At 39.4% G+C, this 72,089-nt stretch overlaps 3 protein-coding genes across 15 annotated transcripts; 1 reads left to right on the forward strand and 2 right to left on the reverse strand.

The window, feature by feature from the left end:
• Positions 1-1,088: 1,088 nt before the first annotated feature.
• Positions 1,089-8,242, forward strand: zbtb25 (zinc finger and BTB domain containing 25). 2 transcript variants are annotated; one of them, XM_046836247.1, is made up of 3 exons: positions 1,089-1,170; positions 2,250-2,438; positions 3,202-8,242. In XM_046836247.1, exons 2-3 carry the CDS (start codon positions 2,266-2,268, stop codon positions 4,202-4,204), a joined length of 1,176 nt encoding a protein of 391 aa, XP_046692203.1. In that variant the 5' UTR covers positions 1,089-1,170; positions 2,250-2,265; the 3' UTR covers positions 4,205-8,242. The 2 variants fall into 2 exon arrangements, with proteins under 2 accessions (XP_046692203.1, XP_046692204.1); XM_046836248.1 differs by lacking the exon at positions 1,089-1,170 and adding an exon at positions 1,846-1,891.
• Positions 8,243-10,995: 2,753 nt separating this feature from the next.
• si:dkey-1h6.8 (golgin subfamily A member 6-like protein 22) lies at positions 10,996-18,864 on the reverse strand. Its single transcript, XM_046836238.1, has 2 exons — positions 18,733-18,864; positions 10,996-14,698 (listed from the first exon to the last, which is right to left on the reverse strand). Exon 2 carries the CDS (start codon positions 14,598-14,600, stop codon positions 12,561-12,563), a length of 2,040 nt encoding a protein of 679 aa, XP_046692194.1. The 5' UTR covers positions 14,601-14,698; positions 18,733-18,864; the 3' UTR covers positions 10,996-12,560.
• mthfd1a (methylenetetrahydrofolate dehydrogenase (NADP+ dependent) 1a, methenyltetrahydrofolate cyclohydrolase, formyltetrahydrofolate synthetase) lies at positions 15,475-51,158 on the reverse strand. Of its 12 annotated transcripts, XR_006924035.1 has the most exons (30): positions 50,881-51,158; positions 50,584-50,717; positions 50,388-50,489; positions 49,634-49,742; positions 47,220-47,279; positions 47,063-47,116; positions 46,282-46,418; positions 45,416-45,516; positions 44,595-44,731; positions 41,773-41,884; positions 41,334-41,461; positions 40,286-40,383; positions 39,247-39,420; positions 37,745-37,881; positions 36,760-36,803; positions 36,523-36,627; positions 36,352-36,426; positions 34,236-34,328; positions 34,001-34,135; positions 33,839-33,907; positions 32,761-32,872; positions 29,902-30,032; positions 29,051-29,092; positions 28,820-28,920; positions 28,427-28,604; positions 25,880-25,987; positions 25,659-25,781; positions 22,938-23,021; positions 21,468-22,611; positions 15,475-15,511 (listed from the first exon to the last, which is right to left on the reverse strand). XR_006924035.1 is itself a non-coding variant. In XM_046836229.1 (29 exons), the coding sequence occupies exons 3-28, from the start codon at positions 50,486-50,488 to the stop codon at positions 22,980-22,982; spliced, it is 2,682 nt and encodes an 893-aa protein (XP_046692185.1). In that variant the 5' UTR covers position 50,489; positions 50,584-50,717; positions 50,881-51,158; the 3' UTR covers positions 19,101-19,626; positions 22,938-22,979. The 12 variants fall into 12 exon arrangements, 11 of the variants coding, with proteins under 11 accessions (XP_046692185.1, XP_046692179.1, XP_046692180.1 ...); XM_046836229.1 differs by lacking the exons at positions 15,475-15,511; positions 21,468-22,611 and adding an exon at positions 19,101-19,626 and having other exon boundaries at positions 49,634-49,718; XM_046836223.1 differs by lacking the exons at positions 15,475-15,511; positions 21,468-22,611 and adding an exon at positions 19,101-19,626.
• Between the last annotated feature and the right edge of the window lie 20,931 nt (positions 51,159-72,089).

Below are 72,089 nucleotides of genomic sequence, written 5' to 3' on the forward strand. Positions count from 1 at the left end.
TGCACATGGACACTTTATACCACACCACACTGCACATGGACACTTTATACCACACCACACTGCACATGGACACTTTATACCACACCACACTGCACATGGACACTTTATACCACACCACACTGCACATGGACACTTTATACCACACACACTGCACATGGACACTTTATACCACACCACACTGCACATGGACACTTTATACCACACCACACTGCACATGGACACTTTATACCACACCACACTGCACATGGACACTTTATACCACACCACACTGCACATGGACACTTTATACCACACCACACTGCACATGGACACTTTATACCACATCACACTGCACATAGACACTTTATACCACACCACACTGCACATGGACACTTTATACCACACCACACTGCACATGGACACTTTATACCACACCACACTGCACATGGACACTTTATACCACACCACACTGCACATGGACACTTTATATCACATCACACTGCACAGTGTCACTTTATACCACACCACACTGCACATGGACACTTTATACCACACCACACTGCACATGGACACTTTAAGGACAATCAATAAATCACTTTCATTTGTACTGTAAATATCTGCTATACTCATTCATGTATATACATATATTTTTCTATATGTTTCTATTCTTTCTAATCAACAACACGCTTTGTAATAATTAACACAATTTCTAATAATAACAACTTTAATTTCATTTGAACAATTTATTTATGTTTTCACGTAATATCGATGTTTTCTCATCGTAGCGAGATAGAAGACTAACAACTTGTCTTAAAACGACGACACGTTTTCTTGTTACAGCACATTTTCTCAGTACGTTCTTTTAAAATAGCAACAATTTCTGTTGTTTATTATAAAGTCATAGGATTTATTCTTTTTTTCATATCTGTAAAGTGCAGTAATTTTTCCATCACCATATAAATTGTATGTATGCATGCACAAGTTTGTTTCAGTGCTTTGAAATCATAAAATGTAAAAAAATTCCTCTATAGAAATATAATGTTTTTGCTAAAAGCGTCATGTATGGCTCCCGTTGCAGTCACGTGACCAAGACGTCAGTCTCCCAGGAAGGACCGTCAAGAGAATTTTTTTTTCCCCCTTTGCAGGAAAAAATATCAGGGAAATAAAGAGCAGATTGCGCGGTTATAGGCGGTAAGGACGCCTTTTCTATTTCCTCGCAGAAGCCGTTTTCACGCACGTGCATGCTTTATTTTTTGGGGAAAAATGCATGACAAAGATATGCATATTATCACCCTTATTTGAATTCTCTGCATTTTTCGGGGCATTGATTTAATGCATGCAAAATGAAACGCAGCGCTGCACACTTACATACACCGCGTTCTCCTCGCGCGCCCCTTCCGTTATAGCGCGTTATTAATAAGCGCGCGCTGTTCACACTTCTGCTCTCGTGCAACGCCGAGATTGGTTTTGTTTCGTTTCTCAGATGCATTACAACACTTCATCACGTCCTGCAGCAGCAAGCTCGTATTCAAAGCAGGAATTCAAGGTGCTTGAGATCAATGAAAAAAAATCCGACAAATTAAAACATAAATATAATAAAATATGGCAAAAATCTTTATTTGTTTTATTGTAAATTGTTTTGTGTGTGTGTGCACGTGTGAGGCCCATCTAAAACATCTGAGCTGACATCTGAGCTGGGTTTTTTCCCCTATAAAATGTGCAAAATATGAATAAATGAAATAATAATAATATGAATTATCACCAATAGAGGTCGCATATCTTAAATTAATAATGAATAATAATTATAATAATATTCCTACTACTAATATTAATTATTAAAAATAATTATTATTTTCATCCATAGTAGTTGCTTCATCCTGGTCAAGACAGGCTGACATCTCCAGGGTTCCTGGTACGACCCTCTCTGGTTCTCCAGTTCTCTGGTTTCCTCCTAAAAGCATTCCAGTTTGCCTACTGGCTGAAATGATTGACCACTGTACAGGATTGTGTGTGTGTGTGTGTGTGTGTGTGTGTGTGTGTGTGTGTGTACATCTTGCATTGCAATAGACTGCTAAATTAGACTAGAGTAAATGAAGAGTATCTTCTCACCTAATTGAAAAAAATCCATATCCCTGACCAGGATGATGCGACCCGAATGATTTTCTGCTCACAACCAGTCATCGTATCGAGACACTTTGCTATTTTTCTGTTCACATTCCAAAAACTTTGGAGAACACTTGTGTACGTGTGTGTTTTGTTTTGTGTGTTAGGTTAAGAGGGGACATCATGGACGTGTCTGGACACAGCCTTTTCCTCCTGCAGCAGCTTAATGTCCAAAGGGAGTTTGGTTTCCTTTGTGACTGCACGGTTGCCATTGGCAACGTGTACTTCAAGGCTCATCGAGCAGTTCTGGCTGCCTTCTCCAACTACTTCAAGATGATCTTTATCCATCAGTCCAGGTTAACCAGATTTCATCTTAATAAAGAGAACAAAAAATACACATGGGCCAATCATTATTCATTTCTGCAGTACAACGGTGATGAATCCTGTATTGTGATTGGTCACGAGGTATATTTTTTCTATAGCATGTGTGTAGTCATCAATATAGAGGAGCTTGTCTGATGTTTATTTAACATTTATGGAAGGAGTCTCCAGTGCTTAGTGATGGGAGCTTTTGGTCAATGAGAAATATAACATTATATAACATTATAATATTAGCATTAGCATTAACATTAGCATGGACTTGACCTTGTGACGATTTTAGGACAATGGACTTTTCTTAGTTTTCACAGGTATCGTCTTTCTTAACATATGTTATTATTAGGAAATGTGTTGTAACTTTGAGAAAATGTGTCATTAATTCTATAAAACAAGTCACATGTTCTACTAAAGTCCCACTGGGGTAGAAATCATGCTTACATATTAATTTTTTAATCACCACATTATCTATGTAAAGCTGCTTTGAGTCAGTGTTAAAGTTAAAATGTGAAAGTTAAAAGCACTATACAAATAAAAATGTATTGAATGGAATATATATATATATATATATATATATATATATATATATATATATATATATATATATATATATTTTTTTAATTTAATTTTTTATTTAAAGCATATCATTGACTTTGGAGCAAGATAAATACTTCAGGCAGATATGTACAGTACAGTGTAAAATTACTTGCTAACTGTCTCCTCCACTTGTTTCCCTGTGTTCAGTGAGTGTATCAAGATCCAGCCCACTGACATCCAGCCAGACGTCTTCAGCTACCTGTTACACATCATGTACACTGGAAACGGCCCCAAGCAGCCGGTAGATCAGGGTCGTTTACAGGATGGGATCAAGTTCCTCCATGCGTACCAGCTGTGCAGCAAAGCAACCAACGGTGGGAATGACGCCTCCCCAGATGCCATACGTATCTCCAACCTGTACGGCATCCAGATCTCCTCCCAGCTAGGCACTAAAGAGTCGCCAGGCATGAAGGCTAGTGGGGTGCGGGACCCAGAGGACCGTCGATGTGGCTCGCGTGGACGTCCGCTTCCGGCTTTAACAGGGATCGAAGGGCACACGTCAGAGCACCAGTCACTCAGTCTGCGCGGCGTCACGTCAGGGGACGAGTGTGACATCTTGGCACGGATCAAACAGGAAGAGGAGGAGCCGGATGAAGGTGAGGAGCCACGAGCTCCTGCGTCTCTGCCTTCGGCCCAAGGGAGCCCATGCCAGGCTGGTGGATTTAAGGATGGCCCTCTGGCGCTGCTTTGTCCTCAGTGTGGAGAGCGATGCCTCTCTCCTGAAGGACTACAGGAACATCTGTTCACTCATGCAGCATGTGCCCTCATGGAAGGACCTTCTGAAGACATCGTCAAAGGGCCAACAGAAGAACGACAGTGCCACGTGCTAGCAGACGAGCTAGCATCAGAGATAAGGCGAGGTATGACAGGGACAGGAAGTCCACCTGCAGGCTTCACACGGAAAAGAAAGATGGCGTGTGCAGTCTGCAACTTGCGCTTCTCGCAAAAGAGCCAGCTCCAGGAGCACATGTTTGCCCACCTGGGCAAGCCACTGCGCCAGCATCGATACGCCCGCTTCGTTGGACCACTGATCCATCCCAGCGAGGGAACCTCGGAATTAGACGAAGTAGCTCAGGATAACGGAAGCTCGTGCTACTCGCTGGACTCAGAAGTCTCCCATGAGAGCATAGATACCGTGGCAGTGGAATGACATCTTCTGCAACATCAAGGACATGGTCCATGCATTCCGGCGCATTTTTAACACACCCTCGTAAATTTCCACAGTACATCCCTCATGTCTATGGAGTGACATCGGCTTGCTAATTACTCTGTTATCTAGCTAGTATTCGAATTGTGGTCCTAGCTAGTTAAGTTTGATTGATATATAAATTGGCTCAAGAATTTTTATTAAATCTTTTCCCGCTATTTATACCCATCATCCAACATCCAACAATAAACTTTCACTGATAAGTAAAAAACTGACAGAATTTTAAGTTCATAACATCACTAGTCTCTTAAGCTAGCTAGCACACACACTTTTTTATTGATTATGGTTTTACGCTGTAAGTGAGAGCTAAAGTAATTTTAAGCAGTGAGAGCTAAAGCAAATCTTGCCTAAAAATCTGGATTTTTTTAAATTATATTTATAATCTTTACTTTAGTCAGCTAGCTAAAATGAGATTACCAAGCAGGTATTCACATGTTAAACAATTTCCAGTGTTGGTGCTAGTCAACATGCTAATAGGATTTTTAAGTAATATTCTTGACCTTTTCACCTGGCACGATATAGCTAGCAAATAATCAAAATAGAATTGCTGTGAGCATTTTTAAATACTATTTATATTTTTTTACTGCTAACACAGAAGCAGGTAGCTAGCATTAAACAAAAGGCTAATACATTCCACTGCTAATATCAGGTTATCTCATTTTAGGAAGATGACCAGTATTAGCTGTTAAAATATATGATCAATGACCAGTGAAGGTATATTATCACTATTTAGGTCATTAGCAAACTAGATCCAGAATATAAATTGAAAATCCTGTTAGTATGTGAACTTGCTAGCAATAACTGTTTGACATTTATAGACATTTAAAAACAAATCTGTCAGAAATCGTGTCAGATTAGCTGCAACTAGCTGTCTTTTGTTACACCAAATCTGGATTATGGATTCTTAAAAATAATCACAATAATGATTGACCTCCAGAGTAATCTCCACGATTAAGGCTAGTCTATTTGCTAACACGATAGCATGACAAATAATATTCATAATCTTTATTTCTTAACTATAGCCAGCTAGCAAAAATGAGCTAACCTGACAGGATTGTTTTTTATAAATATCAGGGTATATCAAGGTATATTCTTGATTTAGCACTAATAATTCTATTTCCTTGATTATAGATAATACATCTTTATTACTAATTTTTGTCATCTATCGTACCTGAGAGTATTTTATATAGAATGTGATATTTAAATCCTTACTGCTAACATAGTAGCAGGTAGCTAACCATTAAAAAAGGTTAAAAAAATGTTTATAATTATATAAACATTATATGTTTTATTATATGATAATACACTGGCACAATTTTGACAAGGAGTTAAATGTTTATAATTCCATCTGATAATGAAATACTGCTTGTTAGAGTTAATCTGACAATGTTAATAATGCTAATAATCCCAACTATAAATGCTAGTCAGTCATCTTGGATGCTAACCTTTCCTTCACAACAACCTGGTGATAATATAGTTATATTTATAACTTTCACTAGCGATGCTAGGTACTTAGCCGCCATGAGCTAACCCTGCCATATTTTTCAATGTTTAGAATCTCTACTATGATCGTTAGTCAGCCAGCTAACATGCTAACCTGACAGAATTTCTAATTTCCTTTACAGCTAACACTTGGTAATAAAGTTATATTAATTATTTTCACTGCCAATGCTAGCAAACTAGCTTCCAAGAGCTGTCCTGACAAGATTCCTGAGAGAATATTTATAGGATTTTATATCGTTTTTTTATTTATTTATTAGCTGACATCACACATCCTGACTGAAAAGATTTTTGATAGGATTTTTGACAGATTTTTGACAGGAAGTTATAACTGCTAATAGTAAATAGCTCGCTAATACATTGTGGGGATATTTGACTGCTAATGGTGTAAATGTTACTAAGAAGAAGATATTTTAGAAATCTGATGGGAAACTTTGCAACAGAATAACATAAAAAACAAAGCCAGGTTAAAGACTTTATATTATTTATATTATGGGATTATGAGGATTATGAGGAAACAGGAAATTGACTGGGGTGTGTTTGAAGTGTTGCTGTAAAGCAGGACGGTGAATATTGTTTTATCCTCAGACTTCTTTGTGTCTTGTCCTGTCTTTTATGAGCCCCATCAATGTGTTTTTGTTCTGTGTGTTGATGGGGTTTGGTGTCAGTGTGTGTTTTACATCGTGCTTTGTGGATTAAACCGAACGGCGCTGGACTCAGGCCTGACAGGTCGATGCTACGAGTTTTCACTCCAAAGAAAAGAGAGAGTTTTCTTTTTTCTTCAGAAGAAATGGGCAAACGACTGACTGCCAATTGTGTAGATGTTTTGAACTCATTGGAAGAACTGCCACATGTCCTCCATCTGTTTAATGATTATTTCAGTCACAAATGGCAAAAATTTCTTTTTTTTCTATCAGCCCTAAATTTTAAAAATAATGTATGAAAGATCACTTTCACGAAACGTTTTCAGAACGAAAATACGTTGATACTTTTTATTTCACAGTTAATGAACGGAAAACATTTAGGATTTAGGTTAACCAAAAAAAAAAACAATTAGAGTATGGATAATAATAACATAAGAAGAGGGGAAAGTGGGCGGGGCTTCGAATGAGCCAAATATATGTAATGTATTATGGAGGAAAGTAAGCGGGGCTAAGGATAAATGAAAGTATGTAATTTATTGTGAGATTTAAAACGATGGAAAGTGGGCGGGGCTTTTGGTGAATCTAAAATTTGTGATTTATTTAGAGGAAAAGGGTGCGGGGTTTCTGATGAGCCTTAAATATGTAATTATTATGATGGAAAGTAGGTATGGCTTTTGATTAATTTAAAGTGTGTGGTTTAATATGTAAAGGATAAATGTGTAAATTGCACTATTTAATTTAAAAATAGGCGGGGCTTCTGATGAGTGTAAAGTACGCTATATTATTATGGAAAATGGGGCAGGGCTTCTGATGAGTGTAAATTGCGCTATTTATTATGGAAAAGGAGGCGGGGTTTTTGATGAGTGTAAAGTACACCATTTATTATGGAAAATGGGGCAGGGTTTCGGATGAGACAAAAATAAGCCCCTCCCTTTTCCATCATAATAAATAACATTTTGTCAGAATTTTTTTGTCAAAATTTTGGACTGAAGCAACAGATTGATTATGATGTTTCAAATCAGTCACTTTATAAATTATAAATCAGCACTAATAGTTAGACGTTGCAATGTCTACAATCAAATCCTTCTTCACTGAGTGCGTTTTTATGGTTCGTTTCCTTTTTTGTTACCCAGAAGCCCCGGTTTTGGACATCGCAAACGAAACCCTGTTGTGTTTGTAGTATTCAAGAAAACATAGAAAACAAACAAACCAGCATGGGATCCAATCGAATTCAGTGCCTTAGACATTTTTACAATCGTGAAACTAAAAGCACTTCATGACCGATCAAGAAAAAAAAAACTGGTCCCACACTGATCTTCAGAACTGATGAATCGTAACGATTAATAACTTCAAATGAATAACTTGAACTGATCTCCCTTTTGTTCAGTGCATGAGTGTCGTATCGTTCAGTCCAGCGCCTGGTTTTATCAGTAGAATGTGTCAAAAAATTGGTGCTTTAAGAAAATTGTGTGCTCTGTAATGGAATGTATTTTTCCTCATGGTTCCTGATGGATTTTTGGATATTTTTTTTCATCTAAACACGTGAATGAAAAATAATTTTGAATGGAAACTGGACGAGATTTTATTTTAATATTTAATAAGGATTTTGGGTTCACGCCACAAGCAGAACTGGAGCTACGTGGTCACTTCTGTGAGAATGAATGACTCAAGCATCATTAGGGTCAAAGGTCGCTAATCAGTCATCATGGTCTGACCTTCCTGTCTGTGCCTCGGCAGGTGACGTGAAAAATGTTTGTGGAATTTATTTTTTTTTTTTGGACATATCGAGGTAAAATGCCAACTGTGCTGTGAATAAATGAAACTTGTAAAAAATGTATTAAAATGGCCTGTTTTTATTTTGATCGCTGCATTGATAACAGGGTTTATGTATAAAAAAAACTCTAAAATATTCATAAATGTAATTTTTTATTCTAATTTCCTTTTATAAATATAAAGATCCAAATGAATATTTAAATCACATGCTAAAAAAACAATAATATAAAATATAAAAATATTTTTTTTAATCAATGAAAATTTAGAAAGAAAATGAACAGATTCCAAATCAAATCAATATCTGATCATCCTTTACCGTCCAAACATCATCGATTCTTCTACACTTGCACACGGTTTTTGAAGGAAGTCTGCAGGTAGGTTTGTTCCTTCTTCTTGGAGAATTGACCATAGATATTCTGTAGATGTAAGCTCCTCAAATCCTTCCGTTTCTTCACGTAATTCCAGACAGACTCTGATGTTGAGATCAGAACTATGTGGAGGCCAAAACTATTACCTCCATGACCTTGTTCTCTAAGCTAAAGACAGTTCTTAATGATATTGGCTGTATGTTTGGGGGTCAATCAGATGCCTTCCTGATGGACAAGTATCTGCTTGATACCATTAATCCTGAGCAAATCTCCAACTGAACTTGCAGAAAACCTCCACCATGCTTCACTTGCCACAATGCTCTCCAGACATCTCCAGACAGAAAATTGAGGTACCTGGTTCAACTGGGTTCCTCCAGTTCTTTAATGATGGCACTGCTGGACATCTGATGTCGAACAGAAGTAAACATGATGTGTCTTTCATCTGCTGCATTAAGTTTCCTCTACGTTCCTCATCATCACCCATTTCTTTGTGACCCCAGTCTGCTTTGAGATCTTTGACTCTTTGTTGTTGTGCTCAGTCTTGCCATGGTGTAGGACCCGTGACATAAACCTATCTTCCAAAAACCTCACCGTGGAGGAGCAGAGTTTGATTGTTCCTCACTCAGATTGAAGCTGTTTCTGTTTCACTTAATGACTGGGTTTCAACCTACAGATGAAATTGATAATCATTAGCACCTGAGTGGTAGAACTGAGGAATCATTCTCCTGAGTCAGAATCCATGACTTTGTGCAAGTGCACAGAGGGTGTCAAAGGAAGGATTGAAGGCCAAACAGTGTGATGCCAAATATTGATTTCATTTGGATTTCTCCTCTGTTCTTATTTTCAATTTGTAAATGGACAAAAATCAACAATAAAATATAGATTTTTGAAAGCGCTCTTAATTTAACAGCATTTCTACACACCTGTTTAAAACCTTAAACAGTACTGCATATATATATATATATATATATATATATATATATATATATATATATATATATATATATATATATATATATAGGTAGTTTTGCATATCATTCAGGATTAGGGACGTATGTTATAGGTGAACTAGGCAGTGGCCTAGGGCACAACCAGCCGGGGGCGCCAGTGAGCACCCCTGCTCCGCCTCTGTCCCCGCCCCTGCCCCCAGTATTATTATTATTATTATTATTATTATTATTATTATTATTATTTAATAGTAATAGTAGCATTTATTTTTTCATTATATTATCATGATTACTTGCGATTATCTGAGTAATTTGAAAGTTGTCGATGCTTAAAATATGCAAAGCTCTATTTATATATAGGTCCTTGTATTTGTTTACTTTTTTTCCGGAAAGGAACGTGCATAGATATTTTATTGAAAACTAGGAACTAGGAACTGTGCATTACTGTATATCACTTAATAGCTGATAACGTAATATATTGTTGTGTTAAAATAATTGTGTTTTTCTGCATTTTAATTGTTTACCTGTTTTTCTGCTAAAGTTTAATATTCAGTAAGTGTTTACATACTTCAATTTAGGCAAATTCGCAATGTTTCTTAAATGGGTAATATTTTTTCATGGACGGTTGTGAATGATTTGTATAGTGTGGGGGTGGGGCATTGTGGTGGAAGGGCGGAGCCGTTGGGTGGAGTGACGAGAGGAATCACATGTAAGGTGATACCTCCTGGAAACGGCCCTGGACATAAGTATTGTGGATCCCGCTGCATCTTACCATTCCATGTCACGTGTTTTTTTGCACGTGTCCACATTTTCGTTTTGAAATCAAAGTTGCTCATCCTCACTGAAACGTCTGCAAACATCTGAAATGTCCCTGTACTGTGCAGAAGTAAAGATAAGAGGCCTTTTCGTTTAAATGAGAATGCCGATCTGAGACACGTGGACAGAAGAGGGATAAATGAAAACGTATTAGTGTGGACATGGTCTAAGTGTGTGGTTAATAACCCTTGAGCTCAATAAGTGGGGTGAAGGAACGTGTGAGGGTGTGTATGGGCTCAATCAGTATGAGGGTGAAGGAACGTGTGAGGGTGTGTATGGGCTCAATCAGTATGAGGGTGAAGGAACGTGTGAGGGTGTGTATGGGCTCAATCAGTATGAGGGTGAAAGAACGTGTGAGGGTGTGTATGGGCTCAATCAGTATGAGGGTGAAGGAACATGGTGTGTATGGGTGTGTATGGAAGCTCAGAGTCACAGATGTTTGTCGGCTGTAGCAGCTGAAGGTAGCTGAAGGGTCAATCTGAGCTGTGAGCTGAAATTTCCTTTCCTTCTGCATTTTTTATGATCAAAAATACACCAATAATAAAAAGTTGCATGGTTATTTATGGAGTTTATGATCTTGGTGTCACAAAGAGAATTTTCTTTCCCTAATATTAAAATTAAACAAATACCAATCAAATAAAAGTAATAAACGAGGGAACGATTCTTTCATCTTTCAGTGTTCATATTCATTGATCTCGCTTTACCACTAGAGGGAAACGTGTGCTTCTGGATTCACGACCATCTTCTGACTTTCCCGACGTTACCCTCTGGAAAGCAGATTTTTTCCGGCGTCTCAGGAGACACTTCGAGGCCCGACCTTCAGCAGGATCTCCAGAGCGTAGCTCATTTCCCTGCACGGTTTACATTTCCATATGGATCTAATCCACAGGAAGATAAATGGCTTCTTTCCCTGCCTGCTCTTTCACCACACATTTCCCTTTATTCAAAACCTTCACTTCAAAGATTCTTTTGCATCGGAACCCAAAGCTTATCGAGATTCAACCTGGGAATGTTCTTTTATTTTTATTTTTATTAATATAAAGATTTATGTGGAAGTTGTTTGGAAAAAAAAAGAGGGAAAAAAAACGTGGGTTCTCCATCGCTATAGAAACGAGGCTTACGTTGCAGTGATAGAAGAGATAATGTCACGTTCCCGGCTAAAAATATCACACAACTGTGGGAGAAGTAATGAAAAAACACATGTAGATCTTTTGAAATATACATCGTAATATACACAGTGCCGCCAAAGGTATTGGGACACGCGCCGTTTCCATCCGCCGCTGTTTTTTCCCCCCAAACTCTCGGTGGCACATGATTGTATCGCACGTCTTTGGCAGCAAAATTTTCCTTTACTTCAATCAGGAGACCCAAATGTGTTCCAGCATGACAATGCGCCTGTGCAGCTCCATGAAGATACATTGGGGATGGAAGATCTCCTGCTAGAGAGCTCAAACCAATTGAAGAGCTTTTTGGATGAATATGAACCTGAAACTTTACTAAGACCGTTGTGGCTGAATGAACCGCCACAAAATCTAGAGGAACATCTAGTACTTAAAGTACTTTATTATCTACGTTTACACACTATGACCTTCAAAATTGTCCGACAGCAATACATCGCCCCCAGCGTTCTTCTGAAACGTGTCCTGGAAGTCAAAGCGTGTCGAGTTTCTTCTGCTATTGGTGTCAAAACCGCAAACTGGATCTTTACCTTCGGGAACTCACGTGTGAGGAGCGCTCGGTGACAGGGTGCACACGTGGTCAGAATAGCAGACGTGGTAACGCACGTGTTGCACGGCTCCTGATGTGCGCAGGACCATATACTTTGGCACACTGACTTATGAAGTTCGGTGCTCCCTGTGACTGTGCATCCAATCTGTTGGCATGTTACTAAACTGGTCTTGGAACCTTTTGAATTCACCTCTTATTATAAGCGCAAACGGAGACTGGATTTGGAGTGCGACGTTCAAAAAGTAGTGTATTTTTGCTAATGCTAATTTATGCTAAATAATGCGCATATTTATTATAATGACGTGATTGAATAGGATAAATAGGATTTTCAGATTTCTGGTGCGCCTTTATTATATCAAGAAACAGCTGGAAAACGGTTACAAAGGCGTGAACATGCAGCTAACAATAATTACACGCTAACTCATCTAGCATTCAGTAATAAATAACAAACACTGATAAGGCTGTAATTCATGGCCAGTACCGTGTGTGTGTGTGTGTGTGTGTGTGTGTGTGTGTGTGAGTATTAGACATGATCTTGATCCAGAGATCTCTGCGGCTCGGCCAAAAGCTGTTCCATGGCACCGCTAATAGCTGCACGGACCAACGACAAAGCCGTCTGAGCAAGCAGGATCTCGGAAATCCGACGTTCCGGGGAGATTTTCAAGGCGAAACAGGATCCGTTCAGCAGGACGAGAGGAGACAAGGTGCCATGCTGCGGTGGTGTGTCTTCAAAAAGCTCGTCGTTCTCCTCGTCCAACGAGTGAACGTCATGAGTGATCGTGATGATGGGTTTGTGTTTAAAAGCGCTGGGGTTTTCGAAAGGGACAGCAACTACAATGTTGCCCCCAATGCGATCTTCTGGAGACATATGAGGAACTTCTAGGGACAACTGGGGAACTTCTGGATACGTCTGGCTAACTTCTGGAGACATTTGCGGAACTTCATGAGACGTTTGTGAGTTTATTATAGACGTCTGCGGATCCTCTGGAGACATCTGGGGATCTTCAGGAGAAATTTGGGGATCTCCTGGAGAGACCTGGTGATCTTCTGGATACATCTGCAGATCCTTTGGAGACATCTGAGGATCTTTTTGAGACATCTGTGGGTTTTCTGAAGAAATCTCGGGATCTTCCTGGGACGTCTGTGAATCTTTTTGAGACAACCATGTTTTTTTTGGAGAAAGCTGCAGATCCTTTAGAGACATCTGAGGATCTTCAGGAGAAATCCGGGGATCTTCTGGAGACATCTGGTGATCTTCTGGATACATCTGCAGATCCTTTGGAGACATCTGAGGATCTTCAGGAGAAATTTGGGGATCTCCTGGAGAGACCTGGTGATCTTCTGGATACATCCAGGTATCTTTTGGAGACATCCGTAGGTTTTCTGGAGACATCTGTAGATCCTTTAGAGACATATGGGAATTTTTAGGAGAAATGCAGGGGCATTCTGGAGATAACTGGGGATCTTCTGGAGACATCTGGGGATCTTTTAAAGACATTTGTGGGTTTTCCAAAGACATCTGCAGATCCTTTCGAGACATTTGGAGAACTTCTGGAGACATCCGTGGATCCTTTGGAGGCATTTGTGGGTTTTCTATAACCTGCAGATTCTTTGGACACATCAGGGGATCATCAGGAGAAATCCGCAGATCTTCTGGAGAGATCCGGGAATCTTTCAGATCTGAATTATAATCATCATCCTGTGTTAGTGGAGCCTTGCTAACTTTGAGCTCCACTTTATCTACAAGACATGGGAAGTCAGATTTGGATGGATGATTGTGATCTTCTTGAATGAAGACAGCATTCGAGTCGATGTTCATCTCCAAGAAAATTGTTTCGATAGCCTTGCTCTTGGAATCTTGTGCTCCTGAACAGATCTCGTCATGGATTCTGGTCTCATCCTCATCAATCCTACTTGATCCATTCTGCTGTTCATGGTCATCTGGTGGATCAGCACAAGATATTTCAGTGAAAGTCTCGTGACATCGTCCTGCTCCATGTTCTTCACGTTTACGCTTGCTTTCTGAGGTAGGTTTTTTGAAGATGCGCCATATTCGCACTTTGAAATTTCTTGTGCTAACCTGCTTTCCGTGTTCTTCTGAATGCTCTGAATGGGTCAGAAGTTCCTTGTCCTGGATGCTGTTATAAGCTTTGTGGTCCACCTTGGCTTTCGTTCCCAATTCCTTTCTCTTCCTAACACAGGAGAAAATCCTTCTTATGGTTGCTCCGGCTTTGCTTCTTCTCCGTCTTTTCTTCACGTTCTCCTCCAAATTGGAAGTTGCTTCCAAACCTTCACCCTGAAGATCCATGCAAGTTCCTCCTTCATGTTCAATAGTTTCAGAACTTTCAGGATTCGTCAGTTCGTGCATTTCAGGGCTTTGCTTTGTCATGTCTGATGGTGTCTCTTTGCATTCGTCATGTTGTTTGTGCTTTCTTGATTTCTTCTCATCTTGACCTGGAGACCGGTTGGATTTTCCCAACAGGAGACGTGGTGGTCCGGTTAGTTTTCTCTTCAAGCCTGTTTTCTCCCGGAACGCTCCACCATCGCTTTCTTCATTTGCCATCAGGGCAGGTAGGTTCCTCCCGCAGCTGTGAGGAACCGTATCCAGGAAACATGAAACAGTTATTTAGAGGTGGCGTCTTCCACGATGGGTTCATAAAACTGCAATGCAAGAACAAAATCAACAACAACAATCAGGATTATTTCAGAACAAACATTTGCAGCATTTTCATATACACTCAATAGACCAACGTTTATGGACACCTGACCATAAGACTGTTAAAATAACCTCCTGGAGTGTGTTTGTGGAGATTCCTTTAGCCACAAGGGTGTTAGTAAAGACATGTACTGATGTAGATGAGAAGGTGAGGAGGTCAGAGGTGCAGTCAGTGTTCACATTCATCCCAAAGGTGTTCAATGGGATCTTATAACAGGAGATCTTCCACTCCAACCCATGTAAAGCAGATCATGGCGATGGCTTTGTGCACAGGGTTTGCATTGTCATGCTGGAACAGGTTTAGGTCTACTAGGTTCTAGATCTAAAATTTGGGAAAAATGTTATGTTTTAGCATCCAAAGATGTCCGATTTAATTGTGTGCCTTCAACTTTGTGGTAACAGTTTGGAGAAGAACCACTTATGGGTGGAAAAGACAGGTGTCCCAATACTTTATTTTTTATGGAAAAATATGGATTTTTAAGCGTTCTTGAAGGGGCTTGTTGTATAATATATCTAAATATCATAAATAAATCTGAATGATATGAAAGCTAAATCCGAATGATCTCAGAGCTAAACAGAAACGAAACAATGGTAAACTGAATTTTATCAGAGCTAAACCAGATAATATCAGTGTTGAACTGAAGCATATAATGAATAATATCAGAAAATTCCAAGTCTTAAATGCATGTAAGTTTCCATCCCAAGTATTAACAAAACACACACACACACACACACACACACACACACACACACACACACTTTTAATTAATTCTAAAGGTCTTACTGGACATTTAGAGATAATTCATTACTGTGATGATTGAAGTGACAGATCAATGAGCCGCTGTATTGACTTTATTGACTGCGTGTTTTTCTATAGATAAACAACAACGGCAATTCAATTAAGCTAATTACACACACACACACACACACACACACACACAGAGAGAGAGAGAGAGAGAGAGAGAGAGAGAGAGAGAGAGAGTTTCTTCTCACAGATGAGGAGAAAAATAATTGTGCTCTTTGTACACCTTGAACTGCATTTAAAATACAAGGATGCATGAATATTTTACGGATATGTAAATCAGGAGATATTACTAGCATAACTAGCATAACTTGCACGCATGTGTCACAGATCAACACATTTTTTCAGCAGTGTAATTTAGAGTATATTTAAAAAGCCAACCAAAGCAGTTATTTTTACACATTTGGGAGACAAATAGTGCAGAACTTTTTTATTTATTTGATCTCCTGCAGGAGAATCTTCTAAACAAAGCTTCCTGACATTTACAGAGATTTTTGGGAATGTTTGACATTCTGTTTTAAAGTGAAGTTGTACTTTCCACATGTACAGCAATTTAAAAAATGTCTCAGTAGAAGGACACTGGGATAAAACAGTAGGTGACCAGTAGGAGTTTAGTATGAGTCTGGTAGAAGGTTAGTAGGAGGCTGATAGAAGTTTAGTAGGAGGTCAGTAGGAGGCTGGTAAAAGGTCAGTAGGATGTCAGTAGGAAGCCTGTAGCAGGTCAAAAGGAGCCCAGTAAGAGGTCAGCAGGAGGTCAGTAGGAAGCCTATAGGAGGTCAAAAGGAGGCCAGTAGGCGGTCACTAGGAAGCCTGCAGGAAGTCAGTAAGAGGTCAGTAAGAGGCCTGTAGGAGGGCAGTAAGAGGTCTGCAGGAGGTCAGTAGGAAGCCTGTAGGAGGTCAAAAGGTGGCCAGTAGGAGGTCACTAGGAAGCCTGCAGGAGGTCAGTAGGAGGCCTGTGGGAGGCCAGTAAGAGGTCAGTAAGAGGCCTGTAGGAGGCCAGTAAGAGGTCAGCAGGAGGTCAGTAGAAAACCGGTAGGAGGTCAAAAGGAGGCCAGTAGGAGGTCAGTAGGAGGCCTGTAGGAGGTCAAAAGGAGGCCAGTAGGAGGTCACTAGGAAGCCTGCAGGAGGTCAGTAGGAGGCCTGTAAGAGGCCAGTAAGAGGTCAGTAGGAGGTCAGTAGGAGGCCTGTAGGAGGTCAAAAGGAGGCCAGTAGGAGGTCACTAGAAAGCCTGCAGGAGGTCAGTAGGAGGCCTGTAAGAGGCCAGTAAGAGGTCAGTAGGAGGTCTGTAGGAGGCTAGTAAGAGGTCAGTAGGAGGTCAGTAGGAGGCCTGTAAGAGGCCAGTAAGAGGTCAGTAGGAGGTCTGTAGGAGGCTAGTAAGAGGTCAGTAGGAGGCCTGTAGGAGGCTAGTAAGAGGTCAGTAGGAGGTCAGTAGTAAAAGCTGCATATAAAGCATTAGACAAAAAAATGAAGGAAAACTCATGTATAGCAATACCTGTATAACATGAGTAAATAAATGAATAACGGTTAATAATTGTTAGAGTTTTTTCATGCCTGAACAAAAACCTTCGAACAAAAATCTTGGAGAGTTTTTCCATGTGATCTACGAGGCCCGTGGTGTCTTTTCTGATCAACAAAGAATCACACAGAATGGTGCATATGTTCTTCTTCAGTTTAATGCAGATAACAGACAAGTAAATATACACAGTGAAAAAAACCTGACCTTAAACTATTCCTGATTGGGTAAGAAGGCATAATAACCGGATATGTGTGAGTCCAGACAAAGACTTTCTGTATACATTACATACTCACATCGTAAACATCCTATAGACACTGAACACACAACAGAGGAATGTGTGTTTAGAGAACCACTGTGAGGCTCATCTTAATACTAACAATAATCCAATGTGAAAATCACAAGAATAATACTAGGAATAAAAGAATCAAGTGTAAGAGTCATATGTACGTAATAGAATCACATGTGAAGATGTTCCAGTAGTGCCATCAACCGTGGGCTTTATGTACACCTCTCTGGAGAAGTCTGGTCAGAAGTGGTCTTCATGGAGGAATTGCCGCCAAAAGGCCAAACCTCCGACATGGAAACAAGGTTAAACAAATAGCAGCAGGTGCTCTGGACTGATGAGTCAAAATCTGAAATATTTGTATGTAGCAGGATGCAGGATGTTTGCTGAAATGCTGGACAGCGGTACAATAGTAAGCATTTGCAGGTAACAGTGAAGCATGGTGGAGGTTTCCTGCAGGTTCAGGGCTGCATTTTGTTCACGTTATTGCAGATGTGTTCAGGATTAATGGTGTGCTGAGAAACACAGGAGTGCATATACTTCTCAATCATGCAGTACCATCAGAGATGCGTCTGATTGGCCCTGAATATATTCTGCAGCAGGACAACGACTGCAAACATACAAATCCAGTAAAAGATCTATCTTGAGTGTAGAGAAAAACAAAGAGTCCTGGAAGTGACCGTTTTGGTTCCCACAGAGTCCTGATCTCAACCAATCATCAATCATCTTCGAGGTTGTCTGGGATTAGATGAAGAGAGAGAAGGATTTGAGGAGCTTACATCCACAGAAGATCTGTGCTTAGTCTCTAAGATGTTTGGAACAAACCTACCTGCAGAGTTCCTTCAAAAATAGTGAAAGTGTAGGAGAATTGATGTTAGTGTGCAGGCCATATTTTTTGTTGATAATAAGCGACTATTAACACTTTCATTTTTAACGCATTCTCATTTTAAAGCATTTATTCACAAGTACCTAAAGGGTACAAAATCCATATAGGATGCTGTCAAGTTCTCAAAGCTGCAACCATCAGTACTTGGATTCTGAAGCTAATACGCTCAAGTCATCATCATATACTGTATTGATTTAAAACAGTTTTATTTTTTATATTAAATGTAAATTTTTCACTGATATTTCTGAAAAAGTGAATCAGCATGCCAGAGGAGGTGATCATTCCAACCTACTCTCACCTGGAGCACTTTCCAGATGATCGAACCTTTCCATTTGATTCGCAGAAGAATAAAAATGTGCACACGAGTCGCTCTGCAGAATAAAGTTTGTGCTGTTTGCATGAAACAGAGCATCATGTTTGAAAATCCTGAAATGTGAAGAAACTGAAGATTGCATGCAATAAAAATAGAGAAAAGCATTCAGCATCACTTACCCGTGTACCGGAGCGCGCTCTGATGGAGCTCGATGTGCGAGTGGATGCACTCGTGTGTGTGTGTGTGTGAGAAGCTCAGCGTGCGGCTCATCAGTTTCCATAACAACCGGCTGACTGACAGTTCCTGATGACGTCACTCCGGTGGCTTTTATAGCAGTGCTGACGCTGACGTCACGACCGAATCGCAGTGTCGATTTCCCAGCAGTTTGGATTTAAAGGAGATGATAAGGTTTACACTGCTGTCCATGGTTTTCAGAGACTATTTACAAAGGCATCGTCGTCTGGAGAAAGTGTAATGTGAAAAAAACGGAATTGTCTCCCTGGAAATGCGAATACAGAAAGAAAACTTTACATATATGTTATAGATATAAATGTATTATATTTATTCAATATAGAAATCATTTAAACAAGAGTATAAATCACATGCGGAAATAACTGAGACCAGTTAAAGGCTGCTAGAATTCCAGTGAGAGGTCAGTAGGAGGCCAGTAGAAGTCCAGTAAGATGTCAGTTGGAGGCTGCACGAAGTCCATTAGAAGGTCATTAGGAGGCTGCTAGAAATCCAGTAGGAGGCCAGTAGAAGGTCGGTAGGAGGCTGCTAGAAGTCCAGCAGAAGTCCAGTAGAAGGTCAGTAGGAGGCTGCTAGAAGTCCAGTAGGAGGCCAGTAGAAGGTCGTTAGGAGGCTGCTAGAAGGCCGGTAGGAGGCCAGTAGAAGGTTGGTAGGAGGCTGCTAGAAGGCCGGTAGGAGGTTGCTAGAAGTCCAGTAGGAGGCCATTAGGAGGCCAGTAGGAGGCTGCTAGAATTCCAGTAGGAGGCCAGTGGAAGGTCGGTAGGAGGCCGGTAGAAGTCCAGAAAGAGGTCAGTAGAATCATGTGGAATTCAGCATGTATAAGCCTGAAATAAGCTTTAATTAAAGCTTGACCAGACATGAGTGAAAGTCAGAACCCCCTGATAATACAGTTATAAAAATCATATTCTCTCTGTGAAATTAAATGACACTTATTATTGCAAATTATAAAATGCCACTTATTATTGCTTTACACACCCTCATGGTTAATTTATAGTTAAATGTTCTATGACGTGTGTGTGTGTGTGTGTGTGTGTGTGTTTTCTCTTGGTCAGTGTGTGTTCTCAGGGCTATTAATACTTTAATAGGCTTTTATCCACACGTTTGTTCTTGGCTCCTTGAAACATCCCTGTTTTGGATTTTCAATTCAGTGTAACTGCATTATTCAGTTTGAGCCTCGAAACCATCACCAGATACTATTTTAGCCCTAAAGCCTGAGTGCTGAAGCCCAGAGATGTTCTGAAGCTTGGATTTAAACATACAGCCCTCCAGTGTTAACCTGAATCACAGGTCTATAATATAATGATAGAAACATAGAAATAATTGTATTAATATATAAAGAATGAGGTCAGTGTTATTCAATAACAATAAGTCGTTTAATTATTACAGAAAAACAAAAAACGTTTGAACCACTTATAGTTACATTCAAGTTCCTGACACTGATACTGGAGACTCCTTCTGTCTGTATTAAATAAATCTCCTAAAGAAAAGGACATTTCTCCATAATAATAAAAAATGTCTTTACATGGAGCGCCTGCTATAGAGTCCCTGTGACTGAGCTGTTACTACAGAAACGGTAACACGAACCTGCTGTTAATGAACATGAAGTATCTTCTGACCAATCAGAATGAAGTATTCAGCAGTACTAATATTAAAAGTATTTGATATTTCGGATTGATCAGATTTATATCGTTATAGTCTTTAAAAAGCCAGACTCCTTTTCTTCCTTTTGTAAACAAAATATTCTTAGAATTTTTAAGAAAATGTTTTTAAATATGGCAAAAAATACACTATGCAGCTGAAAGTATTGGGTTTCTGACATTCCAGCCATTTTTTGGTTCTTCAACTGTTCTTCAACCCACAATTGTATCTATAAGCATTTGGTAGCATGAAATTTTCACTTCCTGCTGTAGAACTCCAAATCTACTGAACACCTTTGGGATGCCCGTCTCTTTTTACCCTTCCTTCCTCTCTTCTTTATTCTGTTCATCCCTTCCTCTTCTTCCCTTCTCTCCCTCCCTTTCTTTCTTTCTGCTATAGAGCTATTGAACACCTTTGGGATGCCATTTTCTATTTGTCCTTCCTTCTTTCCTTCCTTTCTTCTTTCTTTCTTTCTTTCCTTCCTTTCTTCCTTCCTTCCTTCCTTCCTTCCTTCCTTCCTTCCTTCCTTCCTTCCTTCCTTCCTTCACTCTACTCATTCTCCCTTCCTCCAAACCTCCCTCTTCTGCCATAGAGCTTTCTTTCTTTCTGTACATGAGTTGAAGTGGAAGATCTCCTGCTATAAACCCTATTGAACACCTTTGGGTTTAATGTGAATGCTGACTGCACTCCACAAATCCTCCTCACCTTCTCAACCACATCAGCACCTGACTTTACTCCCACCCTGTCTGAACCAATCTTCACAAAATGTCCACAAAATCTAGCAGAACATCTTCCCAGAAGAGTGGAGGTTATTATAACAGTAAACGGGGACTCAATGTGGAATGGGTTGTTCAGGAAGCAAATGGTGAGATGTCCACAAACTTTTGAATGACATTATTAGATGTGTAGAAATAGAAAGTTAATGATTATTAATAAAGAAATATGATTCAGTGGGTTTTATAGTAAATTCACAGCTGTAGCGTTTGACTTATGAATCACTAGATGTATATTAGTCATATTATTAGACCTCACACACACACACACACACACACACACACACACACACACACACACACACAGCCTCCGAGGTGCAGCTGCTTCTGGGCTCATGTGCAGGAGTGTTTAAAGACACAATACATTTTTCAGAAGCTCCCCTTCCAAAATAATGGAACTCGAACCTGAAATTAAAAATAAATCCAGTAACTGATAAAACCTTCTCCGCTTCGAGATCTTCTACCTAAAAATGCCCAGTCTAGAACATCTCTGGTTTATCTGGTTGTACCTTAAGTATAAGGTTCGTTGTAGACAATAAGACTATAAAACATTGTTGTAAAAGCAGGTCAGATGTGTTATACAGGCTGTTATAACTGCTTTATGTAATGTACCTGGCAAGTCTCAAACCCTCATACGTTCTTCACTTCACTCTGTAGGCAAAGCTGTTAAAGATGGCTTGAAGAATTTCCTAATCGAGATGGATTTCAAGCTAGAAAATCGTGCTTTTAAACCAAAATATTCTTATAAGCCTTTATAAGCACATATATAGGTTTATATCACTTGTAATACCAGGTTTATGCAGGTATCAGAACCATTCTCCATATGAGAATTTATAACAGTTCTAAAAAAAATTAAAGGAATTGGTGTATTAGTCTGGCATTACCTTATGCTGTTGTCATAGATGTTCATTTCAGTGTTATAAGCAGACATAGGAAATGTTCTGTGTTTTTAAAGGTCTACAGCTGCAATGACAATATGGAAAGTGGTGGTTTACAAGTTATAGTTCTTGGTTAGTGGTCAGATAGTCTTAGGTTCAAGATGTTCAAGCTGAGGATTATGATCATGTCCCTTTCTTCTTTCTGGACCTGCCTGATGGTTCATGGATGCATGAAGAGTTTCAAGATCCATAATGTTACTGAGCCGAACCATGAAAATGGATTTGGACTGTTATTAATATGAACAGTTCAGGGCTACTGTTGCTATGAACAGTTTTTGCATTCAAGTGTCCAGCAGTAAACAGTAACCTTAACAATTATGGAATTATAATGAAAGGACATTTGATGTTGAGGATGATGTTCCACCAGGAGAGATGATAGAAGATCGTGATTAAAGCATTAGACTTTGAATATGAAGGTCATGAGTTCAAATCCTAGACACACCAAGCTGCCACTCGTTAGCTGTATAAATGAGAAAAATGTAAGTCGCTCTGGTTAAGAGCATCTGCCAAATGCCATAATTATTCCCTGAGTCAGGTTCCTCTCAAGGTTTCTTCCTCATAACCATCTCAGGGAGTGTTTCCTTGCCACTGTCTTGCTCATTAGGGATAAGATTTTAACGGTATATTTGAAATCAATTCAATTCTGTAATGCTGCTTTGGGACAAAAATCTTTGAAATTCTAGAAAAGCTATAGAAATAAAAATTCCTAATAAGTGCTTATAGACAGCTTATAGGTTTACGAGCTGTCATGAAGGGTAGATCAATAGGTTGAAACGATAGACTTACCCAAAAGAAAGGAGTGTCTAGGTGTTCCTCTCAAGGTGACTGTCAAAAAGCAAATGGCCACGTCGGATCTTCCGGACGTTTTCCCTGTAAAAAGTTCATAGTTGACTTATAATGTTCATAAGTCTTCCGTGACATTTGCATAAGATAACATTATATGACATCATATGCATCATCCTACATAAACATGACCTTGTTCAAGTGTTGGCAACCATAAAGTGTGATCTGAACTGTTTTATCATCAAATTGACAGGTCTTTCTTGACATAAGGCTGTTATAACACTTCATAATATCATGACAATGATTATATGTATTTCTAGGAGTTTCTGCTATGTCAGTCACATAACGAATAATGTGACTTTAAAGACATACTATTGCTCTAATTCAGAGCAAATTCATGAAGAGCTTGTCTTGGGTTATGCAGCCCTATGAACATGGCCTTCAAGATTTACTCCTTTAATCATACAACAAATAGCATTTATAAGATTATTCTGTCAAAATAAAAGCCCAAGGAAAAATACTAAACATAGCCCTGTCATAAGGGCGTCATACCCACATGGGAAGTAATAATATTATTATTCAAAAGCATTGTCACATGACATAGATATACATAACACTGTTATAACACAACCATATGTCAAACTCCTATGGCTGTAGTGAAGTTAATTATTAAACATTATAAACATTCCAGGATCACATGACAAAATTTGTCACATGACATAGGCATGCAAAACTGCGTTATTAGCATCTTAAGACAGTCTTAGGTCAGCATCATCAAATGGTACATTAATGAATTATTACAGTAAACACATTTTAAATGCCATACCAACATCTGTCATGTGAGATATACATGAATAACTGTGTCATTAGGGCTTATGCATTATAAAGGTCATTCATACATATCAATGGCAACAAAGATATGTCACCTGGCATAGATATACATAACTGTCATAAGACAATCTCATATCAACAACATAACATAGCTGTACATATAGTACTTATTAAACAGTATAAACTTTCTAGTCATGTGACATAGACAGACATAAAGTATCATACTATGTCATAACAGTTTAAAACTGTCACTTGTAGTTATGACTTGACATAGACTTGTCATAAAGGCTTGTCATTAAAATGGAACTACTAAGCACCAGGAGAAAAGTCTTATCTGTACAGATATGTCGGTTTATCAGATATAGAGGGGTTATGCAGGTGTCGTATAGGTGTCATAACACCTTCAAAATGTTTTCTCTCATGGGCCTGATTCACATCTGCACCATGAAATGAATAAGACCATCTGGTGGAACCTGAACCGAGACTTGATCCTGACTTTATTTTTAAAACATGCAGAATGAGAGAAAGAAGAAAAAGAAGAGAAAGAAGAGAAAGAAGACACAGTATAAAAGGCTGATCTATAAATGCTCTGAACGCAGTTAGGTCACTTGGATCAATGTTGGCTCTCGCTGAGGTTCTGGAGCTTCTGCGTAGACTTGCAACCTAGCAACACGTCCGGATAAAAATATCCGCTCCATGCGTGACCGGTGTGAGGCACATTCTCTCAGACTCATCAGCGACCACCCTCTTACTCGCTGTACAGTGTGTGTGTGTGTGTGTGTGTGTGAGAGAGATACGATATAGATGGTTAGATGTTTTCTAGAAAAGTTTGACATCATTATATAAAATACCCTTACAGACAGGTATAGAGGCCTCGCCTCCTTTATCTCCTTTCTATGTGGAGACATGAAGATACTGGCTTTCCTGACTGACACTAAGGACACACCCCCTTCACTGACATTCACATACAATAGAGACACTCCTCCTTCATTTAGACTGAAATGCAGTAAGGACACGCCCCTTCAATGAGACTGACATACAGTAGGGACATGCCCCCTATACTGAGACTAAAATGCACTAAGGACACGACCTCTTCACTGACACACACTAAGGACACGCCTCCTTTACTTAAACTGACATGTACTAAGGACACACCTCCTTCACTGACACTGACATACACTAAGGACATGCCCCCTTCACTGACACACACTAAGGACACGCCTCCTTTACTTGAACTGACATACACTAAGGACGCCCCCCTTTACTGATACTGACATACACTAAGGACACGCCCCTTCACTGACACTGTCATACACTAAGGACACGCCTCCTTTACTAATACTGACATACACTAAGGACACACCCCTTCACTGATACTGACATACACTAAGGACACGCCCATTCACTGATACTGACATACACTAAGGACACGCCCCTTCACTGACACTGTCATACACTAAGGACACACCCGCTTCACTGATATTGACATACACTTAGGACACGCCCATTCAGTCATACTGACGTACACTAAGGACACACCCCTTCACTGACACTGTCATACACTAAGACACGCCTCCTTTACTAATACTGACATACACTAAGGACACGCCCCCTTCACTTATACTGACATACACTAAGGACACGCCCCCTTCACTTATACTGACATACACTAAGGACACGCCCCTTCACTGACACTGATATACACTAAGGACATGCCTCCTTTACTGATGCTGACATACACTAAGGACACGCCTCCTCCTTCACATACAGCCACACATAGACACAGATCTGACAAATCTTTACAGTGCTACGAGTGTGTGTATGTGTGTGTGTGTGTGTGTGTGTGTGTGTGTGTGTGTGTGTGTGTGTGTGTGACATGGGTGTAAAGCTCACCATGTTTGGTTGACAGCAGAGAAATCCTGCTCCTGCGAAAGCCTGGATGTCTGAAATGGGCACCACCTTCACGTCGGCGTCGTTCCTCACGTGACTGATGCACACTGGGTAATTTCCAAAACCCTGTGAAAATCACGTACGAAAAAGTGACAGACTTTAGTTTGTGAATCAAACCAGGAGATTTTCTCAAATCTGATCTAAGCATTTAGAATAAAGTCTACCTGCTTCACATACAGATCCAGCTTCTCTTCAGCTTCAGCAGACAACTCCACATCTTCAGCACCAAACATCTGCCTGGCTGCTCTTCTCATCTTCTCTTTCACAGACATCTAAAACATATACAGATACATATAGGCATAGAGGATAATAATTGATGATGATAATGATGATGATGATGGAGATGATGAGAATGATGATAATTTGATGATGATGATGATGAAGCTTATGGTGATGTTGATGATGGCGATGATGAGAATGATGATAATTTGATGATGATGATGATGATGATGAAGCTGATGATGATGGCGATGATGAGAATGATGATAATTTGATGATGATGATGATGAAGCTGATGGTGATGTTGATGATGGCGATGATGAGAATGATGATAATTTGATGATGATGATGATGAAGCTGATGATGATGGCGATGATGAGAATGATGATAATTTGATGATGATGATGATGAAGCTGATGGTGATGTTGATGATGATGGCGATGATGAGAATGGTGGTAATTTGATGATGATGATGAAGCTGAAGGTGATGATGATGATGGCGATGATGAGAATGATGATAATTTGATGATGATGATGATGAAGATGAAGGGTGTTTAGTACAGATATGTGCTGATAATGAAACAGCTCTAAGTTAGAGGTGATAATGAACTTCCTCACAGACTCACACTGCAGCCTGAGACCATCTTCATCACCCACATGGACATTTCTCTCTGCATTCTAATGCTGATTCCTGCACTTTGCCTACACTACGGCCTGCTACACCACTACACAATCACACAACTACATGACTACACACTCACACTTCTACACAATCACACAACTACACAATCACATGACTACACAATTAAACAATCACACAACTACAGTCACAAAACTACATAATCACACAATTACAGTCACACAACTACATAATCACACAACTACAGTCACACAACTACATAAACACACAGCTATCCAAATACACAATTTCACAACCACACAACTACAAAATACACAAGCAAGCACACCACTACATAATCACACAAGTAAACATCTACACAAATAGACAAGTACACATTCACACAACTACCCAAATCCACAACTGCACTATCACACAACAGCCCAATACACAATTACACAATTACATAACCAGACAACACAACACAAATAGACAAAAACATATTCACACAACTATACAAATTAACAGTGATGGGCCGTCAGTCAGTACTGCTGGCACTTTTTACCTTAGTCTCTATTAGAAATGAGTCTGTTTCTTTAACCAATCAGATTTTAGATTCTCCTCACAGTGCAGCTCGCTGGCCCAGGATAGCGTCAGCATTTTCCCGTCCTCTGATTGGTTGGTCAGAGGGAAACTGTTACAGCCGAGTTCGACTGGTAAAACACGTGTGTAGCTCTGCACACGTTAATACATCTGAGTTAGACTTTTTATGCTTACGGAGGAAGAGAAACTGATTTGGTCTCGGACATGCTTGAACATACATTTTATAGAAAAGCTAGACATTGTGAGGAGGTCGTCCAACCCTGAAGCTAGATAGCGTGTCTCAGCCTGGGAAAGGGTTTGTTCACCACTTCCAGACCAGTGAATACAAACACTACCACTGGATTACAGCCTCTGGGGGGCGCTGCACATTATGAGTCTGTATCTCTGGTGTGTAGGTTGTATTTTATTTACATTTTTATGTTTTTGTCATGTTATTAGACAAATATTGATTGTGAACTGCTCCAGATGTTGTAGGTGCACAGTTGTGGTTGTACTGTAGAGGTTTGGAGTCTTAAGTGGGTTTGTTGCTTTAGTAAAATGTTTTTTACCCTCCATATGTGAAATGTCTCTCTGTAATGCCACGTGTTGTTATATTGTGTTTTTATATTTGTATTGATGTTTTCTATTGAGATGTGATGTGGTGGTATTAAGAGGTGGATTAAGTCGGGACGTCCCCACTGAAGGCCCAGGTACCAAATACACGGCCCGCCACTGTAAATAAACAACTACACAATACACAATCAAACAACTACACAGCTACACAATCACATATCTACACAATAACACAACTGAAAAAATCACACAACTGCATAATCACACAATTACACAATCACACAAGTACACACATACACAACTACATATTTACCCCAAGTACACAAATATACAAGTACACAATCACACAACTACAGAAGTATGCAATTAATGAATGATCAACACACACACACACACACACACACACACACACACACACACACACTGACACCCATTCACACAAATTATTTCATTGATTTATTTATTTTTAGTAGTAATATTATTACAAGTTCACACGAAAATAAACAAAACTTGTGTGTGTTGTGTGTTTGTACATGTGTGTATATATGTGTGTGTTTTTATATGTTTGTGTGTATGTGTGTGTGTGTGTGCGTGTGTGTGTGTGCATGTTGTGTTTTATGTGTGTTTGTGCATACTTGAATGTGTGTGTGAGTGTGTATGTGTGTATTTCACCTTTAAAACAGGGTTGTGTGTACCGGGTTGAGAACCCGCACTGTACCTGCAGCTGGTAGGGGAAATGAACTGTGCTCTGGATCTCGGCTGCTCTCTGAACACCATGTGCCAGCTCCAGTGCTCCAGCGCCACCTTCAGACCAACTTCTGCACTGCACAGCCTCAACTGCTCCGAAACTCCTCGCCTGATCACACACCACCTCCACCTCCATCTCTGTGTCACAACTACACACAGAACAGCATCACACCTTCATCACTCCTCCTCCTCACTCTGATTGTTCCACAGCACTAACACTAGAGACTCCTTCCATAAATAACACCCAGAGGAGCTGGTATTAAGAATCATACTCATGGTCAGGGTGAGCAGAGGATTTAACGAAATATAGCAGCAGGAGTTAACAACTTAATTTAGACCCTAATTTCGCTGAAGACCTTCTGACCTGAAGGTGTTTACAGCCACCACCAGCGGTACCCCGTACGTCCTGGCTTTCTCTAAACGTCTCTGCAGATGAGCACAACCCCTCTTCAGCAGCTCCACGTTCTAGAGTACAGAGAGGAAACCAGATTTTACACCATCCTGAAAAGCTGAGACCCAGGATTTACCATCATCATATCAAAATCTAAATAAAGAAATCTAAACGTCTTTCAGATGTGGGAGATTTGAGTTTTACCTGCTTTGTGTATTGATCAGAGGAAGAGAAACATGCTGAGATCTACAAACAGAAAAGACTGGGAATCATTGTGTGTGTGTAGGAGTGTGTGTGTAGGAGTGTGTGTGGAGGGGTGTGTGTAGGATTGTGTAGAGTGAGTGTGTGTAGGGGTGTGTAGAGTGTGTGTAGGATTGTAGAGAGTGTAGGAGTCTGTGTGTGTGTGTGTGTGTGTGTGTGTGTGTGTGTGTGTGTGTGTGTGTGTGTGTGTGTGTGTGTGTGTGTAGGAGTGTGTAGGAATGTGTGTGTGTGTAGGACTGTGTAGGACTGTGTGTGTGTGTGTGTGTGTGTGTGTGTGTGTGTGTGTAGGAGTGTGTGTGTGTGTGTGTATGTGTGTGTGTGTTGTGTGTGTGTGTAGGAGTGTGTGTGTGTGTGTGTGTGTGTGTGTGTGTGTGTGTGTGTGTGTGTGTGTGTGTGTGTGTGTGAGTGAGTGTGTAGAGTGTTTGTGTGTTGTGTGTGTATGTGTGTGTGTAGAGTGTGTGTAGAGTGTGAGTGTGTGTGTGTGTGTGTGTGTGTGTGTGTGTGTGTGTGTGTGTGTATGTGTGTGTGTGTGTGTGTGTGTGTGTGTAGGAGTGTAGAGTGTGTGTAGAGTGTGTGTGTGTATGTGTGTGTGTAGGAGTGTGTAGAGTACCTCAGTCATTGTAGAATGAACTGTAATCTCTGGTACGTTTAAAATGCTTCTTGGTTTCTATTTCTATTTCAGTTGTGTTCCTGCCACAGCGCCCCCTGGTGCTGACATTCAGCTTTATCTACAACCACAGAACCATAAAGCAGGCCGAGGCTTGGTTTTGTTGGGGAGTGTCAATGAAACTCACCTGAGCTCCTGCACCATCTCCGCACATCTTCAGAGCTCGTACAGACGTCACAAACACCAGCACGTGGGGTCTCAGGCCTGAGAAGCGACACGTGATGCTGAGAAAGTTCTCACAATCTGGAGTCTCAGTGACTGAATAAGGTGAAAGTGGAGAAGAAGAAGAGTAAACAAATGTTTATGTAAACACATCATGGTTAGGTACATAAAAAAGAAAAAATGGGACCATAAATTCAAGCAATTGAGATGCAAAACTACTGGAACCCTTGAAACCTTGGTTCTGCATGGAGGAGGTCAAATACAGTGGGGCAAAAAAATATTTATTCAGCCACTAATTGTGCAAGTTCTCCAACTTAAATAGATGAGAGAGGCCTGTAATTTTCATCATCGGTATGAGAGACAAAATAAAATAAAATAAAAAAATCCAGAAAATCACATTGTCTGATTTATAAAGAATTTATTTGCAAATGATGGTGGAAAATAAGTATTTGGTCAATAACAAAAGTTCATCTCAATACTTTGTTATATTCCGTTTGTTGGCAATGACAGAGATCAAATGTTTTCTGTGAGTCTCCACAAGGTTTTTACACACTGTAGTTTGGCCCATTCCTCCATGCAGATCTCCTCTAGAGCAGTGATGTTTTGGGGCTGTCGCTGGGCAACACAGATTTTTAACTCCCTCCAAAGATTTTCTATGGGGTTGAGATCTGGAGACTGGCTAGGCCACTCCAGGACCTTAAAATGCTTCTTACGAAACCACTCCTTTGTTGCCTGGGTGGTGTGTTTGGGATCATTGTCATGCTGAAAGACCCAGCCACGTTTCATCTTCAATGCCTTTGCTGATGGAAGGAGGTTTTCACTCAAAATCTCACGATACATGGCCCCATTCATTCTTTCCTTTACACGGATCAGTCGTCCTGGTCCCTTGGCAGTTTCCACCCCATGCTTCAAAGTAGGTATGGTGTTCTTTGGATGCAACTCAGAATTCTTTCTCCTCTAAACACAAGTTGAGTTTTTACCAAGAAGTTCTATTTGGATTCATCTGACCATATGACATTCTCCCAATCCTCTTCTGGATCATCCAAATGCTCTCTAGCAAACTTCAGATGGGCCCCAACATGTACTGGCTTAAGCAGGGGGACACCTCTGACACTGCAGGATTTGAGTCCCTGGCGTAGTGTGTTACTGATGATAGCCTTTGTTACTTTGGTCCCAGCTCTTTGCAGGTCATTCACTAGATCCCGACCGTGTGGTTCTGGCATTTTTGCTCACTGTTCTTGTGATCATTTTGACCCCACGGGGTGAGATCTTGCGTTGAGCCCCAGATCGAGGGAGATTATCAGTGGTCTTGTATGTCTTCCATTTTCTTATAATTGCTCCCACAGTTATTTTCTTCACACCAAGCTGCTCACCTATTGCAGATTCAGTATTTCCAGCCTGGTGCAGGTCTAAAGTTTTGTTTCTGGTGTCCTTTGACAGCTCTTTGGTCTTGGCCATAGTGGAGTTTGGAGTCTGACTGTTTCAGGTTGTGGACAGGTGTCTTTTATACTGATAACGAGTTCAAACAGGTGCCATTAATACAGGTAACAAGTGGAGGACAGAGGAGCCTCTTAAAGAAGAAGTTACAGGTCTGTGAGAGCCAAAAATCTTGCTGTTTTGTAGGTGACCAAATACTTATTTTCATAGTTGAAGTGTACCGATGATGAAAATTACAGGCCTCTCTCATCTTTTTAAGTGGGAAAACTTGCACAATTGGTGGCTGACTAAATACTTTTTGCCCCACTGTATATCCCTCAAGATCTTTGTGCGGTTTCATGATCTATAAACTGTGGAGGTGCCAATCATTTATAAACCATATTTTGTACAAAAATGCACTGGTTGAAAAAGATTTGAGTTTTGACTTGAGTCTTCTAAAAATCTGCTTTATTTCCATTTGCTGATGTGTTGGAAGAGTAAGAAATCTCTTGCATAGAGCTGAGGTCTAAATTTGTATCCTGTTATCGAAGTGGGTGGCAAAAAAAAGTGCTGTGAAAGAAAAAAGAAAGAAGAAAAATGAAATCCACCAATGTGTTTTTTTAATATTATAAAATCAGTATTGGGTGCCAAAACTTTTGTAATAAACAGCAGAACTTAAAAGATCAAATTCCGCACCTAGTAATTTTTCTGAATTTGTTAATCTTGTAGAAAGTGCACGCAAAAATGTAAGCACAGCAATATGTTGTCGGATCCTAAAGTATTGGCACCCTTGAAACCCTTTTCATGGAGGAGGTCCAATATATCCTTTAAGGGTTTTTATGTTTTGGGGTTTCATTATCTATAAATTGTGGGGTAAAAAATAAGTTTAAAACTGCATTTTGCAGAAAAATGCGCTACTTAAAAGGGATTTTGATGGTTTTTGGATTTTGAGTTTAAGCCTAATTAATCACTAGAGTGTCAATAAGAGAGTTATTGATCAGTTTAGTGGAAGGGTGTCAATACTTTTGGTCTGTGTGAACAAATGAATGCATTTCATTTCATAACTCCTCTCATGTACTGCTTTGATACCATAAACTTACATAAAAACATATGTAGGAATAATGTCAGCTCCATAATTATTGGCACCCTCAGAATGTTCTTGTTTAAAAATTCTGTCCTATTTTTGATCCTATTTATCACCTTTTTTTTTTTTTATAAATAAATAAATAACTCTAAATCCTTAGTGTTGATTTCACACCTACGCTGTTCATATGACTCGAGTCTGGTCCAAGTCTGTAGGTGTATAACAGAACACTGGGGATTTTAGCTGTGTAGCTTTGAGATGAAGTGCACAGAAGCTGAAGAAAAAGAACTTGAAATGGAATTTGAATGACAGAGCAGCTCTCACCTACAAAGCCCTGAGGCCCGACCAACTTTAAAGCCATTTTATCTGCAATGATGGATGGACTGCTCCATGGGACATCAGTGGATGAAGTGATATGAAGAAAGACTGGAGTTCCCTATAAGAAACACAGAGAATGTGTGAGGTCGCTGTCCATGGTACCATGTTAACCATTGTTATACCATGGTCATGTGGAAATACCGGATTGTGATTGGCTGGAAGGAGTTCAGAGCAATGAACAAATCGGTAGTTGAATCTGCCTTATAAACACCTGTAGCCATTCCACATGTTCAGATTCATATATGCTAGTGAACACATTCCCTAACCACCTTAATGAGCTCCATGGAAGAGTTTTGTGGTGGATCTTCTGTGGTGAAAACGGTCATTTTGATAAACACCTCAAGGCACAAGATAAATTTTCCAGACAAACTGGAGAACAAAACATTCAAATGAGAAATAGTACAAAAAACATCACTCCAACAGCTTCATTATTATCAATGCTGGGAAGTGATCACGACATAAGGTGATAATCCACAACTAGGTGTGCGGCTTAACACTGTTTTAAAGCGCTCTGCTTCACTGCCGGCTTTTCTTCACCTCTGTATCCTGCACTAACATGATGTTTTGTTTGTTCCAGTCTATGTGTTTCCTCTGTTTTCCCACCAGATGTCGCCAATGTGTTCTTTTGACTTTTCCTGAGCAGTCATTGTTTTCACCTGTGTCCTAAAAACTTCACGTCTCCCCTGGATCAACTTCACGTCACAGCCGACCCCTGGATCAAGCTCTGGTGCTGTCAATAGCACTCACCTAGCCCTGGATATCACCTCATATAATGTACAATAAATACAGGTATATTGTATGCTGCCTGCTATTTTTATTAACTGTGTATATAAGTAAAGGAAATGCATTATAGCATTAGAAGAATACATTTATAGGTGAATTCATAAGTAATTTTGCCATACAGCATATGAGCTGTGGTAATGTGGTAAATATTTACATATATAATAAATATAAACATTTTTGTAAGGTTAGCAGGTTTATATATATATATATATATACATGGAATCTAAAGGTATTATTATACCTCCAATGTCTGCATCAAACACGGCTTCAGGGTTTCCTTCAACACCAAACACAGAACTTCACTAACACCCTGAAATGAAAGACACCAGAATGCTTCACTTTTCTTTCTCTTACTCACAAACACAAACACAAACACACACAAACACCCTTGCTACACACACACCAGATCGTCAGTGGTTACAGGCTCTCCAGATGTGCTGTAAGCCACCACCATCCGAGCGAGTCTGTCCTTCATGTCCTCTACACTCCTGCTCAGAGACACGATGGCCCTCAGCTCACTGTTTAAAGACGCTCGGTCCTGTAACACACACACACACACAGTGTCCCTCCATTGTTATATAAGTCTCATCTATGCACTATGAACAGAGAGACAGCATTGTGACCATAATGGCACGTACCATTCTCTTGTCTGGGTTAATGTCCAACCGAACCAGGCATCTGATCTCATCATGGTTCAGGGTGAAGGGGTCAGACTTCTCAATGCCAAGTCTCTGCACAGAGGTCGCTTAGAGGTCATTCTGTAGCAGGTTTATCAATAGATGACCGAGTGCATACATTTCAGTAAACATCATGGCACAGGGTAATATTACTAATACCACCATAAAGTTGATTTTTCATTTCGGTACACTTAGAGGACAGAGTGCAGAACATAAAATTGCTTGTAATTTTATATTAAATGTAATAATTTTTTTAAATAGTTAATATCAACATTTGAACAGTTTACATTTTTAAAAAGAATTAAAATAAAATGTCTTCTTGGTTAAATGTTATATAAAATAATATTTTATAAAAATAGAATAAATACAATTATTATTATACCGTTTCAATTGAGTAATCAAATAAATTGGCACTAATTAAATTGATCAAATTAAATTAAATAGATATTAATCTTTGTTTTTTTTAGCTTTTATTTTCACTGCAAGTTTTATCCTGCACATAACAATGTTTATGACAAATAAAAAAATCTTGAATCTTGAATCCACAGCGCTAGCGTGAGCCGCTGGCCACTTCCTGGTTAGTGGTTAACACTAGCACGATGGATTCTTTAGCATTTTCGTGCATGCTCAAAACTAATCTTATTTCTGGTATAGAGCGAGTGACCACAGTGACACTGCGCTAACTTTTATACTCCTGCCATTGTGCCGTATGTTTTAAAGTTTATAAATAATAAAAATGCTGAATGTGCACAAAGTGCGAGGCGGAGACTAAACACACTTGTGGTTTACCACATTATATTAAGATGTGTAACGTTACACTTATATATATATATATATATATATATATATATATATATATATATATATATATATATATAACCGCACTTCATACACTTTATGGACAATCATTTGTTATGTGCACATTTAGACCACATTTACTGTTATAAGAACCTCCACTCTTCTGTTCCACTAGATTTTGTGAAGGTTTTGTGGAGATTCATTCAGCCACAAGGGTGAGGAGGTCTGGGGTGCAGTCAGTGTTTACATTCATTCCAAAGGTGTTCAATAGGGTTTATAGCAGGAGATCTTTCACTCCAACTCCAGGGAAAGCAGATCTTCATTAAGCCGGTTTTGTGCACAGGGGCTTTGTCATGCTGGAACAGGTTTAATCTCAAAGTTTGAATGAAGGGAAAATTCAATGCTCCCGTATCCAAAACGTCCAATACAATTGTGTGCCTCCAACTTGGAGGTAACAGTTCAATACTTTTGGGTTTATAGTGTAAATATAATGTTCATTGTAGCTAAGTTATTACAAAACTTTCTTATTACACTTTATAACAGAGTTATAGAGCTAGAGGTATAGAGCTCATCATCATGATATGAATCACCAAGTCATGAGTTTCACCAAGATACAAAGTCGACTGTCATAACTCTCTAATGTCACCATTATGTCCACAAACCTCTTCACAATGATCTAACTAAGATTTGTTTAAGTTGTTCAAGTATTCATAAATTTTAATGTAAGCTAATAAGAGCCAAAATGTCAGCTATTATAACTCTCTAATGTCACCCTTATGTCACCAAAAGTCTACATTATCACAGATGTTGTCAACTAAATATTTAAATTCAGAAAAGTTTTTTTTTCATAAAAACTGTTGGCTTTATAAATGTTCATGTACATTACATTGTAAAAAATCATTGCACTATAACATCTACTGTCATAACTCTCCAATGTCAGCCTTATGTCACTTCATAACTACAATTCAATACTCAAATGTTCATTCAAGTTGATGGTAAACATTTTTAATGACGGTTGTTGGAGCCAGTTTTTATAAATGCTAATGTACACTTATAAGAAGTTCATCAAGCTACAATGTCTGCTGTAATAATGCTCTAACATCACCCTTATGTCACCAAAAAGCTACACAATCTCACAAGTTAACTTGACATTAAAATCACATTTTTAATGAGGAAATTTTTAATGAGACTTTGTAAACATATTTGTGCATTGGTCCTATAAAGAGCTTATGTAAGTGTTATGTCGCTTTATGAGCATCCTCAAGCCTCAGGTTCATACCTGTAGCCTTTTGAGCTGGGAAGACGAGAAGGCTCGGAGATCATTTCTGACTGGCACCAAGAGGCCAAAAAGATCCTAAAAACAAAAAACATTTGAGAATAAATATAAACACACACACACACACACACACACACACACACACACACACACACACACACACACAGATTTAACCTGGTCAGAGAGTTTGTCCTGATAATGACAGAAAGTTTCAATGGTGTCTGTGATGAAGCCACTGGATGCTGAAACAGCCTCAGTGTCTGGAAACAGAAAATTGGCCTATGACACACACACACGCACACACACACACACACACACACACACACACACACACACACACACACACAGCATCTTTTTTTAGATGTTCAAATCTGTGTAATATTAAAATCTAAGGTAAAAGATGAAACACACCTCCTCCATGGAGATCTGAGAACATCCGCCTCCATCAGCAGCTCCTGGTAATAAACAGTGTTTATATGAGCTTCATACAGTGGCTGTGAAAAGTATGGAGTTACCAAGACTTTTAGAGTTTTTGAGAGACACTGTCATGTTCCTTTTGTTTCTTTGCAACAAACTCGGCAATGTAACGGTATGAAGATTTTCTATGACCAAACAAATCTATAAATGTCCAGATGTTTCACATCATTTTCAATGTAAAATCCTCCTTTAGCATGAAGAACAGCTTTACACACACTCAGCCTCCGGACACTTCCTTCCTCCAAACATTCAGCTGAAATACTTTGCCATGTTTCTGCAAAGTAAAACTCATAAAATTCTGCAAAGATGTTCTTTACTAGTTGGAGATGTTCTTCTTCATCCCAGAGCAGGTCAGTAGGATTGAGGTGTGGTGACTGGGCAGGTCATATCATGCTAAATATCACTCCAGACGTCTGTCTGATCTCTTAATAACACTTATAGAACTCAGACGTGCGATTCGGCTCATCGTCTTGTTGGACGGTGAAGTCGGTTTCAACGAGCCGCAGTCCAGACGGAACTGCATGGTGTTGAAGTGTGGAATGGGAGACGTGTTGGTTCAAGATTTCTTTTCACTTTCCGAAAAATTCACTGCTCCAAAACAACCCCAAACTATTAAACTTTCACCTCCATGTGTGAGTGTAGGGGTGAGGGAGTCTGATTAGATGTTCTCTCCTGGTCACCATCTCACAAATTCTTCTGATAGAGACACAAATGTCCCATTTGGACTCCTCAGAACTTTCATCCACTCGTTTACTCTTTAATTCATGTGTGATATTGACTTTCAAAAAGGATGTTACAGAGAAACAAATGTAAACATGCATGTGTCTCAAAACTCTTCACAGCCACTGAACAAAGAATAGAACTAAAACACCCATACATACAGTATATTATTCAGCTCGCTGGCATCAGGAATTCTTACCTCTGACACCTAACCAGTGTCGAAGAGATGGTTGTCGAACACAGGCAAAAGCATTGACCTTCAAATGTGCTCCCAAAGCTTGAGCTAGCCCCAGAGCTACGGTGCTCCGACCTTCAGCTTGGGCAGCTGACGTTATTCTGAGCCGACAAACACACAAACGCACACAATATACTTTACAGTTTTATCTACATTATTGGTTTCCTTCTCTCATACACCACATCACATCAAATCCTGCATTCTGATTGGTCAATAGGTGTTGATTAATTCTCTAGGACAGCATCTCTGTGAGTAAAACCGATGGGAGGTTGGAGCTCGGTAATTAAGGCATTGGATTCTGGATCATAAGGTCACAAATTCAAATCCCAGCACCACCAAAGCTCCTGCTGGGCCCTTGAGCAAGGCCCTTAACCCTCAACTGTTCAGTTGTAATTCACTTTGGATAAGATCATCTGCAAAATGCCCTTTTTCAGAGCGTAAATGCATAAATACCCCATTGTTTCCTTGTAAAGTTCGAGAATGAACTCTTTCAGTTATACTGAGGTATATTGAGATGTTTTGCTTCACATTTCTTGTTGAATGTTTTCAGTTTTTAAACTCATTTTGATGTTTGCTGATAGCCAGACCCTTTTCTGTTCTACATTTATGTTTACGACTGCAGTTTAGATCGTTTGCTCAGGTATATAATAAAAGGCTCTTGATATGCAATACCATCCTGGGCAATACATAACATGGTTATATGTATGATGTGCCATTCTTTAATAAAAATTTAACTGTTTGAATTTTGCTGTTCAATAAGACAAATAAAAGACTTCAGGAGCATGTAGTTACTGGAAATAATTCAACTCTATGCATTATTCTCATTATTCACAAATCTCCTTCATTATCCATGATTGTGTACCTACTGTATATACATACTGTATGTATACATTATAAATATACAGCTTCATAAGTGAGGCCGATGTGATTCGCATCTCGATGCATAAGCAACAATAAAAAAACAATACAAAAGATTTATTTGTATACCGATGTGATACTATATGATGCATCCAACAGGAAAAATATTACAGACAGTGAACTTTTATGTCTTTGGTTCAGACTGACAGCAGATCAGCAATTTACAAAGTGCCTTCTGACTTCTAACTTATTTCACAAGTCTTTTTAGTGCAAAAAAGAAATACAAGGAATAAAAACAGACGTTCATTTCCTGTTGTGTGTACAGGAAATTACAGCTCTACCTCTGCCATGTTAATCTGGATTCTATGTGACTCTCAGGACACGCCTCGGCCTCCGTAGTGTTGCGATACGTTGTTTTCATGTAGCAGCAGCGGAGAGAACGCACTCGAGAAGGTGCCCTCATTCAGACCAACTTACACTGATTTTAATATATACAATTAAGCCATTGAGGATTAAGGGCCTTAAGGGCCTTGCTCAGGGGCCCAGCAGTTGCAGTGTAAACTCAGACCTTCTGTTGAGATAAAAATATATACACGGTTAAATCTTACCCAGTGACTGCTACGTATTTTCCCTCAGGCTGTTTGTCAAGTCGTTGCAGGACATCCAGGCTCACCCTCGCCCTGCTCCTGTCATACCGCTCCGTTTCCTTCGAGAACAGTCCTATTTCCTTCGCCAGCTGAAGGATGGGCTTCCGTGCAGCACACTGAGAGATCCAGGCGTCACTGTGAGTAAAAATCAGACTGAAATTACAAAAACAAATACTCTGAAGTTAAATGCTTTCTTTTAGTACATTGATGCTTTGCTCTAATTCTGTTGCTTTTGGGATGAACATAATTCATTTTAGAACATTTTGAATCAGTATCATTAAATTAATCAAGTTGTTGCAGCCCTAATGAGGCAAAAGCGGCCCTGATGAACACGAGGAAGGAACCTTGAGAGAAATCAGACATAAAAGAAACTATATCTATTATACGTCCATCCCTTCTGTAAATGTGTAATTAGGAGATTCATTGCAATTTTATTAGCAGTGGTGGTTCAGTGGTGAAGGCTTTTGGGTTACAGATCATAAGATCGAAGGTTCAAGCCCCATAGTGGGCCACTGTTGGGCCCTTGAGAAAGGCCCTTAACCCTATCTGCTCCAGGGGTGCTGTACCATCACTGACCCCAGATTTCTAACAAGCTGGATTATGCAAAAAATCCCACTTTATTATATTTGTTATATATTTTCTCTTATTTTATATTTAAAGTCACTTTTATCTAATCAACACCGCCTGCAATAACCTTAAAATAATGAAACTTATGACACACAGTGTCTTTTTTATATCGGCCTGTGCTAGCAGTTTGTGAATGATCCAGTAAGGATCACACACCTTTACACAGGTTTTACTGGAGTGTGTTCTGTTGCAATGAACAACGAAAAGGATAAAAGGAGGACATACGAGAGCCCTGGGAGCAAGTCAAGCATTGTTAGAAGGTTTTCGAGAACCTGTCACCTGCTTCCACTTCCTTCCTCCATGTGCAGGTGAGGTTCTTCCATAGATTGTACCATCACAAATAAATGAAATCGTAAACCCAGCGTTCACGCACCTTGCCCAGGGTTTGTCTGGTTTCAGCTTGGTGTACGTCACACTCCATTTCCCGGGTCTGTACATCTGCAGGAACTTTTGAGCACTCCTGACTGTGTTCTGTAAATAACAATGATGAGATGATGAAAATATTGTGTTGAGAAAACCCATGAAGAGCTCAGTGTGATGATAAGAATAGACCATATACTGTACATATATACGAGAAGGTATCAAAAAGTTTGGAGACTAATGATGTAATTTGTGCTATTCTGACCAAGTGTTACCACATCTGCAATTTCATCATGGACAGCAAGTTAGAACAAAGAACAAACGTTAAATTCTGCATGAACCTGGTGAAATCTCTGTGGAGAGAGGAGAACCTTCCAGAAGAATAATCATCTCTACAGCGCTCCAACAATCAGGCCTGTATGGTAAAGTGGCCAGATGGAAGCCACTACTAAAAGTAATAGGCACATGGCAGGCTCTAGATTTTGCTAAAAAGCACCTGAAGGACTCTCAGACCATGAGAAACAAAGATTAAACTCTTTGGCCTAAATGCCAAACGTAATGTCTGGAGGAAAGCAGGCACCGCTGAGCACCTGGTCAGTACCATCTCTACAGTGAAGCATGGTAGTGGCAGCATCATGCTGTGGGGATGTTTTTTAGCAGCAGGAACTGGGAGACTGGTCAGGATCGAGGGAAAGATGAATGCAGCAATGCACAGAGACGTCCTTGATGAAAACCTACTCCAGAGTGCTTTGGCCCTGGGGTGACGGTTCATCTTCCAACAGGACAACGACTTAGCACACAGCCAAGATAACAAAGCAGTGTCTACGGGACAACTCTTTAACAACTTTAACATCTCTGGAGATCTGAAAATGGCTGTGCATTGATGCTCCCCATCCAAGCTGATGGAGCTTGAGAGGTTCTGCAAAGAAGAATGTGAGAAACTGCCCAACAATAGTTGGTCAAGCTTGTAGCATCAAACTCAAAAAGATTTCAAACAAACTTTTTTCACGATGCCATTACGGGGATTCGTTTGTAGAATTTTTTAAAAAATTTAATCATACCTCCATCAACATGGCAACAGTCATGGGTCCCACTCCTCCAGGAACCGGAGTGATGAGGCCTGCTCGCTCTTTAGCTGATGGATAGTGAACATCTCCCACCACGCGTACACCCGACGGCCTGCTACTGTCTGTGCAGAAAAAATACACACTAAAAATCTGCATTACATTTTTTTTGCCTTTAAACAAAATGTAATTCTGCAAATCTAAAACCTGCCTTTTAGCCGTGTACATTTACACACGTACGTTACACACATTTTTACCACTAACACTTGGGCTAAATCTTGGTCATAAGTAAATCTACTTCCATGCAAACATTTTATGCTCACATGCTGTATGACCCCTGATGTGTCTTCTCATTTACAGGGAACGTGAACATGACAGCAAAAGGTGAAGACCCTCGATAAACCTATAGTACATCATACTATTATGAGAGAAAGACCTGGGATGTGGTTAATGCCGACGTCGATGACCACAGCGCCCTCTTTTATCCACTCGCCTTTCAGCAGCTCGGCTTTCCCAGCACCTACCACCACTATGTCTGCCCTTTTGACCTTCACAGAGGAGACAAAGCCTGTTAGAGCTTCTCTATAGACCTTCAGAATGTTCTCAATCAGATTATTGCTAAACATATATGCTTGGAGCCTGTGTATAAAAAGTGTTCTTTGTTTTATTATATAGAACTAATGAAGGTTCAGTCTACAGGTGTTTTTCCAGCAATTCTGTTTCAGTATGATTCCTGTTTAGCCCCGCCCACTTTTTCATCCTGATTTGTATCTGAAATTGAATTGAATTAAATTTTATTTTAACAATGGACAATGTCCCAAAGCTTTGCAGAAAAAACATTTCTGTGGATAGAAATATAAATTTGAAATGTATAAAATCAGTCTATATAACTTTGTCTTATATATATATATATATATATATATATATATATATATATATATATATATATATATATATATATGACTTTTTTTTTTTTTTGGCATTTCTGAGATACCCTGATTGTTAAGGGCCTTGCTCAAGGGCCCATCAGTGACACCTGGGTTTACTGGGACTACCTTCCTAATGGAAGTCCACTGTTTTAACCATTGAGCTACCATTATGAATTACAAGTGTGTTCTTGCTGAGCTTTGATGAAATCTCAAATCTCATTATTTAATCTCCACTTTATGTAATAAGTAAAAGTGGAGGTGGCTGTAAATGCTGAACAGTGACTGGTTTATTATAATAGCACACCAAACAATCCAAAATAAAACTACGTTTCTCCAGAACCCTGGTGCTACATAAAACAACATAGAGCTACATAACAGAACACAGAGCTACATAACAGAACACAGAGCTACACACTGAACACAGGGCTACATAATAGAACACAGAGCTACATAATAGAACACAGAGCGACATAACAGAACATAGAGCTACATACAGAACACAGAGCTACATAAAGGAACACAGAGCTACATACAGGACACAGAGCTACATACAGAACACAGAGCTACATACAGAACACAGAGCTACATAGCAGAACACAGAGCTACATAACAGAACACAGAGCTACATACAGAACACAGAGCTACATACAGAACACAGAGCAACATATAGAACACAAAGCTACATTACAGAACACAGAGCTACATACACAACGCAGAGCTACATAACAGAACACAGAGCTACATACAGAACACAGAGCTACATACAGAACACAGAGCTACATACAGAACACAGAGCTACATACAGAACACAGAGCTACATACAGAACACAGAGCTACATAACAGAACACAGAGCTACATAACAGAACACAGAGCTACATACAGAACACAGAGCTACATACAGAACACAGAGCTACATACAGAACACAGAGTTACATACAGAACACAGAGCTACATACAGAACACAGAGCTACATAACAGAACACAGAGCTACATAACAGAACACAGAGCTACATAACAGAACACAGAGCTACATAACAGAACACAAAGCTACACACAGAACACAGAGCTCCACACAGAACACAGAGCTACAAAACAGAACACAGAGCTACACACAGAACACAGAGCTACAAAACAGAACACAGAGCTACACACAGAACACAGAGCTACATACAGAAAACAGAGCTACATAACAGAACACAGAGCTACATACAGAACACAGAGCTACATATAGAACACAGAGCTTCATAACATAACACAAAGCTACACACAGAACACAGAGCTACATACAGAACACAGAGCTACATAACAGATCACAGAGCTACATACAGAACACAGAGCCACACAAGAACACAGAGCTACATACAGAACACAGAGCTACATAGCAGATCACAGAGCTACATACAGAGCACAGAGAGACATACAGAACACAGAGCTACACACAGAACACAGAGCTACATACAGAACACAGAGCTACATACAGAACACAGAGCTCTGATTGAGGTTTTAAAAATAAGGGAGATGTGGTATTGTATGAGGAAGTGTCTGTTATTGTCTGGTGTGTCAGAGAAGTATGTGAGGGTGGTGCAGGACATGTATGAGGACAGTGTGACAGCAGTGAAGTGTGCAGTAGGAACGACAGACTGGTTAAAGGTGGCGGTTGGACTGCATCAAGGATCGGCTCTGAGCCCTTTCCTGTTTACAATGGTGATGATGCTTAGATTTTCATTGGGAGTGACGACATTGGACAGGATTAGAAATTAGTTTATTAGAGAGATAGCATAGACGTTTTTGGAGACAATGTGAGTGAGGTGAGATTGAGGTGGTTTGGACATGTGAAGAAGAGGGACATGGGGTATATCGATAGGAGAATGCTGAGGATGGAGCCACCAGGAAGGAGGAAAAGAGGAAGATTAAGGAGGAGGTTTATGAAGGTGGTGAGGGAAGACATGCAGGTAGTTGGTTTGAAAGAAGCAGATGTAGAGGACAGAGTAGTATGGAGACTGATGATCTGCTGTGGCGCACTCTAATGGGGCAGCCGAAAGAAGATGAAGATGAGTTTTTTCTTATTATTATTCCCAGAGGTTTGCAGATTTTTTTATTTTGACCTGATTTGATTGTATTTTTATTCAAAACTGTTGTTTTCATACACACTAGAGAGAACAGTGTCTTTATAAATTATAACCAAAAGATCACCAAAAACATAAACAAACTATTTTAAACAACAACCTATTGCTTGTAAAAGTAAATTTCAATAACCTGTGTATGAAAGAAGAGAAAGGCTAAACGAATTGGAGTAGGAGGAAGAGAAGAATGAGAACAAGGACTTACTTCAGCTGGAAGGTCTGGAGTTTTGGAGTGACAGCATGTGACAGTGGCATGGTTCCACATGAGAAGGTCATGCATGGGAGCTCCGACGATCTTACTGCGTCCGATCACCACAGCGTTCTTTCCTGCTACTGAAACACCTGCACAAACAAGGTTCAACATCTGTTTTCACAAAACACATTCTGATCTCAGGACTGCATCCACAAAGACATCTAATGGAAATTTTGTACTATTGTTTCTGAATTGTTTGGTATTTTTTATACTAAAGCACATCTCTAAGAGATTCTATTATACAGGATATCACAGGGAAATGAGAACATTTTGGAACTAAGAGTTGGCAGTTTTGGAAAAATATTCAAGTGTTAAATTGTGGAATGTAGAAATGGTAAAAAAAAAATAAATAAAAATAAAATAAAATTTCAGTTATTGTTAAACAAACTGAATTATTTTAATAAACCTTGATGTCCATTATCTTGATAGTGCAATCTTTTGAATGCCAGCACTTAATGGCATTCAGGCCATAGCCTAATGGATGCTATGTTAAGTTAATTAAGTTAAGTTAAGTTTTTAAGTTAATTAGACAAGAAAACAAGAGCAAACAACTGACACTGGACACTTCTTGCATAAATGTTGAGTAAATAAGTTATTCCTTACAGAAACCTGACTGTATCAACTGGTTTTAATAGAAAATTCACAACCCATAATACAGAAACTTATAAGGACCTATCAGAAGTATTCTGGCCAATTCCAGAATTCAACAATGCTGCTATTTAATCTGTTGCTTCTCATCAAGCTGATTTCTTCCTACAGGTGATGTTTCTCACCTGCATGTTTGAGGAGCTCCATACAGCCGTGAGGTGTGCAAGGGATGAAGCAGTTGTGCAGATCTCCTCGTGCCAGTTTCCCTGCATTCACACTGTTCAGACTGTAGCCATGAACACACAGGTGGAGCTTTCATTTATTACAGTTCATTCACAAACACATACAGGTAGCTCATTACTTTCTTTTTGTACAGTTGTACAGTCTTCTATTTGTTTTCTATCCACTAATTGTATAATGCAGTATCAGGCCATACATTTCACCCCCCAGACCCCCAACTAATCCACTCTTAATCCCATCATTATGACGCCACATCTATAGAAATCATCATTATTATAGAAAAGTGCAGTAGAACAGAGCGCTGCATCACACACATGATCTCATACAGTGAGAATGAACGAATAAAGTAAGAAACCCAACACAATTCAATACGTCTCCTTTCACTGGAGCCACAGCTGCACCTCCCGCATGTGAAAATGCAGACGTTATTGGATGCATGCTAAAAGGCGTAAGTGTTGCAAACTCGGAAGCTGATTGGTTAAAGTCGCAGCTTTCAAGCAGCATGAACTGTTACTTTCTGAAATCTGATTGGATAGAAACTTTAACATAAATAAAAACAGAAACACTATGAAATGAAGAGAAAAGACTATTGGGATAATTTAATACATATTTATAGTCAAAGGTTTAGATCAACAGAGGAGGACTTGCTGACCCAGACGGTCCACCACGGATATTATGTCACCACCCACAAACAAAATGGCATGAGCAAATAGAACATTTTATTCCAACACCTTAGGAAAGCTGACATCATTTTTGGGTGTGAGCATAAAAATCTATAATAGAGATATTATAATACAGTATAATCTCTCACCCGTCCACATCTTTGTCTGGGTTTACAGCATTGGTGACTTTCTCTGTGTTTATGGGATTGATGGAGTCCAGGGGGAGCTGGACGATAAGGCCGTGAACATCCGGGTCCTCGTTAAACATTCTTATACTCTGTAGCACCTATACAACATGTAACATATTATAAAATACTGTAGCTTCGATGTGACCATGTCAGAAATTTCCCACCCAGAAAGCGATCTTCTGTGCTCTTGTGTTTATGCTGTTGGTGTGTTTCCATTACATAGAAATTGCCTGATTGCATCTTATCATTAGTTGTTTTCTCTTGTGTTGCTCCAAAACTCCCACCTTCTTTCAGGTGGCAAAGTGGAAAACTGTTCTGTGATCAGATGACAAATCAAAATAAAATGTTTCACCACATCCTCTGGACCAAAGAGGAGAGGGACCATCCCGCTTGTTATTAGGGCTCAGTTCAAAAAGCTGCATCCCTGATGGTATGGGAGAACATTAGTTCCTGTGGAATGGGCTGCTTGCATATTTGAAAAGGATCCATTAATACTAAATGGTATATACAAGCCTGCCTGCAGTCTAGACCTTTCACCATTTGAAAAAAAAATGTGTTTATCACCGGACCCTCGATTGTGTGTTGACATTGATCTTGCCCTATGTTATTGGATTTTTCCCAAGGTCAGGGTAAATGGCAGATTGCAACAACAAAATGTGTCACTCTCAATCTAGAATTTGTCTCCACTGATCAATTGTCAATCAATTTTAAAATCCATAGAACATGTTCAATTTTTTTTTACCTCATCTTCTGTAGCCATCTTAGGAAGTCTGATGTGATTAGCATTAATTCCGATCTGAAAAACAAATCATTATGAGAGTGAAAAACAGAAATCAAGAGAATTCAAATACATTTACAGTTACAAGTAAACATGGTCGAGCTGTAGAATTCCAACCTACTCTGGCTGCTGCCTTTAACTTCATACTGATGTAAAGATTAGAGTCGTCTCTGTCCCCGACCTGAAATGGACAAAAAAATCTCTTTTTGTTTCTCAGCTGCACATTACAGGTGGTAGTTGATCTTAAAAGAAGGCAATAGAAGCCCATAACAGAGAGAAAAGAACTTTTAAAATTGATTAAAATGCCATCACATTCTAGAAGGGGTCAAAATAGAATCACACTGGTGTATGGAGAAAAACACATGGCTACACTAGTATATTGGGTGGTCTAAATGGGGTCACAGACTGGTAAATAAGACCAAAAGGGACTTATGCACAGGTGTATTGGATTAAAACAGGGTCACACACTGGCGTATGGGGTCAAAATGAGGTGACGTACTAGTGCATTGGGGAGAAAATGAGGTCACACTCTGGTGAATGGGTTCAATATGAGGTCACACACTAGTGTATGGGATCAAAATGAGGTCACACACTAGTGTATGGGGTCAAAATGAGGTCACACACTGGTGTATGGCATCAAAATGGGATCACAGACTGGTGTATGGGGTCAAAATTAGGTCACACATTGGTATATAGGGTCAAAATGAGGTTACACTGGTGTACGGGGTGAAAATGAGGTCACACACTGGTGTACGGGGTGAAAATGAGGTCACACACTGGTATATGGGGAAAAAATGAGGTCACACACTGGTGTACGGGGTCAGAATGAGGTCACACACTGGTATAAGGGGCCAAAATGAGGTCACACACTGGTGTATGGAGTTAAAATGACGTCAAAAACCTGGTGTATTCAAGGTTCAAGGTTTTTATTTGTCAATGCCAACATATGTGCAGATATACAGAGGAATCGAAATACCGTTTCTTTTCTCTCTCATCAAGTGGACACATTGTCAATGCAGTATAGAGAGTTTGTATAGGCAGTCAGTGCAATATCAGTAGTTCAGTGCAATATAGACAGATTTTGTATGAGGTAACAGCAGTGTACTTGTAATAAATAGATTGTGTCCCCACGTTGAGGAAGAGATTGTTGACGTTAGTCCACTGGATCAGTCGGCTCATCTCGCTCCTGTAATTGGCCTCATTGTTGTTGGTGATGAGGCCCACTACAGTCGTGTCATCTGCAAACTTGATGATCTGGTTGGTGCTGTAACTGTGTACACAATGGGTCAACAGGGTAAAAAGCAGCAGGCTGAGCACACACCCTTGTGGTGCCCCTGTGCTCAGCATGGTGATCATTGATGTATTTCCACCGACCCGTACATTTTGTGGTCTCTTTGATAAGAAATCCAGCACCCAGTTACACAAAGGGGAGTTGAGTCCCAGGTGACTCAGTTTGTTTATTTGCTGCTGGGAGATGATTGTGTTGAATGCTAAACTAAAATTCAGGAAAAACATTCGAACATAGGAGTCTTTAGAGGCCCGGTGTGTAAGGGCTTGATGGAGAGCAGCTGAGATGGCATCCTCCGTGGACCTGTTGGTTCTATATGTAAACTGGAATGAGTCTGGAATGACTGGAATGAGGGAGGAAGAATGGATTTTATGTGCTGCATGACCAGTCGCTCAAAGCACTTCATAATGATGGAGGTCAGTGCAACAGGCCGGTAGTTGTTGTGGCTGGATGAGTGCGGCTTTTAATGGAACTGGAATTATTGTGTGGGCTTTGAAACACATTGGAATGACTGTTTAACTCAGTGAGATCTTAATGAGTACATCCCTAAGTTCTTTTGCACAGTCCTTTAGAACCCACAAAGGTATGTTGTCTAATCTGACTGCCTTGTGGGAAAGTCTATGTTCTGATAAAGTTTTGGCAGAAAAGATTTTAAATCTGCATTATTTTAGTTCTCAGCATTGACGAGAAATCTGTCCGGGTGTGCTGTCTGTTGCTCGCTGATAGCCTGGTAAAGTTCCTCGATTCGGTTGCTGTTGTTAGCGGTGGGGGGGGATGTAAACAGCGACACTGTGAATTCCCTCAGTAGGTAGAAGGGTCGGCACTTGATCGTAATAAACTCTACCAGCGGAGAACAGTGTTTACAAACAACAGGAGCATTTTGTCACCAAGCATCGCTGTATGAGGTCAAAATGAGGTCACCCACTGGTGTATGGGGTCAAAATGAGGTCACCCACTGCTAAGAAAGTGTATTTAATGCTTTATAAATTCATTATAACAAGTTATGAATGTAATCATTAGTCATAGAAAGTGTGAGATCAGTGATGGGAAAGAGAATGGCATGTTATCAAATGGCCAGCTGGAAAAAAGAAAGCAAGAAACAAAGACAAAAAGAAAGAAAAGGGAAAAAAGGGAAGAAGAAAGAATAAAAGAAAGAGTCAGATTATCAGAGGAAAAAGCTTGCTAATATCAGTAAAATATGTAATTTGAGATAAACAAACAAACAAACAAACATACACAGGACTCACTTGTAGCACCACCAGGCCTGGTCTAAAGCCTGGAAGCTGCTGGTTCATCTCCGCTACATCCTTCTTCAGACGCTCTGTCACATGTCTGGTGGAGAAGAAACCATGGAAGCTAATAACAATTTTAATTGGTTGTTTATTAAAAAAATTAGCATTTGAAAACATTATATGAATGTGTTGTTCATAAGGCTTCATGACACCTACATTGGCCCTTATGACACATACATGAACACATCATAATGATGTATAAATTCACAGCACCTGCTTTCATCATTTGCAATATCAAGGCTTTATAACTATATATGTAGGTCCCAGGAAGAGCTTATTTCAATGTTATTTCTGCTTATAAGCATTTAATGAGCACTTATAACAACACTGTAATGACATGTTAGAGATCTATAATTCTATTGTCTCTTTAATAATTTTTTTTTTTTATAAAAAGAGTTTTATAATATTTTATAACAATCTCATAAATGCATCCCAAAGAATAGGACTATGACAGGGTTATAACAGGTGTTATGACAGTTTATGACAGGGTTATGACACACTTTCCTAACAAATCTGGAATTTTCATACCTTTAATCTAAACTAATGTAATCGTTATCATCGGTAATATCTGGGCTCCTGAGATAAGTTTCTAGATGGTTGTTTTTGTAACATAAGGAGAACATTAGTGAGCTATAGATCGTTTACAGTGTTTTCGTTCGACCTTCTGGACTTTTGGACTTCGGTACACATGCGAGGAGGACGGACTCACTGTGAGATCTTGGTGCCGGAGATGATAGTAGCTGTGGTGCGACGACTTTCCCAGCATTTTGCGGCTCTTCTGAAGAGATTCGTTGCAATTACAGGGAACATGCTAGAAAACAAAACAAAAAGATGAAAGACGAAAGATGAAAGATGTATTTAGGATTTCTGGTTTAAGGAGAATGCAGACTTAGTGTTGTGATCACCTTATGTAGTGTGTATTCAGTGTCTCGGTGTTGCATTGGTGTAAGAAATGTTTCCTCCTGTCATTTCTTTGGAAATAGTTTCATCTCTCCGGCTTTGTTTCTGTCCTGCTCATGAGACTTGGCTCCTGGAAATACTGCAAATATATCAATGAGAAATAAGACAATTACAACTATTTCAGTTCAGCTGCAGATCTTCTTATTATATCTGCACATGAGTACACACACACACACACACACACACACACACACACACACACACACACACGGGTAAAGTTTCAAAAGGTTTCCAGTAACAACCCGAGAGCATCAGGGTCAGCCTCCTTTGTTGACGTGAAGGAAGTGATCACGTCTCTTCTCCCTCTCAGCCAATCACAGAGCGAGATTTATTTTCCCCTCCGTTTCTGTATTTCTCTGTTACACAAAGTCGTGTGAGGGATTTTACAGAAAAACAAGGAACGTCCACATGAACTTCACAGCGAAAGCCAGGAATGCTCTGGGAGGGTCTTGGCTGGCTTCCAGTGAAAAAACACACCCACACACACACTCTCACACTCACACACATTCACTCACTCTGCACTCTTGTGAACCCATGAGAAAGTCCCGCCCTTTTGTGTTTCTTTGTCCAATGAGTGAAAAGAGGTTTGGATACCGTCCAATCACAAAGGGGGTGGAAAAGGTTCCTCCTTCAAAACACCATGATTTCAAGAGACACGATTCTGAACATACTGATAACCTGTCAGATAAATGAGCCTCCTCCCCCAGTGATCTAAAATAGCAAAAAACGGTATTGAGGCGAGCACATATAAAGGAAGATATATGATTGTTATACACACACACACACACACACACACACACACACACACACACACACACACACTGAATATTCATGAAAAGCTTTTTAGAACAGATATGCCGACGCTGCAAGAACTACCCCTTCAGTGGTTAAGACATTGAAAAGGTTGTGAAAAGACTCAAAGGTTGCCATTGTTGGGCCCTTGAGCAAGGCCCTTAACCCCCAAGTTGCTCTGGATAAGGGCGTCTGGCAAATGGCATACATTTACAATGCAAGTCAAGAATGTTCAAGAATTCGGTTCCTTTTTTATTTGTATTTTCTCTTTTATTTTTTCAGTATTTTTATGATTTCTTCACTTTTGTGATATTTTGGCACAACCCCAGGGGTAGTAAGCTTTCATTTGAGACTATAGGGGCAATTAGCAGGCAGGGGGTGATTAATATTTGGGTTTGGTGTGATTAAAGATCACACAGTCCTTTATTTTAGATATTTGAAGACTTGGCAACCAGGGTGGGTTTTTGACAGCGCACAGGCAAAAGTATTGGGACGTTGTGTTTTCGCATTTATTTATTTTATCTTCATGAAATAGATTCTGACTGTGGTTATTAAAAAAAAGGTCAAGCCAGGGCCAAAATATGGACATCTTCAGCGGTGTGCAAAAGTTTTCACCCCCATGATCTTTTTCTTTTCAGTATGTTGTTATTGTGTGGGGTTTTCACCTATTCTAAATGAAAGGAAAGCATGTATTAAAAGAAAAATAAAGTGACTAATTTTTAATTCATAAATTCATAAATTCATAATTCATTCATACATTTTTAAATCCACTAGATGGCGATGCAGATCCACAAACCTCACACTGAGCTGAAGGAACAGCTCTCGTTATTTTGGAGAACAATTCAGCATCTGCTGAGATTGAAGTCTTTGATGTTTTAAATGAGTGTGTGTTAAATTGTAGTCAATGCTAAACTATGTGTTCCAAAAGTATTGGGACACAAATTTTTCAGACGTCAGGTGTCCCTAAACTTATGTGCATAAAGTGTAGGTTCTTGTCAGGGTCACGTACAATCATGGAATTCTAAACTGTAAATTCTACAAACTGACATCGAATCCCAGAATGTTTCACAAAAAAAGGACAGAAAACCATCATCCTGAGAAAAATGTTCACGCCATGAAGCATGGTGGTGGTGGCACAGTGGCCTTTTTTTATTAATAATCCACTACTTTAGGCAGCTTTGTCTTGGCTCCATTGTCTCCATCTTTTCCTTTCTTTCCTTTCCTTTCCTTTCCTTTCCTTTCCTTTCCTTTCCTTCATTTCCTTTTCTTTTCTTTTCTTTTCTTTTCTTTTCTTTTCTTTTCTTTTCTTTTCTTTTCTTTTCTTTTCTTTTCTGATATAGTGTTCCAGAACTTGGTCCTGATACTTTAAGATGCTGTTGTGTGTGTGTGTGTGTGTGTGTGTGTGTGTGTGTGTGTGTGTGTGTGTGTGTGTGTGTGTGTGTGTGTGTGTGTGTGTGCTTTTTACCTGTCGGTTTCATGCAAAATGCAAAAACCAATTTTCAGTATTTACATAAACGTGGTTTAGTTCTGATTAGTTTTTTGTCTCCATTCCTGCCAATTCCTGTTTCCCCTCATATTTATTGACATTAATATGACATTACTAAAAAACTTGTCCATTTCATTCTGATCGTTTGTTAATTCAATTGCGAGAACAATTCATTGACTGGTTTTATATCTTTGGAAGCAATTTTTTTTCATGCTCATGATATAAAATCTCAATAAAATTCAATTCATTTGAAGGATGCATCCCTTTTAATATGTGGAAATTGTTGCGGGGCTGGTGAGGTGGTGGTGGTGGGGGTTGAGTGTGTTAAATACTTATGCAAAGCTCGTAACATTAGGATATTTTTTGTTCCAATAAAGGCGTAACTGTAATATCATTACATTAGAGAATCAATTTGGTATAAAAAATGTTTTAATTTGGTTGCTCAATGGTTATGGTTTTGGGTTATTGATCGGGGGTTCAAGTCCCAGCAATGCCAAATTGCCACCGTTGAGCCCTTAAGCAAGGCCCTTAACACTCCCTGCTCCAGGGGGCGCTGTATATGTAAAACATAAAACCCTTTTTCTTTCTTTATTTAAAAAATCCCTTTTCTACCCAGTATAAATGTTCTGTTAATAATTATAGTGTTAATCCTATATTAATATTAATACTATATTTCTAAGGAATCGTTTGTAGGCTCCAGCAGCAATGTGCACCAGGAGAAAGTCAGGCGTATATCATTTGGCTAACAAGATCATTCCATCAGAGCAATTAGGTGCTAATGTCCATTGAGCAGGAAATAAGGAGGATGTTTTGAAAGGCTATAAGGGTTCTAATGGTGCTGTGGAGAGAAGAACCCACACGCTGCTAATGCCAGAAACACACCTCTCATCTCCTCTTACTGCACTGGAAATCCCTCCCACACAAACCTGCAAGTCATCTCGCTTCCTGCTCAGGGGATGATCAAACAACCTCATGGTATAGAAAGTTCAGTAGGATTTGTTTTTGTAGATCCCATTTCACATTTAGTTTCCATTTGCAGTTATAATAAGTTCCACTCTTCTGGGGAGATGTTCTATTAGATATTGTGTGGAGATGCATCCAGCCACAAGGGTGTGTGTGTGTGGGTGAGGTGAGGAGGCCTGGGGTGCAGTCAGGGTTCACATTCATCCAGTAGCTCTACAGTAGGAGATTCCACTCCAAATCCATGGAAACCAAATCTTCATGCTTTGTGCACAGGGTTTGCTTTGTCACGCTGGAAAAGGTTTGGATCTTCTAGTTCGCACGAAGAGGAAATTTAATGCTTTTAAATGCATCCGAAGACGTCGTATACAATGGTGTGGCACACACATCTCCACAAAATCTATTGAAACATCTCAGAAGAGTGAAGTGGCTTTCATATCAGCAAATGGAGAATATATGTAGAATGGGACGTTGAAAAAAAAGGACATAGCAATCGGGTGTCCACAAACTTTTGACCATACATTGAAGAATCCACATTCATTCTTTTATTCCAAGGGTTCTGAAAAAGGTCCAGAAGAGAATGTATTAGCAGAGAGGGTATCTCACACACACACACACACACACACACACACACACACACACACACACACACACACACACACACACACACAGTGCAGAAGAGTGGAGTTATTAATAATAGAAGCAGATGAACAGCAGAGGGGTATATAAATAAACTCATATAACAAGCTGAACTTTCAGGATCTTCTCTGGGAAAACTAATGGCTCAAGACTCAAACCGGAGCATTTGGTGAAAATCCTGGACGGATTCATGTTCACACCAAGGCAGCTTGCGGAGCTGCCCGGAAAAACACAGCCGTTATTAGTTACATAAAACAAACTAAAATATCTCTACAGATGGTCCTTCATGTGTTCCTTCATAGTGATAGTGTACTAGAGGCTGTCTGGATGTTCCTTGAGAACTTTATTATTTTCAAACAGCCTCCCTTGTCATTCATTTACTACAAAGTTGCATGTAATGGTTTTAGTTTATTAAAAGCGACACTAAAATGAAAATATGGTATTATGTGAAACACCTGTAACTCACAGAACTTCAGTGATGTTCTACCTGAACCAATTCACCACTTAAAAGCTTCATTATGACCCACGTCTGTAGAAAGTATCATAGAGTATTATAGAGAAGTGCAGTAGAACAGAGCGCTGCACCTCCACATACATCATCTCCAGCAGAAGCACCGATATTCACCTCATCACATCATCCTGGGGTTTGTGTGCATTTGTTCTTCATTTGAAATGAAGTGTGTTTATGTGCAAATTCTACAGGAAAGAAAACACCAAAGTATAAACGGTTCAAGAAAAAGCAGAACAACTGTTTTGGTGACGTTTCCTCGCCATGTCCTGCTTGCAAACGTCCCTTTAAGTGTATTTTTAATTAAATCCGTGGAATAAAAAAACAGCTTTTTAATCCACATGAATGTATTCGAGATTGTGCAGATTGCTGCAGATGCTTGTGAGCTCTGACTGCTGATGCTCTCTGACCATCCAATCGAAGGACGTGAAAATTACGTGATTGGACGCCTGCTAGAGGGGCTTAAAATCTGATTGGTCAAAGCAACAGCTTCATGCAACATGGGAAATGCTTACTCAGTAGATAAGATGTTTGATATCTGAACAAAAGGTTGTGAATTGAAATTCCCGCACCATCAAGCACCACTACTGGGCCCTTGGGTATGGCCCTTAACCCACACCGGATTTTATCAGGCATATGCAATTCTGTTACTACATAATTGTCACGTTTCTCACTGAAAAACAGGATAAATAAAAGGATAAAGTTATATAGAACACATTCATCTTTATTATTTGCAAAATTTTCTTGCATTATTTCCAATATTTGAATCACACAATACAATACCGTGCGCCTCCTTGTATTCATTCTGTATGGTTTAGTTCATGAAGGGTGCCATTAATAATGCACCGACTCCACAGTTTCACGGCTCTCCTGAGAAAAGCTCCAGATGTCTGAGAAAATGGTGTTTAAACGTGTTCAGTGTGCTGAGATGGGAAATGTTTTACCTGCTCAACATCACAACATCAGTTCTGTGGAGCTTCCTGATCTGCTGAGGGTTCCTCCTGCTCGGTTCTCGTTCAGACATCAATGCTATGATTTTGCACTTCCTGTGTGTAACATCGAGAGTGAAGAAGCGTTAGAGAGGGAACGCATGGAGGAAGTCGTTCACGTTTTAAACATCTGGTCCAAAAAACTGATAAATACTCATTTACTTACTCACTCTCTCAATCACACACTCATTCATTCACTCACTGAGATACTCACTCACTCAATCACACACTCATTCACTCGTTCATTCGGTCACTCACTCAGATACTCACTCTCTCAATCACACACTCATTCATTCACTCACTCACTCAATCACACACTTATTCACTTAATCACACACTCATTCATTCACTCACTCAGATACTCACTCACTCAACCACACACATTCACTCGTTCATTCGGTCACTCACTCAGATACTCACTCACTCAATCACACACTCATTCACTCATTCATTCACTCATTCATTCACTCACTCATTCAGATACTCACTCTCTCAATCACATTCACTCCTCAATCACTCACTCACTCAATCATACACTCATTCAGTCACTTACTGAGATACTCACTCACTCAATCACACTCATTCACTCGTTCATTCGGTCACTCATTTAGATACTCACTCTCTCAATCACACACTCATTCATTCACTCACTGAGATACTCACTCACTCAATCACACACTCATTCACTCGTTTATTCGGTCACTCACTCAGATACTCACTCTCTCAATCACACACTCATTCATTCACTCACTCACTCAATCACACACTTATTCACTTAATCACACACTCATTCATTCACTCACTCAGATACTCACTCACTCAACCACACACATTCACTCGTTCATTCAGTCACTCACTCAGATACTCACTCACTCAATCATACACTCATTCAGTCACTCACTGAGATACTCATGCTCTTAATCATCCAATCACACACTCATTCACTCATTCAGTCACTTACTGAGATACTCACTCACTCAATCACACACTCATTCACTCATTCATTCACTCACTCATTCAGATACTCACTCTCTCAATCACATTCACTCCCTCAATCACTCACTCACTCATTTACTCACTTACTAATTCATCATTCATTCACTCATTCATTTACTCACTTATTCACTCCCATCTTTTCATTTATACATCATATTACATTTGACAGTAAATAAATCTAATCTATTTCTTATATATGTCCATATTTCCGATTCCAGATAAAAAAAAAATAAAATGCTCATTTTTATTTGTAAATTTAAACCCTGTTTTGGATTATTCTACTAATAAACCTTCGGCAGCCTCAGAGGGGTGAAGGACGTGAGGTGATGTTATTGATCAGAACATCGATGAGGTAAAGAGCATACCCTGATTCTAAATATGAGGAACTGTCTTCCAGGTAAACTATCCAAGTCTCTGACTCTGAAAAAAGTCTGATACCGAGACGTTCTACTTCTTTCCTCAAATCTTTACTATTCCATTTTCTTTACTCTGGAGTAAAGATCTAAAAACCACACCGTGCTGTTTGCTCTGTTCTCATACATTTTAAACACACTGCTGACGGCATCGCGGACACTCGAATCCTTCTTCTCTGGAACCCCCTCTGGTTTCTCAGTGAGCTCTGCCATGTCCCCGAGCAAGTTCCTCTGTCCCACTTACGTCAAGAGTCAGGATTCGATAAGAGGGTTCTAATAAAACACGGCTCGGATGCGGTTGAATAAATCACTATCAGGAGATCAGAAGAAGAACAAAGTGAAGATGTTCCACTGTATGCGACCAGCACGAAGCCGTATGTAGGTCACTTGTTAGCGCTCCTCAGGAGAAACGTGTTCGACTGATACGTGTTTGCAGATCAGAAAAGGTTTTTATTCACTCACTCGTCTATACTGGGAATAGAAGCAGGTGCAGACTGAGAACATGACCTTGACCTGTACACAGCTCAGTGCCAAGGAGAGAGATTTGCATTAAACAAGTCAGTAAGGTGAAAGCAGTAGGAGTTAAACACACACACACATATCTCTGCTGGTCTAAACACTATCAGAACCACTGACTTACCTTTTAATATATTTTTGTCTATAAATCTATATTAAATTATACGAGTGTAAGTTTATGTTGGAGTTTCTATCCAATCAGGTTTCAGCCACCACATGACATGTTGATAAACTCCAATTGATTTAACCAATCAGATTGCAAGTTGCTGATTCTGGGCTCTCTAGCAGCCGTCCAATAACGTCTGCATTTTTCCCATCCTTTGATTGGATGGTTAGAGAGCGCCACTATTCAGAGCTCACAACCTGCATCTGTAGCAAACTGCACAATCTCACATATACTCGCGGATTCAATAGATGTTTTTTTTGCTTTTATTTCACAACGACTGACAGAGGAGAAGAAACCGAAACACTTACAAGGTCATTTACATGACAAGAAAAGCTGGACATTGGGAGAAAAATTCACCAAAACAGTTCAAACTAGCTATAAACCATTTATACTTCTGCATAAATCAAATTAGATAATAAGATGTTACGCAAGTACTAATTACACTGAAATTCACACCTGCAGTAGCATTACTGTGACAGAATCGGCAGTGTAGAACAGCGCTCCTCTCTCAGACGTCTCCTGACATTTAAATCACTGTTTCACAGAAATCTGGTCTGAATGAAAAGTTTCATACAGACGACCCGATCAGACGTTCGCCTGCAACTCGAGCTCGTTAAGTAGAAGTGCAGCGGTGACTGACCTTTAGCGAGTCGCATTGCCTCGCTTCACACATCTTATTGAGACGATATGCTAATAAATTGAGTTTCAGTAAAACAAGACAACCTAGATTAACCTCATATACAAAAATGTCACCTCCGTCTTCTGTCATTAACATTTATAAAGAGTACGAGAGGCTACAAGGATTTCTACAGCATAAATTAGCGATCGAGTGCGAACGTTGGTGCATTCATTATTATAATAAAAGGAATACAAATCAGCACACACTTTTCACAAGGCAACCACATTTCATTTATTGGACCAAAATCCCAAGTACTAAAATACGAAGTTGGTAAAAATGGTAAAATGGTAAAAATGTGATTTTTATTTTTATTTTTTAACAGTTATACCTTAAAAATATTACATTTTTAAAATGATTCAAATTATGTTTTTTCTTTTCTTTTTTAGACATTTTTATTTTTGAGTAAACAAATAATTTGATCATTTTATTTTCAATATGTTGTATTTGCATTTCTACTGTCATGTAATGTACATTTAATTTTCTATGTAATTTAATGTTTATTTTTAATTATTTTTAATTTTCTAGTTGTGTTCAATTTAATAATAATAATAATAATAATAATAATAATAATAATAATAATAATAATAAAATTAAATCATAAATAAATAAACCAATAAATATATGTTGACATTTAAGTAAAAAAAATACAAATTAAATCACCCAAAATCAATATCTGTCAAAATCGATCATCTGTCTCCAGACCCCCCTGTCCTCTACATCTGCCTCTTTCACACCAACGACATGCATTTCTTCTCTCACCACATCCATAAACCTCCTCCTTGGTCTTCCTCTTTTCCTCCTTCCTGGTGTCTCCATCCTCAGCATTCTCCTACTGATATACCCCATGTCCCTCCTCTGCACATGTCCAAACCATCTCAAGCTCACCTCCCTCACCTTGTCTCCAAAACATTCTACATGCGCTGTCCCTCTAATAAACTCATTTCTAATCCTGTCCATCGTCATCACTCCCAACGAACATCTCAACATCTTCAGCTCTGCTACCTCCAGCTCCACCTCCTGTCTTTTACTCAATGCCACTGTCTCTAATCCATACAACATCTCAGGTCTCACCACAGACCTATAAACTTTCCCTTTCACTCTCACAGATACTCTTCTATCACAAATCACTCCTGCTATCACTCTTCTCCACCCACTCCACCCTGCCTGCACTCTTTTCTTCACTTCTCTAACACACTCTCCATTACTTTACACTGTTGACCCCAGGTACCTGAACTCCTCCACCTTCTCCACCTCTTCTCCCTGTAACCGCATCACTCCACTGCCCTCCCTCTCATTCACACACATGTACTCTGTCTTACTCCTACTGACTTTCATTCCCCTCCTCTCCAGCATGTACCTCCACCTCTCCAGGATCTTCTCAACCTGCTCTCTACTCTCACCAATAGTAATTGTAAATAAATATAAAATAAATATAAAAAGAAAGAATTCCTTAAAATAAAAAATAAATACTTCTTCAGTATTTCTTCTTCACATTCACACTTAAATAAACAATAAATATTACATGTGCATTATATGCATACTATGATGTTTATTAATATAACATAATATATCATTTATTATATGTCCACTGTATACATATTTTCACCCTAAATGCACTTGGAATGCATTTTCTTTACTTTGATTACCTTTGCATATTTTGCACACTCACACACACACTCACTCACACACACACACACACACACACACACACACACACACACACACACACACACCTGCCTTTCTACACTGTTATGTTGCAAACTGCACAAATGCACACTACTGTTTCTTGTACATTTATGCGATTGATGTCTATTTTTTTTACCTTATGTCCTTTATTTACCACAGGCTGTTTGGTGGACTATTTCATATGACAGAAAACTCTTAAATCTTGAATTTGTGAACACATACAGTGTTGCAGGAATGATGCTGGGGCCCAAGATTGAACATAAATCTTTTTTTGAATTTGTATTTTTCTCACCCTGTAACTAACTAGTGTTTACACCAGCATTTTAATTCACAGATTGCATAAAAAAAATAAAAAAAAATCCTCAGAAAGCCCTCGAGCCGAACATTACTTTATAGCAAGCAATCAGCAGCTTCTGGCTCCAATTTCCATTGAACGCTGTTATTTTTCAGCCCCTGGTTTAAAAGCTCAGCTGGAGCGCTAATGCCAATGAAGTGCGTCTCTGAAGTGCCGGCCGGGGCCCGAGTGAATCAGTGGCGCTTTTAAGGCCAGTCCAGTCTCCCCGGCTGTTTTTTAATGAGGGTCTCGACTTGTGTGAGGGAGCTGAAGGAAAAAAAGACGCCGAGAAAATGTTCATTCTTCTTCCAGCGTAATGGAAGTCTTTCCTTTCTTCTTCCTTAATGGCAGCGTCCACTCGATAATCCCTTGATGCAGCGGTGCGTTTGAAACGCGTGATGTGCGGCTTGGGGCCGATCGGACGCCATTAGCAGAATGAATTGCTCAAACGGCAGGATGAAGAGAAAAGAGGTCTCTCGGATCGTATCGAACCGGGATGGTGATTATCAGATCGCGTTGCCGTAATGAAGCGAGGTCTACAGAGAGGTCAGGCGCAAATACCTGCTAATCGCTAATTCAGATCCTGTTACCTCTTTGTCAGATTTCCATTAATGAAAGTAAAATCATGCATTACGTGAGCAAAAGTATTGGAAAACCTGATTTCTCCAGCCATATGTGGTTCTTCTACAAACTCTTGAAACTCTCTTATCTAATAATTTGTAAATGATCACATAAAAAATAATGCTAATGCTAATAATGTGGATAAAACAAAAAGCTTAAGCATTTTTGCTTAAAAAATTTATCCATTCTATGCTAGCATGCCAGCATCACCTAGCTTTGGTACACTTTACTAGAACCGTGCCTACCATAGTATTTTTACCCACATTTTCCACACAATACTTTACACTAAACATCGATGGAATCTTCTGGAAAGCCCACAAGCTGTTTATCTACCAGACGTTTCTCCAATAGAAGAGAAGTTTCATAGTCTTGTTGGCTCTTTCTGCTTGGTCGGAGTGAAAAGCCCAGAGTAGTGTTTTAGACAACTGTATTGAATAAATGATACATTTACTCCTCTCACAATGATCTACCCAACAAACACCCCCACACCCCCCCGAGCCCACCCCTCTATATTACACACAGCATCCAATTTGCCTTTTGTGTTGTTGTCTATAATGTAATTCCAATTTCAAACACAGTGCTGTCAGCAAAATGAAAAAATATATACATACAGGTTTATTTGCTGACCCCTGAGTTCTGTACATCAGTGTGTACACAAGCAATCCAATTACATTTACATTTATGGAATTTGGGATGTACAAAAGTGCTCTGAAGTCACAATCAATAAATATAAATCTGATCTTGGCCAAGACCAAGAATGCAGTCATTCTAAAACCCTATTAAAATAGTAAGAAAGTGAGCTAATTTAAGAACTGATAGAAAAGGTTGGTCTTTAGATGGGTTTTCAAAGACTGATAGACTTTCAGGTGTTTGGATGCCAAGTGGAATTTTGGACCATTGGTGGAGGATGGCCCTCAACACTTCTTTTGCTGCTGCAACATTTTTCTATGTGGGGAAGAAGTGTGGTGGTGCACTAAAGGAATGGAGGCATTGGCTGGAAGAAGCTCAGCAACCGTTTCAGGTCATTACTGACCATAACCTGGAATACATCAAAACCCCCAAATGGTTGACCCATCATTAGGGCCCTGTTTTTCACCTGCTTCAACTTTACTGCAACCCATAACTCTGGCACCAAGAACAGCAAAGCACCATGTCATTATAACCCGGTAAACAAACCACCTACACTGGAATCCATTCTAGTGCCAACTGTAATCATCGCCCCAATCTTTTGGGAAATAATAAACGAAATACAGCAAACCCAGACCAATGAACTGACTCCCTGGCTGTCCTTACACCAAGCAGTGTTTCCCCACCAATCTGCAATCTAAATTCATGGAGTGGGTGTACACCACCCTCAGCTCAGGCCACCCAGGTATCCAACACACCACCAAACTGATCCAGAATGCATTCTGGTGGCCCTCAATGTTACCAGACATCAATGGTTATGCCCAGAGTTGCACAACCTGTGAACAAATCAGGACTTTAGCTCCCCTACTCACTGTTAAAGCCACTCATCATACCACAACAACCATGGTTCCACACTGCTGTAGACTTTGTCACCGACCTCCATAACTCTCAGGGACACACGCCATATTGTTAATGGTGGATACATTTTTTTAAGGCTTGTAAGTTCATGCCCATGAAAGGCCTCCCCACCTCTATGGACACTGCTAAACTTTTAATCAATAATGTTTTCAAAAACTATGGCCTAACAGATTGGGGGGCACTCAGTTCACCTCTTGTGTGTGGTATTCTTTCTGCAGTCTGCTCAGAATCAACATCAGACTCACATCAGGATATTATGCTCAGGCAAACGTTCAAGCTGAAAGGGTGAACCAAGAATTGGGATGGACCTTACAGACCTACTGTGATAAGGAATAGAGGTGGAGTGAGTTCCTCATGTGGGCCGAATATGCCCAAAAGTCACTGATTCACTCTTCCACCTATCTCAGTCCGTTCCAATGCATTCTGGGTTATCAACATCAATTATTTCCATTGTTAGAAAAAAATTCTGATGTCCCTGCCACCATTACATTTTACATTCATTTCAAGTTTCCCTGCTGAAACCCATAGATAACTCTCCTTTTTTGTGAGATAAATAGATAGATAGATAGATAGATAGATAGATAGATAGATAGATAGATAGATAGATAGATAGATAGATAGATAGATAGATAGATAGATAGATAGAATTTTAGTCCCTGGGCTTTTTCGGTTGTCGTCATGTGACCTATAAATGTAGGTATAAATATAGTGGACGTGGGAAGCAGCCATTCCTGGAGAGCACACACTCAGCTCACGAGGTGTGATTATCATGGCTTACAGCAGCACAACCAGGTTTACTGTGTGTGTGTGTGTGTGTGTGTGTGTGTGTGTGTGTGTGTGTTCATGTGTGTGGATCTATGTGTGTGTGTGTCAGGCAATGCTCTGATTTTACCCTATAGTTATGAACATCTCACTAAATCTGAGTCCTTATTTTTCTCTACATGGCTGTAAAATGAAACAAATGAACCCTTGTGCACATTTGCTCCTGTTTGTGTTTACTGGTAATAAAGGGTTCAGTTGAGTTTCATGTAAGAGCCTGTAGGTGTAGATTTTCTATAGCAGTGACTCTGCAGAAGCGCAGGTCCAAATTCCAGGTTTTTATAGTAATATAATGGATCGTTTCTATAGCAACAGATCAGTCACAGGGTGAACACTCCCTGAAAATAGATTCAAATCCAGTGTTTAACTGTAGATGTGTTCAGGAATGAGAAGATTCTGTTCAAATAAAAGAAGGATAAACAAAGAGATAAACAGACAGACAGATAGACAGACAGACAGATTGTAGAAAATATACTGTACATGTATACAAACTGATCAGGTATAACATAATGACCATGTGCCTATAATTGTGTTGGCCCCCTTTTGCTGCTAAAACAGTTCTGACCTCTCGAGCATCAACAGCATGAACTTTTTCAGCAGTTTGATCTACAGGAGATCGTCTGTTGGATCGGACCACACGGACCAGCCTTCACTCCTCACATGCATCAATGATCCTTGGCCACCTATGACCCTGTCTCCAGTTCACCACTGTTCCTTCCTTGGAGCACTTTTGATAGATTCTGACCACTGCAGACCAGGAACATCCCACAAGAGCTGCAGTGTTGGAGACGCTCTGACCCAGACGTCTAGACGTCACAATTTGTCAAACTCGCTCAAATCCTTACGTTCACTTGCTGCCTAAAAAAATTCCACCCACTAACAGATGCCATAATGAAGAGATCATCAGTGTTCTTCACTTCACCATTTATAATGTTTTCATCAGTACTGGACAAAGTACAGTTAAGTTAAAGTTTTCCTTTAAGCCTTCACTTGAGTTAAAGTACAAAAGTATTTGGCTTCAAATGCACTTAAATATCCAAAGTACTAGGATTTATTATGGCTATAACTCAACTCAACTCAGCTCAACTCAACTCAACTCAACTGAAGCTTTATTGTGCTTTATTTAGTGACGTTTAAGATTCATCTGCACAAATTATTAATTCAACACAATTACAAATAAAAAGTTTAATTGAAATTTTAGATGACAGACGATTACGAATGGTTTAAATGTTTTGCATTCACTGAGTTATACAATAAACTGATGCTGCGATGTTTTGGGGTTAAAACTATTCAGGTGAAAGCAGTATAATATATTTTGATTTGAAAGTGATTAGACAGGAAGTTGTAGCCCCAAGACATTGCAGCAAATTTATATTAAAGAGCTCTTGAGTGTAACCATCTACTGTAACCTCATAGATCCTGCAGTTCATGTGGAGCCATTCTGAGCATGAGCAGTGACAAATGCAACAAATTGTGTAAATTATAACAGTGTTTCTCATTGTTGCTTGATCCAGACCTCTGTATTGTATCTCTGAGTGTTCTTCTGCTCAATCAGCCCACTGTGTGTATTATGTGTGCTGAATGTACAGGTCGTGGGATGGGTGTTGAGGAGACTCCAGGGGACTGCATACAAAGATGTGGAGATAAAATTATCCACTGATACATGGACCTTCTATCAATATCATAATGATTAATTGTGCCATTTCTTTACTCTCTTTGTATGACTTCTGCTCTATTACCTTCTCTATCTGTAATTACATTTGAATAGATTAGCACACTAGCCATTAGCCATGTGACCTGCTCATGTCAGACTGAAGGTCAGATGAGGGTCAGTGTGAACATAATCATTACATTATTAAATGTACATTATAAACTGTATAATTAACTACTTATTACCAACATTAGAGTCAGACTGTGCACAATGGGTAAGTTTTAAATTGACATGAGTCAGTTTTGAATTCATAAAAGTCTGTTCTAAATCGATGTAAGTCAATTCAAAATTAGAATGAGAACATAAGTCACTTATGAATTGCTATGAGTCAGAACCCAGAAGACATAATTCAGTTTTAAAATTATATGAGAGACATATCATATATACCAGATTAATATGTTAGTACCAAACTGATTGGAGTCAGTACCAGACTGATAGGAGTCAGTACCAGACTGATTGGAGTTAGTACCAGACTGATAGGAGTCAGTACCAGACTGATTGGAGTTAGTACCAGACTGATAGGAGTCAGTACCAGACTGATTGGAGTTAGTACCAGACTGATAGGAGTCAGTACCAGACTGATAGGAGTCAGTACCAGACTAATATATCAGTACCAAACTAATAGGAGTCAGTACCAAACTGATATTCAGTACCAGACTGATAGGAGTCCGTACCAGATTGATAGGAGTCAGTACCAAACTGATAGAAGTCAGTACCAAACTAATATATCAGTAACAGACTGATAGGAGTCAGTACCAAACTAATATATCAGTACCAAACTGATAGGAGTCAGTACCAAACTGATAGAATTCAGTACCAGACTGATAGGAGTCCGTACCAGATTGATAGGAGTCAGTACCAGACTGATAGGAGTCAGTTCCAAACTGATAGGAGTCAGTACCAGACTGATAGGAGTCAGTTCCAAACTGATAGGAGTCAGTACCAGACTGATAGGAGTCAGTATCAGACTGATAGGAGTCAGTACCAGACTGATATATCAGTACCAAACTGATAGGAGTCAGTACCAAACTGATAGAATTCAGTACCAGATTGATAGGAGTCAGTTCCAAACTGATAGGAGTCAGTACCAGACTGATAGGAGTCAGTACCAGACTGATAGGAGTCAGTATCAGACTGATAGGAGTCAGTGCCAGACTGATATATCAGTACCAAACTGATAGGAGTCAGTACCAGACTGCTAGTTGTCAGTACCAGACTAGGAGATAGTTCTGCACTGAGATGAGGACATGACTGCTTTGTGAAGTATTCATAAATGTAAAAGAATAAGCCCCCCCCCCTTTAAAAAGCCGAAGCTCTACAGACAGGAGTTATTAGAGAAAGAGCGCGAGAGTGCGGGATGCGGAAGTGCAGGTTTGTTTTGCTGACTGTAAAGAGGTTTGAAATAAAATGAACCATATACCTTCATTTCAACCCCAAAAAAGAAAATCTGCCCCAGAGTTTAGTCTCCACACTTTTCCTCACTTCAGATCAAAGCTGTTGAATCATTCACATTTCCAATTATTTTATTCTCCATTCCATTATTTCTGTAGCATCTATTGCAGCAGGTTGACTTCCACAGCAGTGACACACTCTGCAGGTGTGTGTGTGTGTGTGTGGAGGTTCCTCAGCTTCATACACAGATCCGGTTCTAGTGTTGAGACGTTGTACAGGTGGCAGGTCTGGAATGGAAACGCAGCGGGATCAGCTGCCTGGATTTGCACTGGCAGAGGAGGAAATGGCCTGTTTGGGGAACAAATTCATAAAGCTTTTATGTATGTATATATTCATGGGAAACGGAGAAGTAAAACGGCTCCCTTTGTCCGCCTTCATGTTGATTCTGCATAATGCAGGAGGTTTTATCGCTGCCTCATTACTGAACGCATCCTCCGTGTCCATGGTTTTTGATATGTAGACTGTAGGACGAGGCGACCGGACCGGACCGGACCTGCGGAGATCTGATTGCCTCGGTTTCACTGTTCATTAGAGAGAGAATCATCAAAAGTGGCACTTGCACAAACAAGGCTTATTTTTTTCTATTTTGTTTAATGCATAAATAGCTGCAAATATTTCCCTCCTGCTGGAATGGAGGCGTGTTCATCATTATGGGATACGTTTTGCATTCCAGTTTTGTAAATATTTTCTCTATGCATGCAAAAATGGAAGTGTATTTATGGACTAATTTGCACTGATGCTAGAAGAACTAACAATTCCGCAAGTTCGTTACTTTGGGAATAGAGAAGGATTTGCATGGTGAGATTTGCATGGTGAGATTAGCATTGTGAGATTTGCATGGTGGGATTAGCATTGTGAGATTAGCATGGTGAGATTTGCGGTGAGATTAGCATGGTGAGATTTGCAGTGAGATTAGCATGGTGAGATTAGCATGGTGAAATTAGCATGGTGAGATTTGCATGGTAAAATTAGCATGGTGAGATTTGCATGGTAAAATTAGCATGGTGAGATTAGCATGGTAAATTTTGCATGGTGAGATTAGCATGGTGAGATTAGCATGGTGAGATTTGCATGGTAAAATTAGCATGGTGAGATTTGCATGGTGAGATTTGCATGGTGAGATTAGCATGGTGAGATTAGCTTGGTGAGATTAGAATGGTGAGATTAGCATGGTGAGATTAGCATGGTGAGATTTGCATGGTGAGATTAGCATGGTAAGATTAGCATGGTGAGATTTGCATGGTGAGATTAGCATGGTGTATAAGGTTCCCGTTGGGAACTTTATTCTAGTCCTCGTCTTTTTTATTTAAAATGGAAAGACTTGTTCATGCAGTACACTGGCATTTACTATATAAATATAATATATATATTTACATCTACAGTTGTGTTCAAAATTATTCAACCCCCAATGCTGTAAATGGTTTTAGGGAATTTAGTGTACATTTGTAATTGTATTCAGAATGAAATCCTACAAGGACTTCTTAAAGAACCATATGCAACTAAAATGACATCAATTAGTTTTGTAATACAGTAGTAAATGTTTCTTTTGTGAATTCTTCATTGACAAAATTATTCAACCCCTTAAAGACTACCACTCTGAAGAACAGAGGTTCAATGAAGTGTTTTCAATCAGGTATTGAAAACACCTGTGGATATCAGGGAGCAGCAATAAAGCCTAATAAGCACCAATTAGGCAGCTTTAAAATGACTGTGATACTCAGCTCCTTCTAGACATTTACTGGTGTGGTTACAAACATGGTGAGGTCAAGAGAATGGTCCAGGAAGACAAGAGAACAGGTGATTACTCTTCACAGGAAGGGCAATGGCTATAAGAAGATTGCAAAGATGGCACTGTTGAAACGCTACCTGGTCGTGGCAGAAAGAAGATGCTGACTTCGACTGCTGTGCGCTACCTGAGCGTAGAGTGGAGAAAAGTCCCGTGTGACTGCTGAGGAACTGAGAAAAGATTTGTCAGATGTGGGTACTGAAGTTTCTGCTCAGACAATACGGCGCACCCTGCGTAATGAAGGCCTCCATGCCAGAACTCCCAGGCGCACCCCCTTGCTGTCCCCAAAGAATAAGAAGAGTCGACTGCAGTATGCCAAAAGTCATGTGGACAAACCACAGAAGTTTTGGGATAGTGTTCTGTGGACTGATGAAACAAAATTAGAACTGTTTGGGCCCATGGATCAACGCTATGTTTGGAGGAGGAAGAACAAGGCCTATGAAGAAAAGAACACCTTGCCTACTGTGAAGCATGGCGGGGGGTCAATCATGCTTTGGGGCTGTTTTGCTTCTGCAGGTACTGGGAAGCTTCAGCGTGTGCAAGGTACCATGAATTCTCTTCAGTACCAGGAGATATTGGATGACAATGTGATGCAGTCCGTCACAAACCTGAGGCTTGGAAGACGTTGGACCTTTCAACAGGACAATGATCCCAAGCATACCTCCAAGTCCACTAGAGCATGGTTGCAGATTAAAGGCTGGAACATTTTGAAGTGGCCATCGCAGTCACCAGACTTAAATCCGATTGAGAACCTCTGGTGGGACTTAAAGAAAGCAGTTGCAGTGCACAAGCCTAAGAATGTGACTGAACTGGAGGCTTTTGCCCATGATGAATGGGCGAAGATACCCGTAGATCGCTGCAAGACACTTGTGTCAAGCTATGCTTCACGTTTAAAAGCTGTTATAACTGTAAAAGGATGTTGTACTAAGTACTAAGATTGAATGTCACTTGGGGGTTGAATAAAACTGATAATGATGTGAGCTCAGAAAAGACATTTGTGGTTATTTTTATTATAAATGTTATGTTATATTTGTCTGACCTACACGTGCCTCTTTGATTTAATTGTAAGCAGGATGACTGAATGATCATAATCAATGTAAAACCGACCAAAACAATCAATTTCAGTGGGGGTTGAATAATTTTGAACACAACTGTATGAATTCTGCATTCAAGACCAAAAAAATATTAATCACTTTGGTCATAAAGTAAAAAATATTTGGTCATAAAGACCATCAATATGTTTTATAGAAAAATGGCACTAGATACAAGAATAAATATTGATGATGAATATTATAAACAAAATACCTCTGGCAGGAGGTTAAAACATCTATAGATAATAATGACCCCAAATAATAAAAAAAATGACAGATTAAAAATGTTCTAAGAAGCATGAAGATAAAAGATATGATATTTACTGTATACTGTATAAAGCTTCATTCTTCTCAAATGTTTGTACTTGTAAATAAATAAAACACCATCAATTCCATATCATAATTGTTGCCTCTGCCAGGAGGTTATGACCTTATATAGATGTCAAAACATGATAATGACCACAATAGAAATCCATATAAGTACCTGACACTTGCATCAAAAATTCATCAAATTCTTTAAGTTTCAGATCATTTTCTTGCAAAAACATGGTTCCAGAAGGTTAAATTCTGAGATCACCCTAGATATTTTGTATCTTCTTGGAAAAAGAAGATATCAACCTGTTACCACATGGTTGGAGATGTGTATAGGATGTCTTCCAGCATGATAATGCCCCTGTGCACAAAAGCAGACCCATGAAGAAATGCTTTCCATGAGCATAAGATGTTTTGCTTTGTGTTCTTTTTAAACGTTCCCGTCTACATTTAGTCTTTATTCACTGTTAAATTAACCTTCACACTTCTGGGAAGATGCTGCACTGGATTTTGTGAAGATTTCTGTAGGTATATTTAGACATGACGATGAATGGATCTGGGGTGCAGTCAGTGTTCATCTCCAAGGTGTTGAATTGGGTTTATAGAAGGAGATTTTTACATCTTCCAACCCATGAAAAGCACATCTTCATGGAGCTGGCTTTGTGCACATGATTTGCATTGTCATGCTTGGAAGAACCACATATGGCTGGAAAAGTCAGGTGTCTCGTGGTTTCATATCAGAGTGGAGAATTGGGATCTTCTAGAAAGTTGAGAAAGACATTTATGAAGACAATATGCATCACAAGGAGAATTTGATTCAGATGTCCATATCTTTAGTACTCCATATAAAATCCTATCTGTAGGACCTGGCGTTTCTCCTCATGAGCTCTGGAGTGTATAGATAGATAGATAGATAGATAGATAGATAGATAGATAGATAGATAGATAGATAGATAGATAGATAGATAGATAGATAGATAGATAGATAGATAGATAGATAGATAGATAGATAGATAGATAGATAGATAGATTTGTATCTGTTCTAAATGAACCTTCAATTAATACTTTCAAGTTTTTAATACTCTAATCAACATTAGCATGGACAAATATTGATGCAAATGTATGCAAATGTATGTTTATTATTAGTGAAACCATAGAGCATGTACAACATAGAGCATGTAAACTAGACATGTTTCAAAGGTCATAGATGTATTTCAAAGAACTTGTTCATGTCTATAAGACACATGAAAAAAGGGACATCGAAATACCAGGTTCCCAATTACTTCTCTTTCTCTGCACTGAACAATTTACTTACTTACACAAGCCTGTTAACATTTTCATATGACAGAGCAGCTCATAAAAATACTCTTGTAAATATTGTCAATTATGGTGTTTTAAATCATCAGGACACCAAACGAAAATTTGTTTCCACACGGACGCTTTTAATTGCCGGATGTGCACATCATGGCGGATTTTGGTGCTGATTTAAGGCGTATCGGTAAAACAAATGTTTAGTGATTAAAAATATTTTTGTTCATTTTTATTATATCCAGTGAAAGGACGTCGTGAATAAATGTGTGTTGAATTGAAGTTTTTAATTTTGCCTTATATAATTATACATTTATTTCTTTTTGTAATAAAATTATTGAAACAGAAACGCACGCTGCGTTAATCGTGGTTGAATAAAATTAGTGCCGTTAAAATGAATTTACGCTTTGACAGCCCTAATATATATATATATATATATATATATATATATATATATATATATATATATATATATATATATATATAAATACCTTGTTTGGTGGAAGAACATGAATCATGTTTTTGCTTCCTGTCATTTCATAAAGAAAAAAAAGATCTCCGAGAACCTTGAGTTAGATCAGCTCGAGAGACCTTTCAAAGCCTTGCTATTAAATATTGATGAGATGTAACAGTGTGGCGGGA

Source organism: Silurus meridionalis, chromosome 23, assembly GCF_014805685.1.
Source record: "Silurus meridionalis isolate SWU-2019-XX chromosome 23, ASM1480568v1, whole genome shotgun sequence".
NCBI lineage: Eukaryota > Metazoa > Chordata > Actinopteri > Siluriformes > Siluridae > Silurus > Silurus meridionalis.

Coding starts and splice junctions, on each gene's coding strand:
- mthfd1a (XM_046836223.1), bottom strand. CDS start 50,488: ATGTTCCCTGTAATTGCAACGAATCTCTTCAGAAGAGCCGCAAAATGC. Junction 45,517..46,281: donor CCAGACAAAGATGTGGACGG/GTGAGAGATTAT, acceptor TCATGGCTACAG/TCTGAACAGTGTGAATGCAG. Junction 25,782..25,879: donor TGGATCTGTATGTGAAGCAG/GTAGACTTTATT, acceptor TGATTTTCACAG/GGTTTTGGAAATTACCCAGT.
- si:dkey-1h6.8 (XM_046836238.1), bottom strand. CDS start 14,600: ATGGCAAATGAAGAAAGCGATGGTGGAGCGTTCCGGGAGAAAACAGGC.
- zbtb25 (XM_046836247.1), top strand. CDS start 2,266: ATGGACGTGTCTGGACACAGCCTTTTCCTCCTGCAGCAGCTTAATGTC. Junction 2,439..3,201: donor ATCTTTATCCATCAGTCCAG/GTTAACCAGATT, acceptor CCCTGTGTTCAG/TGAGTGTATCAAGATCCAGC.